Source organism: Danio aesculapii, chromosome 18 (assembly GCF_903798145.1).
Source record: "Danio aesculapii chromosome 18, fDanAes4.1, whole genome shotgun sequence".
Classification (NCBI taxonomy): domain Eukaryota; kingdom Metazoa; phylum Chordata; class Actinopteri; order Cypriniformes; family Danionidae; genus Danio; species Danio aesculapii.
Genome location: NC_079452.1, coordinates 53,055,567 through 53,127,655, shown reverse-complemented (window position 1 = coordinate 53,127,655; position 72,089 = coordinate 53,055,567). Strand labels below are relative to the sequence as shown.

The following is a 72,089-nucleotide window of genomic DNA, read 5'->3' as shown; positions in this document are numbered from 1 at the left end:
TTTGTTTAGTTTTGGAGGTGGCTTCTCCCATCCTACAGTATATATACAGTGAGTACGTAAAGTATTCAGACCACTTTAAATGTTTCACTCTTTGTTGTATTGCAGCTATCTGCTAAAATCATTTAGGTTCAGTTTTTTCCTCATTAATGTACACACAGCACCCCTTATTGGCAGAAAAACACAGAATTGCTGATATTTTTGAAGATTTAAAAAAAAAAAAAAAGAAAAACTGAAATATCACATGATCCTAAGTATTTGGACCCTTTGTTCAGTATTTAGTAAAAGCACCATTTTGATTTAATACAGCCATGAGTCTTTTTGGGAAAGATGCAACAAGGTTTTGATACCTGGATACATAGATCCTCTGCCATTCCTCCTTGCAAATCCTCTCCAGTTCTGTCAGGTTGGACGGAAAAGATTGGTGGATAGCAGTGGCTCCCACAGAAATTTTTTTTAGGGGTGGCCAGAAGAGGCCGCAACAAATCTTGGTGTGGCACAAGCACACACAAACACACACACACACACACAAACTGAATTCAGTATATTATATTTTTCTTTCTAGTAAATGAAATAATGTGGATTTAATCCATTTAATTAAATACTCTTAAAATATTGCAATTTATTCCTAAAAAAATCTATATATTCAAATTCAATAAAATAAAAAAATCAATATTTAGTTTAAAAACACTTTTCATATATATAACTTTTCAGTTATTTTTCACACAATATTTTTGAGCCACAATATTATTATTACAGCTTCTTCTATTATTGTACCTTAAGGTAAATATTAAATTGCCATTACTGTCTACTGAAGGCAACGCAATCTCAGGGCAATTCGTAACTTTTTGATTTAGTGGCTAACTTGTATGAATTTGTATGATCTAATTCGTACAATTTACTACAATTTGCTCATCACCCAATGACGGTTGGGGTAAGGTGCCACACCTCCTTTTTAAAATTGTACATTTTCGTACTACTGAACTCGTACGAATTGTACGAATTAGCCACTAAACTGACAAAACACAAAATACTTACGTTTCCTCGTGAGATCAGGCTGACTGAAGGTGTGTGCATGCTGTCAGCGAGGATTTGGGAGGGGGAGGGGGGGGGGGGGGGCAGTGAATCAGCTTTGTCAGTGGCACCAATCAATTCACACTAATTTAGTGCCTATTTATTTAATTATTTATTCTTTGAAATATTGTGAATTTGCGCAAGTACATTTAAATTAATAATATCAACAGCAAAATCATATTGGGGTGGCCACAGTTTACCCCTTGGGGGTTGCCCTAGTGGACAGCCATTTTTAGGTCTATCCAGAGATGCTTAATTGGGTTTACACCAGGGCTCTGGCTGGGCCATTCAAGAACAGTCATGGAGTCATTGTGAAGCCACTCCATCGTTATTTTAGCTGTGTGCTTAGGATTATTGTTTAGTTGGAAGGAAAACCTTTCAGCCCAGTCTGAGGCCCTGAGCACTCTGGAGAAGGTTTTTGCAAAGGATATCCCTGTACTTCATTCATTTTTTCCTCAACTGCAACCAGTCGTCCTGTCCCTGCAGCTGAAAAACACCCCCACAGCATGATGCTGCCACCAACACGCTTCCCTGTTGGTACTGTATTGGACAAGTGATGAGCACTGCCTGGTTTCCTCCACAGATACCACTTAGAGTAAGGCCAAAAAGTTCCGTCATGGTCTCATCAGACCAGAGAATATTATTGTATCCCTATTGTATTATTGTGTCTTGCACTGAGGAGAGGCTTCCGTCTGGCTACTCCGCTATAAAGCCCCGACTGGTAGAGGGCTGCAGTGATATGGGCCTCGATAGCTCAGTTTGGCTGGGTTCTGGTCATCCTAAACATCTTCTATTAAAGAACTATGGAGGCCACTGTGCTCTTAGGAACCTTAAACGGCACCTAAGTTACCCCTTTTTCCAGATTTAATATAAGTCTTTTGTGTCTCCAGAATGTGTCTGTAAAGTTTCAGCTCAAAACACCCATCAAATTACTTATTATACCTTTCAGAAGTTTCTATTTGATAGCTCTAACCATCAGATGGTGTTTTTTGTGAACTGTGTCTTTAAGGCTAGTCCTTCATGGCCACCGTTTCCACGTGCCTGTCAGCGTGCCTTAATCTCCTCCCTCGGCTACTTCAGACAACTGACAGACATGAACATGACAGCCATAACAGCGTGACCTCATGATTCTTATTTGCTCTGACATGTATTGTGAGCTGTAAGGTTTTATATAGACAGGTGTGTGGCTTTCCTAATCAAGTCCAAGTTGTAGAACCTTCTCAAGGATAATCAGAAGAAATGCACAGCAACAGAGTTAAATATATTAGTGTCACAGTAAAGGGTCTGAATACTTAAGACCATGAGATATTTCAGTTTGTCTTTTTTAATAAATCTGCAAAAATGTCAACAATTCTGGGTGCTGTGTGTACAATGAGGAAAAATGTACTTAAATGATTTTAGTTGATATAGCTACAATAGTTTGATATGTGTGCACCTGAAGAATGATGTTTTAATAAATCATTTTGAGTTTTTCCAGTTACCCTCACTGGCCACTTTATTTGGTATATCTGTCCAACTGCTTGTTAATGCAAATTTCCAATCAGCCAATCACATAGCAGCACCTCATTGCATTTAGGCATGTAGACATTGTCAAGATGATCTGCTGCAGTTCAAACCAAACATCAGAATGGGGCAGAAAGGTGATTTTAGTGACTTCGAATGTGGCATGGTTGTTAGTGCCAGATGGGCTGGTCTGAGTATTTCAGAAGCTGCTGATCTACTGGGATTTTAACGCACAACCATCTCCAGGGTTTACAGAAAATGGTCAGAAGAAGAGAAAATATGCAGTGAGCAGCAGTTCTGTGGGCACACATGCCTTGTTGAGGTCAGAGGAGAATGGCCAGACTGGTTCCAGCTGATAGAAAGGGAACAGTAACTCAAATAACCACTCGTTACAACTGAAGTATGCAGAAGAGCATCTCTGAAATCACAACATGTTCAACCTTATGGTGGATGGGCTACAGCAGCAGAAGACCACACCGGGTGTCACTCCTGTCAGCTAAGAACAGAAAACTGAGGCTACAGTTCACACAGGCTCACCAAAATTGGACAATAGAAGATTGGAAAAAACGTTGCCTGGTCTGACAAGTCTCAATTTATCAACATATGATAAATCAAAACCATGAAAGCATGGATCCATCCTGCCTTGTATCAACAGTTCAGGTTGGTGGTGGTGGTGTAATGGTGTGGGGGATATTTACTTGGCACACTTTGGGCCCATTAGTACCAATTGAGCATCATATGGCGCCACAGCCTACCTAAGTATTGTTGCTGGACATCTCTTTATGACAACAGTGTACCAATCTTCTGATGGCTAGTTCTAGCAGGATAACACACCATGTCATAAAGCATGAATCATCTCAGACTGGTTATTTGAACACGAGTTCTCTGTACTCAAATGGCCTCAACAGTCACCAGACTCAACCGATAGAGTGCCTTTGGGATGTGGTGGAATGGGAGATTTGCATCATGGATGTGCAGCCGACAAATCTGCAGCAAATGTGTGATGCTATCATGTGAATATGGACCAAAATCTCTGAGGAATATTTCCAGTACCTTGTTGAATCTATGCCATGAAGAATCAAGACAACTCTGAAAGCAAAAGGGGGTTCAACCCAGTACTAGTTAGGTGTGCCTAATAAAGTGGGCGGTGAGCATATGAATTTGGTATAAATATATGAATATGGTATAAATATATCAGACAGTAGAAAAAGTAAAATCCAATTAGTTAAATTCTATTGGTTTACTTTATATTCAGGAGCAAAACTGACTCAACTCCATACTCCACTAAACAGATGAATTAATAAGAAGCATTTAAAACTCATTGGATGTATTAATATTATTACATAAATCTTGTTCTTATTTGTTTCATTTACGTTTAACTAACAAATATCAATCACATACGGTTTATTAGTTCAGTGTAATACAAATAGATTGAAATTGTATATGCTATCACAATACATAAACCTTGCTTCTTAAGCCTAAATTTGTTTTGTGCAAAGTACTAATGGCGAAGAAAACTTGTTGCTGCTTTGCAGAGGTCAAGCTGATGATTTACAAGATGATACAAGTGGTATTATACAAGCAATAAACTTGATGAAAGCAGACATGCCCTCTCAGTTCGAAATAGTTCAGTTCATGTCCTCTCAGTGCAGGATATCAAAAACCAAGTGACAGAATGTTTCGGAAGATTAACTCAAAAACTGAAAAGATTCAGTCTCCACGTATCTGACACAGCAGATGCTGATAGATACACGTGTTGACAAACAGGTTAGTTGCACTGTTTAATAGGACTGAGGTGTCTTTTTTCCTCAGTGTGTGACCTACATTTCACAGGTTTTTCATTTGTAAATGTTACTCTCTGGGCTACATGAAACTTCTGTATTTGAATTTTTTTCTAAACATCATAAACTAACATTCTTCTAAAATATTTGTTGTTTGACAATACTTGTGGCATGTATATAAATATATCTATATATTTAAACCTACATGTAAGTGTGCTTTTATAAGAGCAGTTACTGTAAAGCCACTATTTTAATGGGATAATCAAAACATTTTGGTGAATTTAAAGGGGACCTTTTGTTTTTGGAAAAATCACTTCATAAGGGGTGTGTGGCAACAATGTATATAACAAGCCTCTAAGTGTAAACACTGATTAATTGCAATTTTTGTAATCACACTTTATAAAAACAGTCTGCAGAAACACTTTGGTTGACATTTTCTCTTTGTACATGTCATCAGAGGTGGAAAGCCCCAGCCATTAGTGACAAGCTCTCCCTCATTATGAGCATAAACAGCCCTGAGTGAGAAGCAGATAAAAATCACTTGTGGGGTATTTTGAGCTGAAACTTTACATACACATTATAGGGACACCAGAGATTTATTTTACGTCTTGTAAAAAGGGAAATAATGTGTCAATCTTGTGTCAACCTTTAAATTTTGCTTGAAAAAGCTGCTTTCTTATATAAATTGTAATTCCTTATATTTATATATCGCTTTTCTAGACACTCAAAGCGCTTTACACAATGGGGGGAATCTCCTCATCCACCACCAGTGTGCAGCATCCACCTGGATGATGCAACGGCAGCCATATTGCGCCAGGCTGCACACCACACACCAGCTGATTGGTGGAGAGGAAACAGAGTGATGAAGCCAATTATGCTATAAGGATGGTTTGGAGGCCATGATAGACAGAGGCCAGTGGGCAAATTTGGCCGGGATGTCAGCGTTAAACCCCTACTCTTTTTTGAAAGATATCCTGGGATTTTTAACGACCACAGAGATTCGGGACCTTGGTTTAACATCACATCCGAAAGACGGGTACTATTGTAAGGTACAGTACCAGCTTTAGTACCATTTGTGTATGATAATAGAACATACATCAATATTCAACTTTTTTTTAAAGGAATAATAATTTATGCAGTCATGCACATGTTTCGACAGCTAATATGCCAGTGATTTGATGCTTCACAAAAGTTGCAGCACATTTATCGATATCAAAATGCTTTTTTGATGCAAAATTAATTTATAAAGCCAGTGATTCCCAACGCCGATTAAGAAACTTGAACAGGCCTCGCTTACTTAAAAAAAAATCCGCTCTGAATGTAAAATTAAATAAATTGCTAATTATACTCTTGACACATGAAAGTGTAAAGCCTGTTGCCCACAACAAAGGTGGAAAGGTATTGCGTATCATATTTAACAAACTACGACTTTAATGTAATTTTGCTCACATGGATTGTTGAATATTAATCAGATGATGTCATTACGCTGCTGTGCTGTCAGCCAATCGTTGCATTGCATAATCTGATTTGCAAACTAGTTTGAAGAACCAAATTAGCCAGAGGTCAGTTATCAAGACTAAAAAAATCCAGGATCTGTCAAATCATCTTAGATAGTTTTAAGCGAGGTACGAAGACCCCAGCATGGAAGGTTGGGAAAGTCTACTTCTGCTCCGATTGGCCCATTAGTTACAACATGTCGAAAGCCAATAAATTGCCATACCTGAATTTCAGCTCTAAATGCTTTATAGATGACATCAATTTTACTATGTCAGTTTACTATGCTAGTTACATTCTCATGCTTTGGAAACTAATACAAAATACAAAGTAAACCTATTTTTGCAGCAAAGAAAACAGCATCATCTCTTCCAGGCCTAAATGTGACAACAAAGTTTGAGAGTGTACACAGATGCTGTTTGGAGGCAGACAATGCAGACCATTGTATGGGAATATGCACATTTGTTAAAAACCTACATACATTTGCGCAAAATGTAAAGTTCAGAGAGTTCAGACCCAGTTCTTTCTTTTGGGAAAACAAAAACGTCATGTATCTGAAATTTTGCAAACCTTTTATATTCACAAATAGCTATATTATGCAATACATGAAAGGTAATATCAGAAAAGCCATAATAGGGGCACTTTAACCCAAAATAAACGCCATATGAAGAAACACTTGCGAAAACATCTTGAGATCTGGTTCATTGATGTGTTAATGCATTACGAGCACTTACACTGTGCAGAAATGATTTGCAAATGAGCTCTGACATCATCAAAGCCACGTACAGCATGTCTGTTGAAGCCTCAAACGTGAAAAACAGAAGAAAAACAAGCGGACACTACTCACATTCCCACTCTTATCTGCAGAGGAAGTGTGTTTTAGTCAGAGAGCTCTTGCGCTGCATAAGACGTCATAGCAACAGCTAAGGGTGTAAACCAAAGGCAGTGTGATGTTCTCTAACAAGATGTCACACACATGTGCAACACACACTGACGTGCATGCACAAGCAGATAAAACAGCCTCATCTTTTCTACTGCGGAAAAAGACTTAACTAAAATTTTTATGTAATGGAATTTTCATGTCATTTTTTTCATATAAAACTGTAAGTAACAGTTAGGTCTAATAATATTTGACATTTTTACATTTTACAATATTTCTTTTAACAAAAAAATAATAAGAGAATGGGGAAATAATAATAGTAAACATGTTAGACACCGTAATTTTGTCTGATATTTTGTCAGATATTTTAAAAGCATCTTCAATAAATAGTTTTAAAGGGCACCTATGATGAAAATCATCTGTTGGAAGCTGTTTGGACAGAACTGTTTGTAGGTATAGTGTGTCCAAATTCATATTGGGGTAATATAAAGACAATCAGTCTTTTTTTAGAATTTTCTTATGTTAAAAATAGGATCCAAATCCCTCCCGTTTTGAGGCCCACCGCAACGTGACATAGGAGTGCGGTTTTCCCACCCACCAAATTGATTGACAGCTGCATATTATCAGGTCTCAGTAGTAACGCGTATCAACAAGACAGGACACATGCAAATCAACTGGGATTAAAAGATCTGTTCAGCTCTCTGTGTTTATCAATCATCATCAAATGTGATCAAGAATGAGTTTTACAAGTTTAAAATGTTTTAAAACAGTGGGGACCAACCCTGTTCCTGGAGATTAACCTTCCTGCAGATTTCAGTTGCAACCCAAACCAAACACACCTGCCTGTTATTATCAAGTGCTGTTCAGGTCCAAATAATTGGTTCAGGTGTGTTTGATCAGGGTTGGAGCTGAACTTTGCAGGAAGGTCGATCTCCAGGAACAGGGTTGAGCACCACTGTTTTAAAACATTGCATGCTTGTAATGAATTACAGCGATTTTACCATCTTTATCACCACAGCCGCATGTCAGTACAATTATAAAATAAGACGTTTCAGTCCTACTTTGAGGACATTAAATCAGGTTTATTTTGTACATTAACATAACAGATGTCCATACAGCAGTGGATATTAATGTGTTTTCTGTTACATTTGCGTACAAAAACATTACAAAGTTAAACGTGTGCGCTGTGTATCCACTGTGTGTGTGTGTGTGTGTGCGTGAACTTTGTAACGACATTGTGTGTGACTCATTGTTGCAACTTAACAACAAATACATCAAACAATCATTGAGAAAGTTTTTACTGTAATATTTCTCACAAATATTAGATGAGATCTGATTTCTTCATGACTGTCACTGTACTGTTTATCTGATGGCGCCGAGGCGGAGATTGAGGCACACTCTGACAGGCACGTGGGAACGGTGGATGGGGAAAAGCAGCATTAAAGGCACAGGCAACAAAAACAGCTACATTGTGTTCAGAGCACAAAATTCCAATATTCTAAAAGATATAATAAATAATCTGATGGGTGTTTTGAGCTGAAACTTTACAGACACATTCTGGAGACACAAAAGAATTATCTTAAATCTTGAAAAGGGGTTAAAATAGGTGCCCTTTAAACCTTGAACAAAACCAATCAAGTTTTACTAGACTGTTTATTTAGTAACGTCTTTCAACTTCTGTTTATAGAAAATGTGTATGTATATTATTAACAATAGATTAAAAAACAACATTATAGAACACAATTTTTATGTGTAATTACATGTGCTCATTAACAATATGTTTTTCGACCAAATCTTTTTTTCATATTAACTTAAATGTGCACAAAAGGCTCACAATGGCTCAAAAAAGGATATGAGAAGAACCGTTTCAAAAATATTCATAAGATTTACAGTAGCTTTCTCTAATTAGAAAAGCACAATAATGGCTTTTATTAGTAATTTCTTGTATTGCTTGTTATTTCATTATTAATTGTTTTTAATTGGTGAATATTTCCATCAGGGTTATAGATCACTTGTAGCTTGGCAAATAACATTTTTCAATGAAGTTAATATACCATTCTTATAAAAAATTCATTCATTCATTTTCTTTTCGGCTTAGTCCCTTTATTAATACCTGTCTTTGGACTGTGGGGGAGGCGACAGTGCTTCCCTACATTATATTATATTATATTATATTATATTATATTATATTATATTATATTATATTATATTATATTATATTATATTATATTATATTATATTATATATTCATTCATTCACTTTCTTTTCAGTTTAGTCTCTTTATTAATCAGGGGTCACCACAGCAGAATGAACTTATCCAGCTAATGTTTTACACAGCAGATGCCCTTCCAGCCGCAACCCATCACTGGGAAACACCCATACACTCTCATTTACACACATACACTACGGCCAAATTATCTTACAAAATTCACCTATGATGCATATCTTTGGATTGTTGGAGCACTCGGAGTAAACTCACGCGAACACGGGGAGAACATGCAAATTCCACACAGAAACGTCAACTGATCCAGCTGAGGATTGAACCAACAAACTGTGAAGCGACAGCGCGACCGCGTCACCTTTATTATTCATTCATTTTCTTTTTGGCTTAGTCCCTTTGTTAATCTGGGGTTGCCACAGCGAAATGAACCGCCAACATATACAGCATATGTTTTTACGCAGCGGATGCCCTTCCAGCTGCAACCCATCACTGGGAAACATCCATACACACTCATTTACACATATACACCACGGTCAATTTTAGCATACCAAATTCACCTGTATCACATGTCTTGTGACTTGTGGGGGAAACCGGAGTACCCGGAGGAAACCCACACCAACACGGGGAGAACATTGGCTTTATTATATATTATTATATTCAATATTTTTAAAGAGATCACCCAAAAATGAAACTTTTCCCAAAACTTATTCGCCCAATAGTTCACCTCAAATGTTGAACAGAAAATAAGTTATTCTGAGGAAAGATGAAAACCTGTAACCATTGAATTCCATAGGAAAAAGTGATAAAGTAAATGGTTTTGAGTTTCCAGATTTTTTTCAAAGTATATTCTTTTGTATTCAACAGAAGAAACATAAGGGTTCATGAAACGCATAAGGGTTTGAAACAACAGCAAGTAAGTGATAAAATAATTTTCATTTTGGGGTGAACATTTCTTTTAAATGGTCAGATGTAAGAGCTGGGAATGATGTTACAGCAGATTCCATCATGTTCTAATACATCTGAGTAAACTCACTCTAATCGATTATTTAATGACTAGGGCTGTGCAATTGAAGCCCTACATTGCCATAAGATCTAAACGAAATGAATTGTATTTCTTGTTTAAGCACAAAACCTACATCAGACTCCACAAGAATGTCTGTGATAAAAACAGCAGTTCAGTCCTCTGCTATGACACTTGCATTAATGAAAGCTGCAGGAGGAGTGATAAACGAGCAGGAACAGTGCAGCGATCACCAGAATACTGCATGGCCCTCATTTTGAGGTTTTTAGTTTACACGCTGACTGGTGCAGCTTCACAAAGTTTTGCTTAGGACCCCCAAAAGTCTAGGGCTGTATCCGCAATCATCACCTCTTCCATTAAATAGTACACTATTTGAGGAAGCAGCTATTTGTAGTGCTAAAACCCTATAGAGAACATTCTGAGGTTCTCTTAATCGATCCCACAATGCATTTCAATAACAAGTGTACAATCAACGTACACTCAATAGCCTCTTTCACACAGTTGTACCGGTAAATATCTAGAAAATTTCCGGGGCGACTTTACCAGTAAATTCAGGAAAGCACGTTCCGGATTTATTTCGGAAAAGACCTTTCACACATCCATTCCAAAATACCGGTAAATTCTGTCATCATTAACAAGAAATGAGCTCTAAATGAGCTGTATTTGTAAACATAGAAGTGGTCAGGATGATGATTTGTTGTTGGTTTCACTTTTATTTAAAGCTTTAGCATTCATGCAGCTTTGTTCCAGAGACATCCAAAGGCAGAAGTGCGAACTGTAGCTAAATGTTTACACACTTGACTACATTACAAATTCTGTGGATAGATAAGTATTGTGAACAACTTCGATGACAACATATGCAGGAACACTTGTGCATGTCGAGATGTACATAATATGTGTGTGTGCTGGTGCTCACCGGCTGCTTGACGAGCACACGCGTCAAGTAACTAAAGCAGAGCTTGAAGGTTAACAAACAGCGGTTTATCATAAGCAATTTATCGGTAATTTTTTATACAGCTTGCATTAAGAAGGGACATAGAAACGTAATCTGACTAACATCTAGCAGCTAAATGTGTCTGGAAAAATTTTTCGAAGATTTTTATAAACAGCACAGATGTGAATGTATCTGAATGTTCTGATTGCCTGGAGTAGATGTCTCACATCAGTGCGTTCCAAACGTCTTCCTGGCAATTTTCATTCTGCGTTCACACAGCGCAGCATTCTTGCAAATTACCGGTTATGTTACAACTTCTCTTTCCAAGAAATTGCTGGAACATCTTCACTGGTATTTTCAAAAAGGGCCTGTTTACACATGATCCGGTAATTTTCCGGAAAGGTCTGTATGTGTGAAAGGGGCTATAGGCTATATGCACATAGACTTTTAATTTTCAGCCAGGCAGCCCAAGGGCTTCCAGGGCTTCCAGTCTTTCCATTACAAAATTGTTGTTTAAGATCTGATTTATTTAAAAATCAGTGATCTACACTGCCTGTTAGATACAGGGTCTCAGATCGGACAAGAGGCTCTGCATTAATTTCTTACCGCCATGTCTTTAAAATATGACAGTTTATTTTACCCCAGTATTTTCAATGGAATTTCTGCACTAGCCTGTTGCTACTGACAGCGCTAGTGGTTACAACGGTCTTTCATTGCGCTTTATGCTTGAACAACTAAATGAATGCTCAAGTCTATTTAACTGAATGTATTTGAATTACATTACAAGATTGATGCTGTAAAAACAACCTTGTGATATTGAAAATACTAACCTTAAGCTTTCACCGGAAGTGCATCGCTGGCTTTAAAACTCTAGCTGTGCATAGAGCCCATTGGCCAGAGAATACCCATCACAGATATCGTGTTGAATGAATTTACAAACTAGTTTCTATTTTTGACCACAAAATGGCATACACAGCACAATCCCGTTAGTATAATAATTATTTCATCGTTAAATTAATGTTTGTATACATGACAGAAATCAAAACACTTTCATTACTAATAGACAGCTCACAAAGTTTTAAATAAACATCATCGGATCTGACGAAAATGTTAAAAATCTATTCAGTCGGAGGGATTTATCAACCAACAAAGCACAAACATAACATCATCCCTTACTGTGCACTCAGTGTTTGAATTCACTCAATTGTTTTCATTCATTCCTTATAATAGTGGACAAATTTAGGGAATAGTAAATGAGGGTATAGGGAATACAGCCTATATGGCAATGGACCTCTAGATTACTAAGCCATACTTACTGTTCATATCGAAGTTGATACTTAGCCAAACCATATTAGTGTTTCGTAACATCTAGTTTTTATGAGGTGGGTCGTTAGCCCAACGCTCAACCCCCAACCTGTAGGACCAGCACATCCACTACACATACACTATGGACAATTTAGCTTACCCAATTCACCTATAGCATGTCTTTGGACTTGTAGGGAAAAACGGAGCACCAGAACATGTAAACTTCACACAGAAATGCCAGTCTGGGCTCGAACCAGCAACTTTCTTGCTGTGAGGCGACAGTGCTACCTACTGCGCCACCATGTCATCCTTACTAAGCCATTTTTATTTTAATTTGTGCTGGTTTTAACAGATTCCACTGATCATTATGGAAATAAGCTGATGTGTTTGTGATTTTTAATTTGCACATTGTCGCCACAAAACTTTCAACTTCAGTGTTTTTAAAGAATTGCACTCTCACGTTAAGTTTCCTTGTTTAGTAAATCTAGTCTTTGAGAAAACAGGGGAAAAACAGCAAGTGCAATCAAACAATTAGATCCATATATTTAGAAGCATTTTAAATGGACAGTAGAGAAACAGACCAAAGTAGTTGGACCTTCTTCAGGACTATAGCAGCCCCACTATCATTTTCCAATCAAAGGATGTTTCCCAAAAGCCGAAAAATGTCTCATAATCTACACCCATCAGGTTTCCAGCTTCATTAGGAAGGAAATTGACATGAATCTGGAAATGCAACAGAAAGAGATCAAAGCACCCACTCTGCAAAATGAGCAGCAAACTCCTCATTAGATATTCACAAATCTCCTAGGATACGGCCTGCCACACAATAATCACCGAGCAAGATTGTTGCCTGTATTGTAAATGCATTCAACAGGGACTAGAGCGTCAGTCTGCATTAGAGGATCCGAAACAGTCTCCAAGCTCCAAGGAATGAGCATTCCTCGAAATCTGAGTTTTGCGTACTGAAGTGCACGTGAAGACATTTCATGCTAATCTCAGTATCAGTGCATTGGAATCTGAGAGAACGGTCTACATGTGGGAGAGGAAACACAAGAGGAGGGCAAGAGAAGGCAACATAGCGCTGCAGTGAGGTTTGTGGCAGTTCATTGCTGTCACAGCCCACACATGCGGCTGATACAATCGTTGAGACACCAAATGCCATGAGAATGTCAGGCTCGCTTTTTAAAGAGACGCTAAGCTCAGGAGGATGCAATCAAAAGCAACATCCAATATTCCTCTGCACAACAAGAAGGGGAAAGACCACAAGCTTCCAGCACAAAAGCGTATTCATTTGTTTATTTTGGTCTTGAGGAGACTGGAGATTAGTCACAGTGAGTTGGGGGTAAAGATGAATAAAAAATGTGTGGTAGAACATATGCACAGTCTTCGCTTGCCAGGATTCAATCTGCGTAAGAGCAAAAGCCAACATTTTCCTTAGTGATAGACTATGATACATTCCTCAAGCAAAATTACTGGAAGTGCAGAAGTTTTCTCCTAATTTATCCTCAAGATGTATTTGATTACTTTTTTTTTCTTGAGACCACTTGATTTAAGATACTTAATGGTTAACCTTGTGAGAAAAAAGTTACTTTAGTTTGCTTTTAAGTGTATTTATTACACAAAGAATAAACTGTAAAAATACACTCAAGTGTGAAATAAATTTAATGCTTTGAATTCATATTATTAGCAGTTTAAATTAAAATGAAATGGGGAGGGGGAGGGGGGGTGGACTAGACGTGAGTTTCTGCAGATTTTCTGTGATTTGAACGTTAGAAATGAAACTAGAGAGAAAGTTGTTTCATTTTATTGGTGATTCCTAATATGAAATTCAATCATAAGCTTGGCAAGCAATCTTGGAGAATTTGAAGTTTCCCCATTTAGACAGAATGCCCGTGAAGCGTTTCAAAGATGGCCGCCGAGTGAAATGACTTGCCTTAAAGGTACTTTGACTGTAATACATCTTTATATGCATAACTACTTCCATTGTTTTTAAAATATGCATAAAGTGTACTTTCAAATATGATTATTAGTATGATTAAAACTAACTTTAATTTTAAATGTACATTAATGCTGGTTTAAATATTACTACAACATCACAAAACCTATTTAGAATGTTAAATTTAGTCTTGAAGTTTTCCTAATAATGAAGCTGCAATTTAATCTAGTGAATCTATTAAAGTTTGTTTTTTAAACACGTGACTGTATTTTTTACAAGTAGTCTAAATTAAATAGATTAAATTAAGTGTATTTTTAATACAAAATAATTTAGCAATTTTTTTCCAATACTTTAATTGTATAATATATAAACATGGTAATTTTGGTCTAATTTACTACAATGACAATATAACAGATATTAATTCTAATGTGCTAATTCTAATGAGTAGTAATAATAAACATTTAAAGCTTATTACTGCTTAACATAAACACCTAGCCATCCTAAAAAATAGAAATACATTAACAAATTTACAACTGTATTCATTCCACTGTCGCGACTTCTGAAATAGAGACTAAGCCGAAGGAAAATAAATGAATGATTGAATATTGAATAATAGTGAATGACTTATTAACATGTGCTTTGGTGTATCAGTTAGCTTGTCAATGTAAGTGTTCTTCATTAAAACACTAAATAAACAATGATTAAAGACAATTTGAGTATTATGTTATTACTTAAGTGCCTTAAAAAAGTGTACACATGCATTATAATGTCAGAAATATAGTACCTTCAAGTAGAAAAAGAATCATTTTAGGATTCAAAGCAGAACACATTTAACACAAAAAAGCAGACTTCTTTTTCACAAGGGTAATATTGAGAATTAAATAAAAACATTCATTCATTTTCTTTTTGGCTTAGTCCTTTTATTAATCCGGGGTCGCCACAGCGGAATGAACCGCCAACTTATCCAGCACATGTTTTACGCAGCGGATGCCCTACCAGCCACAACCCATCTCTGGGAAACATCCATACACACTCACTCACACTCATAGAGTACAGACAATTTAGCCTTCCCAATTCACCTGTACCGCATGTCTTTGGACTGTGGCGGAAACCGGAGCACCCGGAGGAAACCAAAGCGAACGCAGGGAGAACATGCAAACTCTACACAGAAATGCCAACTGACTCAGCCGAGGCTCGAACCAGCGACCTTCTAGCTATGAGGTGACAGCATTACCTACTGCGCCACCCCAAATAATAACATATGCAGGCAAAACAAAATTAATATTTTTATCGTCAGATGAACCGTGAGCCTGAAGCAGAGGGAATTACCAGCTATTCAGAGCTATTCCTTTAAATGGTCAGCTGCTTTAAAGGTGTTATCAGTGATTACCAGCTGATAGATTTGGGCCAGTAGGGGCCATCTGTGCCTACTGGCTCAGAAGGTTGTTATCATCCATCCACATGGTTAATCAGCTATACTAATAGAGAAGACTCCAGATATGGTTTTACATTATTGTGATAGTTGGGTTTAGGTTTGGGATAGGGGTACTGTAAACGTTAATAAAATACTATTAATAGGAAATGTAATAAATAATATAAATAGTTCTTGTGGTTAATCAGCTATACAAGTAGAGAAGACTCCAGGTCTGTTTTTACATTACTGTGATGGTTGGGTTTAGAGTTGGGGTAAGGGTAGATGTTAATGAAATACAATTCATGGGAAATTTAATAAATAATAAAAATAATTCTCGTGGTTAATCAGCTGTACTAATAGAGAAGACTCCAGATCCAGATCTTTTTTTTTTACATTACTGTGACGGTTAGGTTTAGGGTTGGGGTAGGGGTTAGACGTTAGTAAAATACAATAATAACACTTTGTAATAACTACACACTATGAATCATTTATAAAGCATTAGCATATAGTGAATTAATTATTTGTTAAGCATTAACTCTGCATTAGATGTTAGTAAGCAGGTTACACTTGCAGCTACAAATGTTGTATTCTTGACTTGTAAGCACATTTATAATGTCCTTAATAATTGTACTTGATCGTTTGTTACTAAATTCAGTATTGCTTTATTTACAAACCATTTGTATTTAAGAGTAGTTGCTGGTTTTTAAGATCATTCATAAGGAGTTAAAAAATGTCTTATCATTCAGGCATATACTAATAGTTACTTTTTATGTTAATAAATGCTTTAATAACTCAACTTCATCCAGTTTTGTGACCTAATCTAAAGTGAGGCCTATTTATGCTTCGTAAATCAATTATAAATGACAATATAAATGGCTTAGTATCAAATGAACAATAATCTTTTCAATCATATCTAAAAAAATAAAATTACTGTAAAGTTTAAACATTGCTGAATAACAGGATTGTCAAAAAAACAACAACATAATAATTTAACAATATAATATATCTTTAAAAAAACCACCAACTATGCTTAAATACCTGGTTTGTAAATAATGCAATACTTAAATTAGTAATGAAAAAGGAATCATTAACAAAGTATAAAAACACAGTTATTAAACACATTAAACGTGCTTATAAGTCAAGATTACAGTAGCTATAATTATAAACTGCTTACTAATGTTTATTAATGTAGACCTAATGCTTAACAATTAATGATTTCATTATTTGCTAGTGTGTAGTTATTATAAAGTGTTACCAATATGATTAATGGGAAATGTAATAAATAATATAAATAATTTTCATTAACTTCCGGCTGCAGCCGTATGTGGTCTATAGCTGATTAACCACATGGATGGATGATAACAGCCTTCTGAGCCTACTAGTAGGCACAGAAGGTCCCTACTGGCCCATATCTATCAGTTGATAAACACTGATAGCGCCCCTCATAACATTCGAATTGGCTGCAATGGTATAATAAAGCTATTCACCTTATTCCCCACATACGAGCGGACGCAACCATTTGAATATTTTTGGCTTGAGACTTCCGGTGTCATTCACTTCCATTCATTTTTAGAGGTTAAAAACAGCTTGTTATGCTGCTTGATGTTGCGAACTCATCTTTTCTTATATTATTCAACTTTTTATGTATAGTCATGCAAACACTTGTTTGTAGAGCGAGTAGTTTGATCGTTTTCTGCCATTTATTATTTCTAGACATTTCTCCCATAGGCAACTGAATCGGAAGTCCTAAAATAATCGCAAAATCGAGCGTACTTCCACATTGTAGAATAAGGTCAATATTATAGCAGATTTAGGATATAATTTTAATTTACATCTTAAATTTACACAACAATGATGCAAAGTAAACACATCTTTTGCAAAAGTAATTTAACAATCATTTAGTTTTTGTTTTACTACAATGGAGGTGCAAAGCATCACGAGACACCAAGCACTGCATTAACTGCTCCGCTGAACTGATTAGACCAAAATGAATTGTACGCAGTGGCTGAATCAGAGATCAAACATTCTCTAGATAATGTATCACTGAATACCTCATTTAATCTTTGTGATATTTGTCTTTTTTTCCTCTATTCACACTAGGATTACATGTTGCCACTGGAGACAAAAATGATCTTTGATTTCCATAATTATATCTGTGGGTTCCTTTGATCATGTTCCACCCATAGCTATTGTTCCCATCACTGTGGTGAAATCAAATGAAACAGAATAGGCCAACATCTGCTACTTACATGATTCCACCAGAAAAAAAATAAATAAATAAATAAAAGAGAGCCATTTCTGGTGCTAGGAAAAGCGTATCGTGTTGCTGTTTCAAAAGCTTTTTGTTTGTTAATTAATTCTCAGCTGAATGAATGAAATAATCACATCACCAAATGTGTTTTCATCAATTACAAAAGGAACCGGAGCTCAGTAAATGGTGAAGTGCAAGATATGAAAAAACATACAGGCATTGTGTGGTAAACTATGAGGTAGTACTGTCAAGGTGCTGCTTAAAGACACACACACGCACGCACACACGCACGCAGGCGCACACACACAAACACCTATTTGAGATCTATTTCAGGCACTAGAAAGGCTTTTCTTCACTCCACTAGTTGCTCTCTTTCATCAAGTGGTCCCCAATCAATGTTTGTCTATTTCGTTTTTATTCGAGTCTCTATGAAGGAGTCTAAGCCTGCCATCAGCTACGGTCCTAATTTTGACTGAGATTTGTTTTCTAAATCACTAGGATTTTGTCACTTGAGGATATGTAAATGCAGGAACGACTTGAAAATTGGCACACTCTAATTGGGCTTAGCCTCAGAAAGGTCAGTCAGTGAGCAGACACTGTTGCTGGAACCCCAATCCTGAAATGATTAATTACTTGCAGTGACAAAACATTTGAATAGCGTTGAAGAAAATGAAGAATCAGAAGAACACACAAACAGCTGAGAGAACTGACATGTACATTTGAAGAAAGTACTTAAATTACTTACATTTGTGTCTGATTTTCTTTGACATATACACTGCTGAAGGCTAAATTATGAGTCCTCCTGTGCAATATATTGATATTTTTCAAATATTTCCCAAAAGATGTTTAACAGAGCAAGGACATTTTCACAGTATTTTCTAAAATATTTTTCTTCTGGAGAAAGTCTTAAAAAATTTCCTGGAATAAAAGCGGTTTTTAAAAATATTTACAGATTTAGAAGATTTTACAAACATTTTGAATATTATAAGAATATTTCTATCCTTTAAAGGGCACCTATTTACCCCCTTTTACAAGATTGAAGTCTTTTGTGTCTCCAGAATGTGTCTGTAAAGTTTCAGCTCAAAACACCCATCAGATCATTTATTATACTTTTAAGAATATTAGAATTTCTGCTCGGGACACAATATATCTGTTTTTGTTGCCTGTGCCTTCAATGCTAGTTCTCCCTGACCACCATTCCCACATGCCTGTCAGAGTGTGTCTCCAGGTGCACGTGTCAGATAAACAGCACAGTGACAGACATAAGGAAGCAGATCTCAGGTAACGTTTGTTAGTGTTTGTCAGTAAAAACGTTCACAATGATTATTTGATGTATTTGTTGTGGAGTTAATTCAAGCCTTTTTGCAACAATTAACGTCCACAAAACGGGATTGAAGCATCTTTTATAATTGTACTGACATGCAGCTGTGGTGATAAAGACAGTAAAATCGCTGCAGTTCATTGCAAACATGCACTGTTTTAAAGACCTTTTAAACTTGTAAAACTCATTCTTGATCACATCTGATGATGATTGATGATCACAGAGTGCTGAACAGATCTTTTAGTCCCGGTTGCTTTGCGCACGTCCTGTCTTGTTGATATAAGCGTTACTACTGAGACATGTTAATACGCGGCTGTCAATCAATTCAGTGGGAGGGGAAACCGTACTCCTACGTCATGTTGAAGTGGGTCTCAAAATGGGAAGGATTTGGATCCTATTTTAACATCAGGAAATTAAAAAAAGAGACTTACTGTGTTTCTATCACTCCAATATGACTGTGGACATGTGGACGTGTATACAGTTCTGTCCAAACAGCTTACAAAAGATGATTTTCATCTTTTATAAATTTTTACTACAGACAAACACATGATGTCCAATTACTTGCCTAATTGACCTAACTTAACTAGTCAACCTAGTAACCTACTGTGTTAAATATTTAAATTGCACATTAAGCTGTAAATCGTATCTTGTAAAATAAATAGTAAAATATTATGAACAAAACAAATGTTATTAGATATTAGTTATTAAAATTATTGTTTAAAAATTTGCTGAAAAAATCTTCTTTCTATTAAACACCACTTTAAATAATTGTATAGTAATTTTAATTTTAACTGTATGCATTTTGATATAAGAGATCATTGTGTTATAACAGCCTCCTGCATGACCCCTTTAAAAACATGGTATAAACAACACAATCTCACGGCTATTCGTAACTTTTTGATTAAGTGGCTAATTCGTATGAATTCCTACGATCTAATTCATACAATTTAGTACGATTTGCTCATCCCCAATGACGGTTGGGTTCAGGGGTGGGGTTAGGTGCCACGCCTTCTTTTTAAAATCGTACAATTTCGTACGACTGAACTAGAATTAGCCACTAAACTAACCAAACGTAAAATACTTAAGTTTTCTTGTGAAATCAGGCTGGTATAAATATATGTTTTAAAGGTGATGGCTAAGTACTTCTATTATTTAAGGCAACATAAAGTAATATTTATAATAATAATACAAATTAATATTATTATTATTACTATTATTATTAAAAATATTTTTTTAAATCTGAGGGCTAGTAACTGAGGGCTAAAACGTTCATGTTTTATTATTTGTATTATGATTATTATTATAAAAATCATTGTAAAACATTTTTAAAATTTGAGCTCTAATAACCGAGGGCTAAAACATTCATGTATTTTTATTATTATTATTATTATTATTATTATTATTATTATTATTATTATAAAAAACCAATGTAAAACATTGAACAAATCTGAGGGATAATATCTGAGGGCACAAATGTTCGTTTTCTGGGCCAAATCCAGATTTAGAAACTGCAATGCTTTAACACAGTGTGATTTTACTTCTTGAAGAAAAAAAAAAAGAGTGAGAGAAAGTGAGAAAGTTAGAGACAGAGAGAGAGAAAGAGCGATGGGGGTTATATTTAGACAGAGGCGGCGCATCAGGTGCAATGTAAGATTTCTGAAAATGGAAACAGCTCCCAGGGGTGAGAGAGCTAAATCTCGGGCCCTTTCATTATTTATTTTGTATCTAAGACATTGCGCTGGGAAAAAAAAATAATAAAAATCACAGGAAGATTGCTGACGTCCCTGTAGTTAGCCATGTTAATGAACGTGTCTAATCAGCAGAGCTCAGGAACCTTTCTGCTCCCTCAGTCATAAAGCGCATGCCTGAGGAAGCCATGCCTCGAAAGCACGCTGTGATAGGAAAACTAGCACACTATGCTCACATAAAACAATGCCAATTCACAGCATGCCGTGTCACTATGTAAGCCAGATAAGTGATTCATTTACAAAAATACCCCCAAAATACGGATTAACTGTCATTGTGTCGTGCCAAAGGAGGTAATTTCTTACTTGCAGTTTACAAAACTGGTAGCAGACAACAGTGGGCTTTCTATTGCATCTGTTTTCTACAGCACCACCCACCCTTAGTTCTGTTGCTTAACAACACTCATCACGAAAGCTGCTCTATATAAAATGCATATATTTTTTGCTATTTTTCACATAAAGAAAAACTCCAATAAATGCGACAACCCACGGAAGATATTGAACTGCAGGTTACCGTCCACCTTTCAGTGCACTGTAAACTTTTGTAAGGATAAATGAAGCACAGTCATATGGCTGGAGAGGCTCCAAACGACACCATTAGCTAGGAGGATGAACACAAACATGGAGACTGGCAGCGCCCTGCAGTTTCATAACTGGCCTCAGTCTCAGACATGATGCCTGGGTAAATAATAATATTCTCCTAAGTGATCAGAAGCGCCGTCATCAGCAGATAAAAGAGGGGACAATTTGTGGGAAAAGTCATTCAAGAAGCATTGTTGTGCTCAAGTGGAAAATAGGGTTCATGCGAGCAGTTTATCAGAAAGTAAATAGCCACAGGCCAGGTGTGATATTAAAAACATGAGGAGAGGAAAGAAAAGGCATGGGTCAATTCATGACAAAAGTCTTCCATCTTTCATGAGACTTTACCATAAAAATGATTTAGCATCAAAATATTATTTGGAATATATATGTACCCAGACACACACACACAGTTGAAGTCAGAATTATTAGCCCCCCTGTTTATTTTTTTTTCACAATTTCTGTTTAACGAAGAGGTTTTTTTTTTAACACATTTCTAAACATAATAGTTTTAATAACTCATTTTTAATAACACTTTAACACAGCTTTAAGTGACATTTAAAGGCTTAACTAGGCTAATTAGGTTAACTAGGCAGGTTAACACACACACACACACACACACACACACACACACACACATATATATATTCATTTATCATTCATTTTCTTTTCGGCTTAGTCACTTTATTAATCCGGGGATGGCACAGCGGAATGAACCGCCAACTTATACAGCACATTTTACACAGCGAGAAACATCCATACACACTCATCCACACTAATACACTATGGAAACCAGAGGAAACCCACACAAATGCAGGGAGAACATGCAAACTCCACACAGAAACCAGAAACCTACTGTGCCACTGCGTCACCATATATATATATATATATATATATATATATATATATATATATATATATATATATATATATATATATATATATATATATATATTCTGAGTTCACACTCTCACTAGCACCACAAATTATATCGGTCTCAGTCAGAATATGATTCTGTGCAGTCTCATAGCAACCTAAAAATAGAACTGTCCCTATTATGCTATATATGACTGAAATGCTTGGAACAAGTTATGGGTGTTTAATTGCAATGTAAACTCTGACAATAAGCTGTAAAATGCTGTTATTGTGTAGATAGATAGATAGATAGATAGATAGATAGATAGATAGATAGATAGATAGATAGATAGATAGATAGATAGATAGATAGATAGATAGATAGATAGATAGATAGATAGATAGATAGATAGATAGATGCATAAGACATTAAAGCATAAATTTCTCTTGTCCATGACACAAGGCAACCTATGTAATTAAAAAAGGATTATTGTATTACTTAATTCCAAATTGTGGTATGAAAATAGCACTTATTTCTTTTAACAGTTTTGGTTTATAATAATGGCTTATAGTTACAGCTTAATATTTAAAGTGATTTAATCAAATGTTTACAAATACTACTACACTAGAGTCAACATTTGCCTAAAATGATACTTTGCATAAATATATCCGTGATTTGGATGTTGACACATCAATTAATTAATCATTAATATTGTTTTTATTATTATGGTTAAATGAACATGTCTGAAATTCATCATAATCCTCTAAGTAAATATACACCAGTCTGTCATACGGATTTGATCCTAATCTCGATGTACAAAAACTGAAGAAAAAAATGTTTTTGTTTGTTTATGCTTATCATGACAACATATGACAGGATCACACCAGCCCCGGTTTATTTTTGTAGATTCTGACGTCAATCAGATTCACGTTTCATTCACGAAGTGAAAAAGGGGGAAGTTATTTATAACCTTCTCAACGTCTTAGTGTGATTCTTGGGTGCGCAAATGGGAATGTAGCGATTGGACTGGTGTCTTGCGCTTCAGTAACAAAAGCAGTGGAGCTGGAGCGTCGTTGCGCCCGCACGGAAAGACCGAACCTAAAATAGGACAGTTCGGTTGGGTCTGAACTAAATAACTACACGAGCTGTGCTGAGAAACTGTGCCTCTCCGTCGCTTCTATAGAATATTGGAGAGCATACTGTGGACTTATTCTACAATGATGAACCTGTGCGTCAACCAGGTAAGGACATTTTCTAACTTCATCTGTTTTGGTGTCTAAAAACGCAACAGACATTTTAACTAATGCAATTTGCCTGTTTAACGAATATAATGCATTAGCTAGTGTTATAATTTTTTTATGATTTTGCATGTTAGGGGTCTCGTGATAACTCGTGTATACTTTTGAGATAACAGAGCATGCAGGTGGATGGACGGAAGTTGTGATGTACACAGAGATGGATAATACAAGTGGATCTGAAATGATAACTTATTAAATTTACAGAGCACCGTCTAAGCGCGCATCACAGATGTTTACTGGTTATTTCACACGCTCCAGCACCATGGACAGAGCCACATCGCTAACGCCATTATTATTACCTGTACATCATTAACGCTCATATCTGAATTTAAAATCTCTATAGCACGAAGCATGATTCGATCGTTTAAACTTAACTAAACGCATTACCAGTCCTTTATTCAGTCGTACCGTTTCTGTGTTCAAAATCACATGCAATCAGCTGACCCTGATTAAACCTCCACTTGTTTTTTATTAGATCATTTCAAGCGGTTATTAAATTATTTCAATAGGCGAACTAATCTGAATAAATTGTGAGGGTCGAAAACTAAAAATAAAAGAGCTTATTATCAGATAGCGTTTAGGACGGGGTTTCATGCCTAAACAGCTACTTTTTAAAAATGCCTATTAAGAATAAAATAAAAAACAAAACAGAGAAAAACACGATGCATACATGCAATAATATCACGGAATGGAAAATAGCGCATGTATGATTAATCAGTAAAAATTGGTATGTATATCCTACCAACAGTAATTAGTATCAATAACCATATAACGATCCATATAACGAAATACATTCTGACACGCAGTACAAACACATTTCAGAATTTCACACAGATTCAAAGTTCCATTCGCACCTGATCTAGCTGTCAGTTCAGTGTCTCTTCCAATAACTCATTCCTGCGCCTTCAGGCTGCCACCTGGTGGCTCTTCAAAATAAACAGGCAAGATTTTTTTTTATTAAGGGCTAAACACATCAACATCACCTTTCCTAGTGTTTTTGACATGGAAATGTCTCTGGAATATGCTTGATGATTATAGCAGCAGTCCTCTCTTGCCTTGCAGGACTGAGGCTGATTTGGGTCCAGTCTGGGTGATGGCTGACGTGCTGGAGCTGAGGACGGATGGGAACTCTCTGCTAAAAGCAGTGTGGCTTCGTCGCTTGCGCCTTACAAGGCTTCTCTTGGAAGGTGGAGCCTACATCAATGAAAGCAATGATCGTGGAGAGACACCCCTCATGGTGGCCTGCATGTCTAAACACTCTGATCAGCAGAGTGTTAGCAAGGCAAAACTCGTCAAGTACCTTCTGGACAACAAAGCTGATCCTAACATCCAAGACAAAGCTGGGAGGTCAGCACTCATGCATGCATGCAGCCACAGGGCAGGACATGAGGTGGTCTCACTTCTACTGACCAACGGGGCTGATCCGAGCCTGGAGGATCGTCATGGATCCTCTGCCTTAGTCTACGCTGTCAACGCAGATGACAAAGAGACATTAAAAGTTCTCCTTGATGCCTGTAAAGCTAAAGGCAAGGAAGTCATCATCATTACCACTGACAAATCGCCGTCTGGAACCAAAACCACCAAGCAGTACCTGAATGTTCCTCCATCCCCCGAGTTGGATGAGAGGACCACTCCTGCACCATGTGCCTCACCGTCAGAGATAGATCTTCATGCATCACCATCTCCCAGCAAAGAGGAGGAGAAAGACACTGTATTCAATTTCCAAACAAAGTTCAAGTCAACCTCAAGCACAGCAGCCAAACTTCCAAATGGACTTACTTCCCCTAGTAAGAAGCCAGCGAACCCCAAAAGGGCTCGCCTACCCCAGCTGAAGCGACTACAGTCAGAGCCTTGGGGTCTGATTGCCCCCTCCGTACTAGCAGCGGCAAATGAAGAGAGCAAGAGAGCAAACTCTGATGAAGATGTTGTTGCAGGTGTGAATGGACTTAGTCTGTCCAGAAGAGGCACGCTGTCCAGGCACAACAGCGTGGATGGAAAAGATATATTGTTTCCAATGATGGGGGATCAGAATACAAAAATCTCTCCAACTTCATCACTTCCACCATCTTCCAAAGCCTCCTACGAGAGATCAATGGCACAGCACCAGCCCCTGGCACGACGCAGTACTGTCCCCACAGAGCAGGAGGGTTCTGGAGTTAACTTTGGGCCAGCTAGCCTCAGAGACACATTGCACCGGAGAAGACTGGGAACAGAACACTACGACTCAGACTCCCAGCTGTACTCAGATTCCAGCATGTTAGACTCTCCTAAGGCTCCCTTGGAGAGGAGGAAGCTCAATACATCCCCTCTTGCTATGCTTACAGGCTCACGAGAGTCCTTGGACAGCAATGCCAGTACCTCCTCCCCAAGCACAGCCAGGTGCAGAGCACCTGGTCTACTAGAGCGGCGCGGCTCTGGGACGCTGTTGTTGGACTATATATCCCACACTCGTCCAGGTCACCTGCCTCCACTAAATGTCAATCCTAACCCTCCGATTCCAGATATAGGGGCAAGCAGTAAACCCTCATCCCCGCTGGCAGCAGGTGTCAGACTAATAGCTCCCGTAGCACCCAACTCACCAAAGAGAGGCAACCTCAGGACGAAGAAGAAGCTTGTGAGAAGGCACTCTATGCAAGTGGAACAGATGAAGCAGCTTTCAAACTTTGAAGAGCTCAATCATCAGTCGTGAAACTCAGTCTATGTGGATGTAGCAACTTTAACATCATAAGTCTGAAATTTTGGGCAGGTGCAACACAGGTGGTAATAGAATTTTAAGGTAGTTAGCACTGAATGTAGCCATTTAGGGCAAATGAATAGGCTAATATTCTTGCAAGTATTAATCAGCAAAATACTTTTACAAAAGCAGCTGAAAACCAGAAAATAAATAAAACAAAAGATGCAGAAAAAAAGGTAAAGATGCTCTTTAGCTCCCAGCTCTTATAGGTTATATTAGATTCAACATATGATGTAACGTTATAGTGTAAAGGTATAGTCATTTCCAAGCACTCACAAAAACGATTTTCAAAATAGATGTTGGTGGAAATGAGATTTACAACACAGTCACAAAAATACAAAGGAGTGTGCAATTTTCCATTTCGCAACAAAGGTAGTGTGTGTCCTCTTAAAGAGTAGGTGAGAGAGTGTACTATTATTCTCTTACAAATGAAGACTGAATTTGACAGCTTGACTACAGCTACTTCAATGCGTGGATATTTCGCTGCAAACAAACACAGAGACGAAAATATCTGTATATCTTCAAAGTCTAGACATCGCTCCATGAGAGTCATTAAAGCAGACAGCAGAATGAATGCAAAACCAGAATGTCAAAGTGGTGCAGAGAGGTCACCAGATCATACCCATTAAAAGAGAGGATTCCATTGGCTCCTTATTAAAAAGCTGGAAGTCCTGCAAGAAAAGCAAATGGGGTTGAGAATTGTAGAAAGGGAGAGAAGATGCAGGAGACATTGTCTCTGATCACGATACGTATAAAATGGTAGCTTTTTAATGTTGATCTTAATAGCGGCTGCGTGCAGATGTATCATTACATGCGTATCTGATCTAGATTCTGTAAGAAATACTGACCATCTGTGAGCTAATTATAGGGAAATCTGTCTCTTGTAATTGATTACAACCTACATCGGTTGCAATAATACATACACCAATGCAAATGTAATTATGACTTACTCCTTAACGCAAAGATGATTCATACAGTCGTAGAGCCCTTAGTTAACCTTGCTAGGTTGGCAGTCTTTACATATATAACGTGTCAGTTTGTTCCATGATGAGTTCAAGAGATTGAATGTTTGTAGCTAATTAGTGTATAGTGCCTTTGAGGGAGAGTAAAAGGTGTTCTGCATCACAGATTACTTTTAATAAAATATTACAGAGCAGCATTTTAAAACACAATATTGAAACCGGTCTGCTGCAAGTGTGTGCATAACAATAACAACATTTGAAACAAATCATTAAGTAATACTTTGATCAGAGTGTATCATAATATATCTAGGTGAAGTCTGTAGCGGAACATGCCTTGTGATAAACCAATGACTATTGTACAGACAAATGTGAACGTATAGGTTTATCCATTTGTCAGCCAATGTTATGTGGTAGAACTAATGTGCCCATGTTACTTTTGTGCAAATGAAAGTGCTTCAGATTCATTGCTGCTATAATGTTTAATAGCCACTTGACTGCATAATGCTGTCAAATAATAATATTAGAGTAGTTCTAGAGTTAGCTGGCTAACTCCTCACTAATTTGATCGAGACATTAAACATAAGCAATCAACAGATGCATTTAGACCATTGGTCTGAGATTATGAAACTCGCATATGACAGAAATATATACAATCAAGAGTCAATCATAATGATAATAATGTTTAATACATAACTCGAACTGAAGCAATTTAGTAGTAAAAACTCAAAATAAGAATGAAATTTTCATTATTAACGAGTCCCAATTGAGACATGGTAAAAGGTTTTATCACAACTGTCTTATATTAATACTGTGAGGCATACTATTGGTTGCGCTCATGTTTACATTGTTTGATGCATAGTATTTTTGTATGTAGTATCTTGTATATTTTAAATAAATGTCTGTATCAATCTGTAGAATCTTTCTAGTCTTTCTAATCACAAAGTCTGACATTTCAAAAGCACCTGTTATGATATGTTGCAACATTTAGAATACACAGTCCTAGTTTCACAGACAAGGCTTATACTTAGCCAGGATTAGGCGATAGCTCAGTTAGAAGTAATTTTTATAAATGTGCCTTAGAAAAAAACAAAAACTACAACAACAAAAACATCACAGGTGACATATTTTAAGATCAGTCAGCAAAAGTTTCAGTTGAAACTGCTCAGACTCTTATTTAAGTCCTGGGCTAGGCTTAAGGCTTATCTGTCAAATGGGTCAAACTGGTAAACTTCAAAGCAGCAGCAAAGCAAACATCTCTTGAGGTGAGACCCTGACCTGTAGTAGACCAGTTTCTTTTTCCAGACCTAATCCACTGTACAGAGTGTAAAGTCATCAGACTCTTGATAAAGTACATTAAGGGATTATAGTGGATCCACTTCTCAAGTAATTCGGGCTATAGAAGTAGTTGTTCAGTGTAAGAGACCATGATGAAAATGGCATGTACGAGTGAGGGTAGGCATTGAAAAAAGGAATCTGTTGTCTAAACCATCAGCTTGAAGCAACATAGACATGTTCACTAATAAAACTGTCACTCTCTTGCTTACTTATTTGTTTTACTTCTTTCTTTCTTTCTTTCTTTCTTTCTTTCTATCTATCTATCTATTTATTTATTTGTTTGTTTTTGTTTGTTTCTCGCCACATTCCGTGTAAATGATATACCAATGGTTAGGTTGACCATTATCATATCATTTTCATATTTTATCGTTATCATATTTTCACATTTTTTTTACTAATATTTATTTGTTGTTGTTTATGTGAGGGGGTAATAAAAACAAACAAACAAAAACTATACATAAAAACAGGGTACAGTGCTCTATATTAATATAATTATAATATAAAATAATTGTTTTTTTCCCCCAGTTTTAAATTTTACACTGAATTGCACTGTAAAAAATGGTTAGAAATGTCCAGGAAATTACTTTACTCAATAAACTACTTAAATTCTGCCCAAACTAGTACCCGCGGGCCAAAGTTAGCCCAGGGTAACCTTCAATTTTTGGCCCGCCATCCCATCTGTGAAGGGAAGAAGAAAGCGGATGGTTTAGAGATTGTCATTTCAAATCTATTATAACCTTTTATTTGTTTGTTTTTTTTGTTAAAAGCTAACTGAGATTAAATTTTTCACTTAAATATTGTAAATTATTCAGATTTCGCCTAAATGTACATGCTATCACCTGATGGATAGAGGACAATCTAGAGATTTTGGTGAGCAAATCAAGACAAAGGCAGATTCTGCGTGACTAGTCAAATTCCACTGTTCACTGTTATGTTTTTATTGCAGTAAGTTATAATTTTATAAGTTATGCTGCATTAGTTAATATGATTTAAAGTGATTTTTTATTATGAAATATATTAGGAAATTACCTATGGCAACTTTAATGTAATATCATTTGGTATTGACCATTTCAATGTGGTAATGCCAGTGAACCATGAACATTTCCTGCTTGTTGTCAAACTATTTTAACAACTGTAACAATGCAATTCAATCACATCTCAACGGTGAAACAGCTGTCATAACGTTATTTATCAATAGGTGGAACTTTTAGGATTCTCGAGAGCTATGGAAATTTAAAGTGTAAAACAGGAAATATGTTAGGACCGTTGTTATTGTTTGCATCCCTAAAAATTGTATATATTTACCATCTGCCCACGGCTCATAATGATATTTGGTTTTTGGCCTTTCATACAAAACATTTTGGGCACCCCTGTTCTAAATAGTGTAATGACGATTTTTTACTGACCCCTGGTGGACATGAAGTATTAACGTCTCTCACAGATGAAAGCATAAATTAGATCGATGTTTCTGAATGGCACACAAATATGACATTTTGATAATTTGTTGCGAAACCCCTATAATTCACAATCTTTAAAAAATGAAACATTAATATGAATATTACTTTTTTCTAGACTATTAAACAAATGAATTGCTGTAAACTGATGTAAGCTAATGTTTTAGCAGTCCTCTCTGCACTAAAGGTTTCAGGAGTGCAAGGTACATAATTATATTTACCACAAATAACATAACTATTATTATATACTAACTTAGCACCAATGTGTTTGCGTCCAGTTACCTTCACAGAAAGATATTAATTTGATGACAGGATCCTGACCTTAAGTCTTTTGGTGTTTTGGCAATGGTGTCAGGATCCTGATCTAGTTTAGTTTCTGTTAGTATTGTGATGTCCACAATGTGTACACACCAGTCTTGCATGTTGTGTTTTCTATTTGAGTGCATGGCGGATGGAATATGTCTAATAAGTTTAATATGTGCTCATCTGTTTTGTCTTGTGTGTGATAGAGAACATGGCTTCATTGGTCCTTGCACATGGATTTTTTTTCTGTTTCTCTGAGCTATTTACTCAGGGAATGTTTGCATGATAACAATGTATTAAATACTAATCTTTTCTTATCTGTGTCAATGACTTAAAAAGCTATATTATGCATGCCCGGCTAGTAGTTTGCGAAAGCATGTTGCAAAGAAATACTATGTGCCTATTTATGTGCACAGTCCTGCATAGTCACATTGTTAATCACATTATAGTCCACTATAGCCACTCAGTGACATTGTTGTTTTGATAGTCATTTATAGACTGAATACATAATACATATAAAGAGTTCATGAATTCACATTTGTGAAGTTTACAATCATATTTCTTTCAAAAACCTGCTGTTTGAAACCTATTTCTTAATATTTTGTATTTTCAGGCCCCTATGAATCACACATGATGTGTAAATAAATGGCAGAAAAAACATAAAACACTTAAAATAGTGTTATTTTAATTTGAAACTGTATTTTATATTTTAATCATTGTTATGTAAATGCAAACTGAAATCTGATACTTACACTCCCAGAAGCTGTCACTGGGGCGCTAGGTACATGTTTGTACAAAACAGGTCCATATTTGTATCAAAATGTACATTTAAGGTACCAATCTGAACCTGTCAAGAACAAACATGTACATATTTTTAAAAAGCACCTCCCCAGTGATGGCTTTTATACCTTATTTCTAGTGTAATCCAACCTTTTCTCTAAATAAATAAATATAAATTATATAAAGTGAAAAAGGAATCTGTGGTCACCTGCTCTCAATGAATCTTGGGATAGTCTGGGCCATGAAATATGCCTACTTCATTGCTCTGGAAAAAAACGACACTTTTAGTGGCCCCATTTTACAAAGTCTTCAAATTAGAACAACCTTCCTTTTACCACAATGATGCAACACAGCCTTTGAAGGATGCAGCCACTGGTTTGGGATGCAGCTCTTTGCTCTGTTCTGTGTTGGCTTGTTTTGTTTCTCTACTTAAGGGGTGCTGCACCTAAAAGTGTGATGCACAATAAACAGAAAAAAAAAATTCAATAAATGATTGGCTGATTGACTTCTTGCGAGAGAGATGGTGCAGTTCACTTTTCTGCTAAAGATTTAGAAATGGTCATGAACATTATTGTTAATTTAAATGCATTGATACGTTGTTATTATTAATAACGCTACAGTTTTTACAATTGCTAACAAGCGTTTATAAATACTTAAAATATTTTTTCTAAACTCAACTTAATACGGCAACACACCTATCACACAATTAACCAAATAGTTAATTTTCTGTTCAAAAGCACATATTGCTAAATAAATGCAAACTATACATTCAAAACGCTTGATACTATTTTACACATTTATTATTTCTATCACAACACAGTGAACCTGATCCAAAATCAAGTCATTCATTCAAATATTAGCACAAGGTTTCTGTCCAAAGGGAACATACAGTCAATCATAATGGACAGACTGTAAAAATGCTAACAACGGCTTTACAAAAGATGCATTACTCGACATGTTTCAGTTAGGTCAGTAAAGAATATTCAACATTTGATCCAATAAATACATAATTAAAAAAATAAATAATCTAAACTTAAATTTGTATGTTGTATTATGGAATGTAAAAGAAAAGTCACAGAATTGCTGTAGTAAAGGCTTTGTTAGCTAAAAGGGTTTGTCGTCAACAATAATAATGCAAATTGCAATTCAGTTGATTAATATATAATAAAATAATCTTAGCACTATATATGTACCAGTATTGTCAATATGTATATAGCACAAGTTAATAGTGCTGATGAACATACAAAAAATCAATGCAGTTAAAAGATGTTTTGAGTTTAGCTGGCTGTTCTGCGCTTGACACTTTATCTTTCTCTCCACCAGGTGGCACTTTGCTAAAATGCCTAATTTTTATTATTATTTTATTATTATTATTATTTACTGGCAACAAATGGCTAATGCCTGATTTCACTGTAAAACACATTTACATTGTGTTTATGTATATACAGTATATATATATATATATATATATATATATATATATATATATATATATATATATATATATATATATATATATATATATATATATATATATATATATATATATATATATATATATATATATATATATACTGTACATATTACTAGCTTAAGACTATAAATCTACAATTAAAGCAATCAATACAAAAACTTTAACCAAACTTTTGCTATAAAAACATGCTTGTCCATAAGACTGTATTGTCTATATTGAGGCCATCCATTATTTCTCCCCTACATTGTCATTATAACCACATGATAGCATGTTCTTAGGGTTAGCATGCTGCTCTGTTGTTCATAATTATAAGCACACAGCAATATTTAGGGTTTTTACAGGTTTCATCTTACATATGTAAGAATTTTCAAGAATTTTTATGACCATTATAAAAGAAATTGCAGACTTACAAAGGCTAAACGCTTAGGATTTTTTCTAATGGCCCAGTTAAATCATTTAAGTTGCCATTAAAAACAAATGTAAGAAAGATAATTAAACCATATTGGTTAATAAAGTTAATGAATAAACTTGTCTTAAACCTTTTATTGAGATGTAATGTTAGTGACTGGATGGGTGTTGGCTCGATTGGGTAGCTTTACATAGTAAAATTAAGACCTGTTAAAATGATTTAAGAACCACAACACAATATTTCAGTAAATTTAGGACTTTTCAAGGCCTAAAATTTTGTTTTTGAACTTAAAGCTTTTTAAGACTTTTTAAGACCCCGTGGATACAATGATAATTTATTTAGCCCGTAGCCAGGGCATGTTCAGGTGGTTTAGAAGACCCACCCCTCACTGACAAAGGTCCAGAATTTGTCCCATATATGAGCTTATTGGTCTTATTTTGACTGCCATGCCATCATAAATTGTGAAAATAACCCTTTGAAAAAGGCTTTAAGACTAAGCGGAATGCTCTGTTGGCTGTGGCTTTCGTGTGACCAGCTAATCAGTCTTGCACAATGCAAACAAATATTTTTCATGAGACCAACATCCAGCTGTGTAATATGATATAAGAGAAGTCATCTTTCTCTACTGTATTGTTGAGAAAACATCTTACAAGTAACTTTTATTCTAAATTTTGTACCTTAATAAAAACATGTGAAAGGCATCAGGGTGGTGCAACAAGTAGCATGATCCCCTTACAGCAAGAAGGTCGCTGGTCGCAGGAGTCGCAGCTGGGTCAGTTGCCATTTCTGTGTGGAGTTTGTTATCCCTGTGTTTGCGTGGGTTTCCTCCAGGTGCTCCAGTTACCCCCAAATTCAAAGACATGCACTGTAGGTTAGTGTATGGGTGTTTCCCAGTGTTGGGTTGCGACTGGAACATATGCTAGACAAGTTGGCGGTTTATTCTGCTGTGGCAACCCCTGATTAATGAAGGAACTAAGCCGAAAAGAAAATGAATGAATGAAAAGATATGAAGCATCAAAAGTGTACCATATTAAAATTGAATACTATTTTGGCTAAAACAGTCAAAAAGTGTGCTAAATATGACCATCCGACAAGCTAATTCAGAATAGTGCTAAACATTTCACTAAAATGCAGTATTTACATTTCATATTTTAATGGAAAATGAGGAGTGTAATTGCAGAAAGGTCCACTTTTTGAGAAAAAATAACCACCCATTTTACCAGGCTGGCTATGGGCCTGTTTATTAATGGTGAATCTGATCCAGCTGTGAAAATAATTCTTTTTTTTTCCTTTGACCTGCAGAATTACTACTGTAAACAGACTGATACTGTAGAGTAAACAGTTTCCTGTGAACTACACAGGTATCAGACCTCTGAATGACAACAGAGGTCATATTGACGAAGTTCAGTGGAGCAATATTTGTATGCTGATTTTCAGAATGACCTAGTCTTGACTGATATGACAACATTACAGTCTTTACTGAACAGTAAAAGCTGACGACACTCATATCTAACAGTCTGTTTGTCATAACCTTGTGAAGTATTTGAGGAATTTAACATTTGAACTGACTGTGAGTCTAAGCAGAGACAAAGTAATTTTTAGGTCTTTTCACTGCATTTGAGTGAGACTGAAACCAGTGATTCTGCCAATGCTGTCTAACTTAATTATAGGTTTCTGCAGGTTTGACCATGTTAAGAAATTGTGATATGAATAACATGAAGAGAAAATTTCTAAATGTTAATTTATGTGGAGAACAATGAGTTACTTCAGAAGCTGGAAATGCTACTTCGTACCAATCTTGATTAAGTTTAATTTTGTTTAGCAATTACTGTACCACCTAAAAACATTCTTCTTCAGTATTTATTGTCTAGTTTCTCAATGCATATATCTAAAAATTCTTAAATCAGGATACTTTTTTTTGGGAAGCAAAATGATGAGAAGTAATGTTTTCTGTGGATGTAATCCTAAGATTTGAAAACTGAAAATAAAGTACTGTCAGATATTACTAATACTAGGAATATTTAATATTAATTTATTTAGGTATTTCAATGCCTGCATAATGTAAGATGTTTTCATCATCACACTAGTGCTGAAATGTAAGAATTTTGAAGGCATTCGTTTGGTGAGGGCCTTTTTAAGTCCTGTATTACGGCTTACAATGCTAAAGTTTCCTATAAACCGCAGTATATTGTGAGAGACAAAACATGAAATGTGTAATAAAATATTTCCGCAACACTGTTATGTGCAGTAATAATATCATTTTACCTGTTACAACCTCTCAACCTTCAACCACTTTAGCCTTTCGGCTCCTTCAAATGACCTGCAGGCAGCAGCTCTACGACGCATGCGCATAAGCATCATGCGCACATCACCGAGTATGGTGGAAACTCAAACCGGCTAAAATTAGCGGAGCTGCTCAGCAACCAGACAGACAGCGGAATGTGAAGAGGTTATCAGGCTGTTCTTGGAGTAGTGAGTAGCGTAGACAGTTACGCTGTCTATAAACGAATAAAACACAACCATTTTGTACATAAGAATGCCCATAGAAAATTATGAAGTATGTTTAAACTTTTAAAAACATGCAAATTGGATGAAAATGCAGACATTCCTGACGAGTTCAAAATCGGAAATGACTCCGGCCGCCCCAAAGGGTTAACTGAAAACGAAAGAGAACGTGCATACTGAGCGTTATCAAAAGTCACCAGGCGAAACATCGATTTGTTGCTTATTCAAATATGATTGGCCATTTACCACATCGGTGAGTTTCAGTCCTGACCTCGTGTAATGGTGACGTCGCCACTGAGACGGAGGCGGAGAAGAGCTGCGTTTATTGCTGTCTGCTCCGATTCATTCGACCCTTCCTTCGACCGGAGAGAAGTCGGGCAGCAACCTCTAGTGTTTTCGGCGAGAGAGAGAGAGAAAAAAAACATGGCAGGTTATCTGAAGGTCCTCAGCTCTCTCAGCAGGTCTGCCGCCACTCTATCCAAAAGCCCCGCCGTCCTTGCTCCAGCTTGCCAGAGTTTGCAACAGAGGAACTGTGAGTTTATTTCCACTTTCAGGATTGTGTGTGTCAAAGCCGCATTAACCGGCGCGTTAATGCCGGTCGGTGCTTATTTGACGCGTTTTTAATTATAACGTTATCTCCTTAAACCACCGGCTTCCACTAAAGACGCCGGTTGCAGTCTGTGGTGTTCATTCACTTCGCTGGTTTGCAGATATCCATTTCTAGTAGCTTTTCCTCCATCTAAAGTAGCTCTAGCAGAACGTTATTTTCGCTGTGACGTAAGACGTGCAGCGGGAATCGCGCGGCCGCACAGGCAGAAGTCGAGCGACGTGCTCGCGCTTCTTTGTTCGCTCATAGGATGCCTTTAAAATTAAAAAGAGGAGCAGAATACGATCATTTACGTTACCTCAATTCAGTGCATCCTTTTTATACAACACTTTCTGATAGGAAAATCCAGTCTTTATAGAATCGTTACGCGTTTGGACGATTTGATGGCGTTGCAAGTGTCGCTTGAATGTATTTTTGGCTACACGGGCATGAGGGAAGAGTTATGAAACCGTTCGCGGGTAAAATACTCTGTAAATGTTGTAAATATGAAACCAACCCTTCACGGGATGTAAAATAATTAACTTACCAGTTATAAGAGTGTTCGTGTGGGGGTTTAAACTGTGTTTTGATAATGCTGCAGTATAAAATCATTTCAAGGTCAGCCGGCCTGGCCCATACGTCGTATTTTAATATTGACAAAAGATAAAATTATGAAATGTAAATGACCAACAGCATCATCAACTACACGAATTAAGATGTTTTAAAACTGCACTGCACCTCCGCATTATTTTCCCTCTGGTCTAAATGTGCCCGATTATAATGGAGGCTGCATCGATTTAAATGTCCTGCAGCAGCAGCTGATCTCACGTTCTGGAGTTACTAGTAGTCTACAGGGTTATCACCTGAAACCCGTGTCTCGGGTCTTAAAGCAAGGTACAACTGGAGGACAGAACTCAACGTACAACTGTCAATGAATTAGTGTCATGTCCTGACACTAGCTGTCCCTCTGTGTTAGGTAATCAGTTGTCATGGAGGATTGTCCAAATGTCGGTGGTTTACTTGGCGTAGACAGGCCATCATGTCCTCCAGGTCACCTTTACACTTTACTCTAAATCGGTTTGTCCTAATTGGGAGCATTACTCATTCATCACATCTGAATGATTATGTAATGAACAAGCAAATTTCTGCACTCTAGGTGTACCACATTAAACTATGCTGCCAAATTTATTGGAAAATTTGAGGCTTTGGCACTGAAGGTTGTATGAGTATGTCATTCTTATCCCCTGAGGCGGTGTTGGTTATCGACTCTTTAAGTAAGCTTCTAATAAACATGAAGTTCCGGCCACAGTTAATGCAATATGTAGCGTTCTCAAAAGTTGACTAACATTTCAGAGTGATTTTATTGGCATGTGTTCAGGATGGAACGCCAAGCCCACTTTCATGTTCTCTGTCATTAAAGTCACAAGGTTGGATTTGACTTTTGCCAAGAGGTTTAATAGGTTGTAATGAGAGCTGAGAAGCACATGGAGCTTATTTATAAACCTTTGTGACATTTTCTGGAGCATAAATTGTGTAACAATTATCCTCATATGCAATTTGTTTGCATGTAATTTTATGAATTTAAAGAAGTTAGCTTTATTGTTTTATTGGATACGATTTATCTATTTAAGCATGGTTTCTACTGTTTGATGAAAAAATCTGAACTCTTCTTTACCCACCTGATTAGTTTTTATAATTTTCATGTTTTAGTTATTGACCATTAATCTAAGTTGGAAACACTTCAGCAACATTTTTGTCTGAACACAGAACTTTTTTAATGCAAAAAAAACAAAACACATTTGGTATGTTCATTGTAAAATAGACTGGTCCTTAACAATTTTCTCTTTGTGCTTAAGTGCTTTGTGAGGTCTCCATGTGAACATGCTCGCCTCATGGATTTTAAAACCTCTAACCTTCACATGCACAAGTTTACACTTCTGTTTGCAAATGTCCTTGACAACAAAAAATGAGTCATGTGAGTGGTTGTTGCTATGTGATATGCTCATGCTGACCACATGCTTTTTGTAGAGGCTTAAACACTTTTTGCCTAGGATTAGTAATACCTGAGGGCCTTGTGTGATTTATAAAATGCCCCGTACAGTCAGGTCTTGTTTGGTTTTTTTTTTTTTTGTAGAGTTTTTATAAAAAATGTCATGAGTCTCTTTGTAATGCCCTGAAATAGTTCATGAAGTTTTATCAGTAATATTTTAGTGTGATTTTTCACAATTACATGCTAGGCAGAGTAGGTAAAATACATTTTATAAAACGTTTTAAACATCTATAAGCTAGTTGCTTAATTAGTACTTTTTGTATTCATTATTACATTGGTCAAAATAGAAACTAAACACTTATAATCATTAAATATTTATAAATAAAATAATAAATATTAGAATGAGTGTATTTACATGTGCAAATATTTTTTTGGACTATCAAAAATCAGATTATTCTATTTTTTTGTTTTGTCGCAAAACAGTAAACATAAAACCTATGGTTGCCAGATTTCTTATTGGCAGTTGATGTCACAGCTAGGCATGGCCTGGTATAAGATTCTGACGGTATGATAACCTTGCATAAAAAAAAATCACAGTTTCATGGTTTCGCAGTATTGTGATTACTGCTCTGAAATATGTTCTTTTAAAATGTCTGGGTAAAAACCAAAAACTTTTTTTTCCTTTATGCAATTTACAATATATTTTATTTTGAGAAACATTTAAAATATTTTGTAGCAGTAAACATGTCAGACTAAATAATTCAAATGAATTATGGACTTTTGCTGTCTTCATTTATTTTAAAAACTGATTTTTTTTTTTACAGTTTAAAACAACATATTTGGATATTTCAAATGCAGCACTGTTTTGTTTGTTTTGATTCTGCATCACTTTGAGTTGACAACATGATTTCATGCTTTATTAAGGCAAGAAAGCATCGGATGTACAAAATGCGAAACCTTTGTATAAATCATCTTTTCCCAAATAGAGGTTAAGCACTTTGCAATAAGAAAAATCTTAGAATTTTTTTTTTTTTTTTTTTTTTTTTTTGGAATATGTACTTCTCGATATTGTTCAGCCCTATTATCCTATTACAATTGTAGGTATGAATTACTAATTAAGTCAAAAAGTCTATTGAATTGTAGAATTCTTTGCAGAATCTGTTTCTCAAGGGATTGAATTTTGTTTTGGGGAATGATTGTCTGCTGCAGCACGTTAGCTATTGTCATAGCTCAGCATAAATGAGTTGTCCATGGGAGGATTCATTCTCAATGCAGATGGCTGCAGTGTTGAATTGGAGCACACTTACATAATCCTGCCCATACACTCCTTCTCCTCCTGCTTTAGCATGCTGTTCTCAGCGCTTATGAGTAGCGAGAGGATTTTTTTCCCCAGGATTCCCTGTTTATGTAATGTCTGTTTACAAACCCAATCATATTTCAAGCAAAAGGCCTTACCCATAATGCACTTTTGGTTGACACAGCTGTGATCAGTGGTAGATGTTTTTTTTAGGTCCATTTTTAACCCGTTGTAATTTTTTTTTTTCAGTTTTGATATCTTGGGATTAAAAAAATCTTTTTAATTTTGTAACCTGTTGGCTGTGTGATATTTTACACTATATTTTGTTGTATACTTTTGGGCTGGTACCTTATCTAGTTTATGCCTGTCATAAATAAAAACACATGGAAGTATTCAGTAGGCGGTGGCATGTCTCACTGGATCATTTAAGTCATAGGCTGCATCCGAAACCGCCTACTACTCAGTAAGGTACTGCATTTGAATTTAATCGTACTACTTGGCCTTTAGAAAAGTATGTTCAATACAGTATGAATGTAAGAAGTATGAATGGATTTCGGACGTACTACATTCGCCCTTTTGTCATGGTCACATGCGTCCCAAATCGCATACTTATGCACTGTTCTACGCCGTTTTGTAGTATAAATAGTGTAAGAAGTACATTCACACTGAAAACTCTAAATATAATAAGTGCACTTTAATTACCCGGATGATGCACTCATTCAGCCGATAAAATGAAGTGTGGAATGATGGACACTTCACGCACTCAACGACCACAGCTTTGCTCACGTAGCGGAAGGGGCAGAGCTATCGGGCGCACATGTTGGATAACTTTATTTATTTTGGATGGTGAAAGCAAAATTTTCCCACGAGAGTGATTATAGCGTCTCCCGATGGTGAATGCAGTTATACGCATGGCAAGTATTATTTGATGGTTTGGTCATTTATGTCACTGATTTGGCAACCGCCAAACGTCATCAGGGAAACTGTTTGAATTTCTGCTTAGTAAAAAAACATTAGTGCTCCATTTGGGACGACACTACATGCATATGCTGTTGAGTGTGGAAGTGTATAGTGTGCCATTTGAGACGCAGCTTATGAATTCGGACATACCACTCGGCTCGCATACTGAGCCGTTTTAGCATACTGTATAGTATGGAAGTATCCGGCTTCGGATGCAGTCATAGACTGTATCAACAAATTACTTATTGAATCTAATGGTTCATTCAAAAACAGATTCAAACTAAACACAACTTTTCAATTGTTTTAACTTTTTTTTTTGTCAAATTTGAAGACTATTTTGAAATAATATGAAAGACTATTTTCTCTAAATTGTCCCTCAGTCTAGTTTTTGAATTGTTTACAATTCTCACTTCTCACAATTCTCATTTGTGTTCAAATTTGCTAGTTTTTAGAAAATTGACGCCTCTTGCTTGATTATCCTATATGAAAACATGGAGATATTTTTTTATTTATTTATTTATTTTTGCTTTTTTTTTTTTTTAGCATGTTTTATTTTTGCACAAAGGATGACAATGTCAGTTTGCACTTCAAAACACAACTTTGATTTATTGTTGATGATAAATATTACAAGCTTTAACTACGGAAGTCTCTCCATTGAGATATTTATTTTTTTAATACATGAGTCCTTTGAGGGAGCATGTATTGCACGTTAAGCATGTAAAACATTTGACAGCTTTAATCTGTGAACTGTAAAAATGTTATATGAACCTGTTCACTGTAACTGAACTTTGACTGGATCTGACATGAAATAGTTTAGTAGTAGTTTATAGACTCACATCAGTGGAGTGAAGTAAATGTGTGACCCATAGTGCTTATAAAGCTCCTTATGCTAAGCTTTATTGATACCATTTTGTCGTTTATGAACTCGATTAAAGTTTTCTTTAGTTTGATTGGTTCTCTAGTATGAGCAGAAACTTGGCAAGTGGAACAAAGTCACTTGATTCCCTTCATGGCTCCCCCACCTTCCTCTGCTTTGTCCCCACGGAGAGAGAGGAGGGGGAGTGTAAAATGACCTCCCCTTGCTGAGAGGAGGGGGAGCGGAAAATGACCTTTGCTTGCTTGCTTTAGTGGGAAAGCGTGGTATAAAAAGGTGTTTGGAACACTGGAGGAAGATATTTAGTTCGTGAAATTGCTGCAAATTGCTTCTTATAGCAGCAATTAGGAGTGGGTGGAATGAGTAATATTCTATCTTTATCGTTCTCTCGAGGTTTGGAAACGCCCTTGCCAATATGGAGTTTTGGACAATGCCAGGAATCCTTATCATTGTGTGATGACATTTTATAAAGATAATTGACAGAACAATCCAAAATATGGAACATTAAATATTTAATTCAGAACATTGTTGTTTTATAAATTGTTTAAATATTTCTCAGTGTTGATCTGTCGTCTATTAATGTTATTGGCAATCAGCCAGCCAGTAAAGTTATAAAGGTGCATTGACCTAATTACCTTCAAAAATTAAACCTGGGCCAGTTTAATCCTGTAATCATTCATTGCTGCTGCCAGAGAGGCACGCCTGACTCACATATTTATATTGCTTTTATTATGTAATTTGTGATGATGTCAAGTTATTTCAGTGATTTTTCTGCCAAGAAAGGATAACTGTTTTATAAAGTTTATATTATCTGTAACTCTGCTCTTTGCAGGAAGTTTTTATATTTGCATTGTATATGTGAAGTAACCATGTGCTAATGCAATTTGTTTTTGTAACACTTGAGTTGAAGATGGTTATGCAGTTTTTGCAGGAAGTAATGAAACCAATGTGTCATCTTTTGTTGTATGTATAAATGTGTAAAGATATAATCCCATGTGATGTCAACAGTGGGTTTCCTATTTTCTTGCTTATATTGTTGTTCCAGAATTTAAAATTGGTAAAATTGTGCTGTTTTTTTAATGCGTGTGTATATGTTTATTACAGTATGAAACCAACAGTTGACATCACATAGGTTATATCTTGACATATATACATTTATATAAATAATATAAAGTTAGGAAGTAATGTTCGAATATGGTAGAATTTAATGTGGTCAGAACTGTCTTGAGAACAACACAAAGTTGATTTGGATTAGGGTGTCTAATTCACATTGTAATGCCATCTCATTGATCATGTACAGAGCAGTGTTATAAAGATAATACAATGCATGCGTATCCTCATGTAAAATGGTGTGTAAGGGTGTTTGCAAGCCCCAAGTGTCCTCATTTGCTGGCTTGTGCAGAAAAATGGCCTCCCTGACAGTATTTTTTGTAGTAACCGATGCATTATTTGCATTTATTTATTTATTTATTTTTATTTTAGGAGCTTAAAAGCTGATCAAGTGTCAGCAAAAATGACAGTTTAGTGCTAGTGATGCTCAGATGCTCAGCGTGCTTCTTTAGAAACCAGAAATTGTAACGCCGACTAGTGAGCAACCAGTGCAATGACTGCCGACATTTAGTGCCAAAGTCTCTAGTGGTGTGAATGGGGCTTTGTCTCCTCATTATTCTCCTACTTGAGGAACCACTCCTTTCCGGGTGTCTCACAAGTGGGGGAAAAACACAATCACTTATTCAGGCTTGAATGGAAAAACTGACAGGTAAAAATAATTAGTTTTTGTTTTATTTGACAGATGCTGATAAACGTATCCAGGTGGCACAGCCGGTGGTGGAGATGGATGGAGATGAGATGACCAGGATCATCTGGGAGTTCATCAAAGAAAAGGTGCTTAAACGCTAAGCGTGTGAGTGAGCGAAAGAATGAGGAGGAGGGAAGCAGTGTCTGTCTGGTCTATTTTTAAATCTGTGATACATACACACAAACAGAGAGAAACAGAACGCAGGAGGGAAAGATGTAGAGGGCAAAGGAAAGAGAAGTGAGTGAGAGGCCTAGACAGACACAGACAGAATGAAAATTGGGTTAGACAAGAGTAGAGAGACAAAAGGAGACGGAAATTGGAAAGGGAAAGCAACAGCATCTCTAGGGAGAATTAAAGGGACGAGGAGAGAGCGGTTATGCAGATCTCCTTTTTAAAGAGACTGCATGATAGGCTTACTGGGAGAGTTGCGCGTGAAGACTGAGATTATGTCCACGTCACGCAGGGGGCAGAGCCAGTGTTGAGGTCATTCTCACTGACTGGCCGTCTGTCTCCTCAAGAGACAGCAGATGGTGATGGTGACGTTTCACAGGCTGGAAATATTCTGCTGATTCTATGGAGAATCAGAATGGGCTCAATATTTATAGCTAGCAAATCAACACCATTAGTCCAGAAACTAGTAACTGGTGTTTATAATCAAGCAGGAGTCATAGAGTCCTGTCCATAAATTGAATCTCTGTTCCTAAATTTCTGTTATGGCACAATGATGTTCCAGTTCAAAGTAGCTCTTTTTTTTTTCCCATGATTGCTGTAATTAAATATACATTTCATGTGTCTAGGCATAGGCCGGTAACGGTTTTCAAGGTATACCATGGTTTGGAAAATGCCAAAATTTTCTGTTATACCATTTCTATGTTGTTATATGTAATATTGTTTTTAGTTTTTTTAGAACAACAGCATCTCTAGCAGAAATTATATCCAAAGATGCCTTTTTAAATGGTAAAGAATCTGTGTTTTTGAAACTAATGAAGACAGCAGAAGTCATTGATTCATTTGAATTATTTAGCCTGAGATGTTTCATTCATTCATTCATTCATTTTTTATTTATTTATTTATTTTTTTGGTTAGTCCCTTATTATTCTGGGGTCGCCACAGCAGAATGAACCGCCGACTTATCCAGCATATGTTTTACACAGTGGATGCCCTTCTAGCTGCAACCTATCACTGGGATACATCCCCTGACATGTTTACTGTTCCAAACTATTTTAAATGTTTCTCAAAATAAAATACATTGGCTGCGTTCGAAATCTCTTACTAATGCATTTGCATTTAGGTACTGCATTTGAATTCGAATTTACTACTCGACCGATAGATAAGTACGTTTTCTACAGTATGAATGCGAGTAGTATGAATGAAGCTCAGTCGTATTACATCTGCCATTTTTATTATGATCACTTGACACACCCGCTTCACTCCCTTTCATGAATTGCAGTGCGTCGTGGACTAGCGTCCATCGGATGCACACTTGAGAATTTCGCTGGAAGTAGTAGGTCATCCAGGCACTTCTCGCATACTGTTTTTCGATTTCTATGAATTCGGACATATTGCTCAGCTCGAATACTGGTTTTAGCGCACTATATAGTATGGAAGTATGCAATTTCGGAAAAAAAGTGAGAGAAACTTGTTTTTTACCCAGACATTTAAAAACAATATATGTTAGAGCAGTAATCACAATTTTCACAACCATGAAACGGTGATATTTTTATCCAACGTTATTATACGGTCAATTTTATGCCGACCTATGCCTACATGTGTCATAGAATGGAAGAAAAGTTCAGTAGGTTTACATTTTTTTTTGGCAACCTTTCGATTTTTCCTGACAATGGTGTCATGGATTAGACCTTTTCATAAATCTTTCATAGATTCCATAGTAATTAATAAATATTTTTTTGAATATTGAGCCTCTAGCAGAAAGTATGAAAATATAGAGTTTCCACGGGTTGTTAAATAAATTTTTTTTGGGGGATATCATGAAATTTTAAACAGTCTATTTCAGGGAGTTTTTGTATGTATTTATTTTATTGTACAAGTTGTAGAATATCAGGGATTTTTGTTTAGTTGTTTTAAAATAAAATTTATTTTTTAATTAAATTTTTTTTAAATATTGTGTTTATAATGTTGTTACAACATTGACCTTTCATTTGTTTTTCACTTGTCAAAAGCTGATATTAGGCTGTACCTATTACAACTGTCTGTGGCTGTTGTGTGTCTGCTCAATGCTCTTCACAACAACTGTCTGTTTTTCTGTTCATTATGGGTGATGGAAATTATTATTTTTTTTATCTGAAAAAATTCAGGAAATTGGAAATTTGTCTTTGAGTCTGTTCCCTTTATGGCAAAATAGGCCAATTGACTTGATTTAATGTTGTCTTTCTCTCCCTCTCTCTCTTATTTTTGTGTCTAGCTCATTCTAACCAATGTGAATGTGGATCTGAAGTACTATGACCTGGGTCTTCCCTATCGTGACCAGACTGATGACCAAGTCACAATCGACTCCGCTATTGCCACTAAGAAATACAATGTTGCTGTCAAATGCGCTACTATTACACCTGACGAAGCCAGGGTCGAAGGTGCGCCTCAAACACTTCCCTTTATTGTTCTAATGACATAATATTCTTCTAGCACTTTTAAATGGAACCCATCTTTCAACATTCAAAATATGATTTGAGCAAATGTTTTCTAAACATTTTCTGAATGATTTTATTGATAGACTATTGCTAGAATTACTCATTTGTACAACTACAGCCGCTTTTGATAACGACAAATTTGAACAGTTTTAAATTCATATTTTCACAGGCATAGCTATTGGAAGAAAGAGAAGTATATAAATCTGTCTCTTTATTTTCACTTGACAGAGTTTAATCTGAAGAAAATGTGGAAGAGTCCTAATGGAACTATCAGGAACATTCTAGGTGGCACTGTCTTCCGTGAGCCAATCATCTGCAAGAACATTCCCAGACTTGTTCCTGGCTGGACACAGGCCATCACCATTGGCAGACATGCCCACGGTGACCAGGTGTGCTTCTTGGATAAACTGTCTGTTTTCTTGTTGATGTGCTTGTTCTCACTGACACACTGTCATCTTGTTACTTTACAGTACAAAGCAACAGATTTTGTTGTGAGCCAACCAGGCACTTTCAAAATGGTCTTCTCTCCAGCCGATGGAAGCAAAACCAAGGAGTGGGAGGTGTACGATTTCCCTGGTGGAGGCTGTGGAATGGGCATGTACAACACTGATGAGGTCAGTGTGGATATAATATGTTTGTATTTATATGCACTTTAAAATACTGAAGGAGCATCAAAATATTATAGACTTGGCAAAAAAGGCTATCTCCTTGAATGTGACCGAATGTTTAATTTCTCCTGATGACTTGAAACCCACCATCAATTTGTACATAAACGAAACATGGCAAAGAGAATGGGACAACTGCATCAACAACAAATTATATGAAATTAACCTGAAAATAAATGAAAGACATTTAGCAAATTATAATTTCGAAACCAGGCATGATCAGACGGTCTATACCAGATGTCGAATTGGACATTCTAGGTTGACGCATTCATATTTATTAAATAACGAAGCATCACCTAAATGTAATAACTGCCAGACTGCTCATACCATCAAACATATTTTGTTGGAATGTAGAAGTTTAAATTCCATTAGAGACAATTTTTATAAGGAGAGTACTTTGATTGACATTTTTAAAAAGGTACCACCAGGAAGAGTTTTTCACTGAAAAATCATATTTAACTTTGAATCAATTTTTTTGTGAATTTTATCTATTTATATTTTATATATTTGTCTAAGTAATTTTTTAAATATAATACGAATTTGTTTTTATCATGTAATATTTTAATGTATATCCATTTGGCCACGAAATAGCCATAAGTTGCTGATGTGGCAATAAATATGTAATAAATAAAAAAATTATAGACTCTGTGTCAAAAGAACAAAAGCATTTTTCTTTCCAAATGTAATTCTATTCTCTATTTTACTGTGTATACATTTTGGTGCTTTACGATATAACATTTCTGCATTGATATCGCAATCTGCGCTTCTGCAATAGTCACATCGCAGGATCTGCACAGTCCATTAGGGATTATTATTACTTATGAAACATAGTTCAGTACACAATTTGTGTAGTTCTTGTGAATTTTAATCAAACTAATTGTGTGTAATATTTTTACTTGGGTGTGTTTGTAAGACCCGTGACTCAGATTTAAAGCAAATTTAAACCATTTGGGCAGAATAAATGATAAAGTTTTCCACTTTAACAGATTGTTTGTTTATAAAATGAAGAAAATGAATACGGTGTCGTTTAAAATTTGATAATCAGTCTCTAAAGCTGAAGTCAGAATTATTAGCCCTCCTGATCCCCCCCTCCTTATTTCTGTTTAATGGAAAGCATATTTTTCAACACATTTCTAAGCGTATAGTTCCAATAACTGATCTCTTTTATCTTTGCCATGATGACAGTACATGATATTTGACTAGATATTTTTCAAGATACTAGTATTCAGCTTTAAGTGACATTTAAAGGCTTAACTGGGTTAATTAGGCAAGATAATTACACAAGTCATTATATAATGATGGTTTGTTCTGTAGACAGTCGAAAAAAAATATATTGCTTAAGGGGGCTAATAATATTGATCTTAAAATGTTTTTAAAAGGTAAAACTGCTTTTATTCTAGTCCAAATAAAACAAGCCTCACTAACTAATTTCGAGAGGTGCACCTGATAGGATTGAATGCAGCTGGTCCTTATCGCTAATCGTTAGTTAGCCAATCGGATCATTCCAAATTTAGCATATATATCCTGCCTAACTTCATTCTTTGTCTTCGTTTTGGAAGACCCAGCCCCCTCCATCCATCTCTTCTCCCTCCTCCTCAATTCTAGTATTGGGCGAAACGGTGGCTCAGTGGCTAGCACTGCTGCCCCCACAGCAAGAAGGTTGTCGTTTCAAGTACTAGCTGAGCCAGTCGGCACTTTCTGTGCGGAGTTTACGTGTTCTCCACGTGTTCGCGTGGATTTTCCCCGGGTACTCTGGTTTCCTCTCACAGTCTAAAGACATGTGACAAGTGAATAATTCATTCATTCATTTTCTATTCGGCTTAGTCCCTTTATTAATCTGGGATGGCCTAAGCAGAATGAACCACCAATTTATCTTGAACATGTTTTATGCAGCGGATGCCCTTCCAGCTGCAACCCATCACTGGAAAACATCTATACACACACATTCACACAGACAATTTTAGCAATACCACGTCTTTGGACTGTGGGAGAAGCCGGAGCACCCGGAGGAAACCACGCCAACACGGGGAGAACATGCAAACTCCACAAAGGAATGCCAACTGAGAACCAGCGACCTTCTTGCTTTGAGGCGAACGTGCTACACACTGCGCCACTGTGCAGCCCTACAAGTGAAATAAATAATAGTAAAAATCAAAAGCACTTAATACATACACACTGGCGAGGTCAGCAGTCTATTCCCATAGAGCTCTCGAGAACTACCTGATCTCGTATCCCTCCTAATGCTCATTGACCAAGCGGGAGCCTTGGGCTCCTCTATCTCCGAGCTCAGGGTTCTTTCCCAGGACAGCATGTCAAACCTGCTTATATAGTCAAGCATTATCTAAGTGTGAACTCTTCAAAAAAGTTTAATTGAAATTTTTTCCAGAAGAAAACCTATTACAGGAAATACTGTGAAAAAGTATTTGCTCTGTTAAACATAATTTGGGAAACATTTAAAGTAAAAGAAAACACAGGAGCGCGAATAATTTTGACTTCAACTGTATGTAAAAACAACAACATTTAAAAAAAATTACTCTGGCCTTTATGGGAGACTACCTGTGCAATGAATCAGTGATTTTGATCTTTTCAGCTGTTGTGCACACATTTTATGTATGGATACAAGATTAGTTTTTTTTAAACATACAGTATCCTTTAAATTTAAGTTGCAGAACTCAGTGTCTGGGTCTAGGAGTAATAAAAAAAATCTATAATGAAGACTTTTGTCTGTGGTATAATTTTTTTACAGCAAAATAAGGCTGCAAATAGGAAGAAAAGCCACAGCAAAATCAATCATTTTTGACCACAAAATTCAGAAAAAGTCCCGCGAAATCCTGGAGGGACTGCATAATTTGATTTCTGTACCTCAAAATTGTTAGATTCCACTGAATACCATAAAGATTTCTATTTTATAGAGAAGCACCCCCCTACAAAATTATCCCAGTCAATGTTAAACAATGCAAAAATTATTTGTAAATTTTCTTGAAGTCTTTCCAAACAGTTACTTATTGTGAACGTGCACATTGTGAAATCATATTCATATCACAATATACAGTACATCACAGAAATGCAAAATATGGCAATGTCTGCTTTGAAGCCCTAATACATTTATAGTAAAACATCCAAAGTAACATTTTAATATAGGACCAACGTGACAATTAATGAATTCAAAGAAAGATTATTTTCATACTCCAGCAATAAAGAGTGACTGTAAGAGAAAGTTGGGGCACCCCTGATGTTTGCACTTTCTGAATTACGTCATCCAACAAAGAATCCATTCATTACAATGATTCCAAATGTGAACTCAATAGAGCACAGCTACAGAGCTAAAAAAAAAAAAAAAAGCAAGCACATGTATGAATTTGAAAAATGTCTTCCTGTTAATGAGCTTATCCTCTGGCGATCTGTCTTGAAGGTGTAAAAATAACACCTTAAATTACAGCCATTTTTAGACCGTCTCATGTATTCTGAGTTAAATTCTGTTATGTTCTTCACATACACCTTCGGAGGGATGAGGTCTGGATTATAGATGATGTACCCACAGTGAACCCTGGTGTCCTGAAGTCTTTGTTTGTAGTCAGAGGAACGCTCTGTTTTGGTTTACAACAGAAGAGGAGTCTGCCTTCAGGCTGCTCCAGAGGTGGAGCTGACAGTGGGCTCTTTTGCCAGCTCAAAGGAGATTTACTGAATGAAGTGTCTGCCTGAAATGTATTTATTTATTTATTTTTTACATCTTTTCCACTTCACATTTGAAGTGAGTGATTTTTGCTCACCCATTAGAGCTGCACAGCCAGCCTTGCAGAAATTCCTCCAGCTGAATTCCCTATTGTGAAAGTGGAACATTTATTTTGCCCAGCTTTTGTGACATCGTGTCTTTTCGTCCCTTTCTAATAGTCTATCACCGGCTTCGCTCACAGCTGCTTCCAGTACGCCATCCAGAAGAAATGGCCTCTCTACATGAGCACCAAGAACACCATCCTGAAGGCTTATGACGGCAGATTCAAGGACATTTTCCAGGATATCTTTGAGAAGTGAGGAGGATTCGATTTTGTCTTTGGCATGCTTTACGCACTTTCATTGTGTTGTGTATGAACGTGTGTTGCTGTGTAATTATCAGATTAGCGCTCTGACGTGCTGTCACTGTTGACATGTGACACTACACTTTTCTTGCAAAGTAATTTCAATGCAAAATATTGAAGCATCTTTTTCCAATGGGCAGAAACTACAAGCCAGAGTTTGACAAGCTGAAGATCTGGTATGAACACAGACTGATTGATGACATGGTGGCTCAGGTGCTGAAGTCATCAGGTGCCTTTGTGTGGGCCTGCAAGAACTACGATGGAGATGTGCAGTCAGACATCCTTGCTCAGGGTAAAATTCTAGAAAAACATACATTCAGTGGGGGTGTAATGTACACAAAAATGAAGTCATTTGAAGTCATGGCTCAGTACATTTTAGTACAGCAGAAAACTAAAACTGAACACATGCTTTTGTTTAATTAAAGAACAGTTTCTAAAATTCAATAATTACAATTTAAAAAAAAGCTATCTGCAAGTGGTTTAACCATAGACCTAAGTCATGATTAGGGCCTGACAGAATCTGTGGACATTTTTAGCTATTTCTGCGCAGAATTTAGTAAAAAATCTGCGGTTTTATATGGAATGATTTTGGGAGTGAGTGCTTTCCATACATAGACTTTACTTGGTTACTTTGGTATGTTAATGACTGCCCAAGATTATTTGGGGACTTTTTTTTTTTGTTAATTTTTTTTTATTATTATTATCATCATCATCATCATCCTTTTAAACTTTTTGTTTTTTTTCTCGCATCTCCTCTCACCCTACACATTTCCTACTTCTCATTGTGTGCGTGCAAGAACTGTCACAGTCTTGCGTGCTCTACAGAGACCCGCAGAGAGGCGCCTTTTTGGAACTTAATGTGTCCGTCCGGGAGTTCTAAAAATCTCCTAAATGCCTAGGACTCTGCTTTTGGTTTCACTTTCTAAGCTGTCGTCATTTTTATTTTAAGCCTGATTTACTTTCGCTTGGCTTCCCAGATGACAGTATGTGCACAGCCCCAAGAGAAACATTATATAATAATTCTTTGATCTAAATGACTTTTAAATTATTTAAATTAATAAAAATTTAACTTTTCTATGTACTCAGAGAGGACTAAATGACATCTAAACTGGCTACAAAATGTTTGTACTCTGTTAGAAATGGCTAATTAACTCATTTGACTTATTTAAATAATCTACACTTTTCATTCTTGTAATTATTATACTTTTTAGAGATGTTTTTATTCCTTTGTCATTTATTTCTCTTTTTTTTTGATGATTTATTACATAATTTATACATATCTAACATGTTTGGCAATACCACACATAAAGTCAGCAGCAGATTTGACCTGTCAGTGGGTTCACATGGCATAATAAAAGTAAAACAATTAGTGGATTTCTTTTTATTTCAACAGTCTTTAAAATAAATAAATAAATAATATAATAAAAAAATATTGCTAAAAATCACTTTTTTGTCGCATGTAGGCAACTATGTGCTATGAGTCAAAGGTGTGTTTCAATCCGGCTACCCCCGCAAGTATTTTTCAAACCTGTGGGAAGCACTGGGAGTATCATAACTGAAAACTTAATACATGAAACAAAAAAATAATACCTTTTTATCTTTTATTTATTAACAATGTAAATCCAATTAGATCTGCTTATTTAGTAACCAAAGCAAGTCTCTGGTATAATATATCTACTAAGACAGAAAATATGACTTTACAAACTGTATTGTAAATGAATCAAAGGAACATTTTCATATTAGTCAATAATATTACTGAAATTAAATTAAAAACTGAATAGCTGTAAATTTACACGCATTGAAACGAGTAAATAAATACACTCAATGGGCTAAAAATCTGCAGATTTCTTAGCTCACAGATTCCATCTCCATATTGATTAATTTTTCACTTTAATGATACTTTGATTTCTATTTCATGATATCTTAATATTCTCAGCTAATGCTGTTAACTTTTTTGAGATGGGTTACTTGCAAATTGATACTTATTTTTGTAGATACAATAATTGACACTTAACTAAAATGTCATGCAAATTAGTTGCACATAAGCTTCTACGATAACATCTACATTGTTTCTATTTTTATTTGTCGTAGATACAATTTACACAGTGGCTGCCACACTTGTTTAAACACATTTCGAATTACTAACAGGTAGATATAATTCATTGGCATAAATTTGGAGAAATTCTTCTGTTGAGTTCATTGAGATAAAATGTAGGTTAAGGCTACATAGCATATTGTTTACAAGCAGTTTTATTGATTGTTTCTATTTCAAAATGTTAATATTGGGATTTAGAAATCAACCAGGTTAAACAAAGACATGCTAAACTTTGTTTCGCTGTATTTGTATAGTATACACTTACCGAACTGAAAAGTTTGAAGTCGTATGAAGTTACACACCTAATATTCAGTCGTTTTTGTTGTCAGGGTTTATACAGGCAGCAAAAAAGAAAATCATGATCGTTTTCAAGGGCTTATGAAAGATAAATGATTGTATATGTAGCTGATTTAAAGGATATTGAATGATGTCTGCAGGTTTCGGTTCTCTGGGTTTGATGACCTCAGTTCTGGTGTGTCCTGATGGAAAGACCATTGAAGCTGAGGCAGCACACGGCACAGTAACCAGGCATTACCGTGAACACCAGAAGGTTAGTATATTGCAAACTATAGCCTTGCTAATTTTCATAACCTTTTCAGATACAAATGAGGTTTGATACAGAAAGCAAAGATGTTGAATGAAAGCTGATTTTCAAATAAAGCAAGCAGGATCTTCCTTCAATTTATTTTTACATGCCTTCTGCCATCTTGTGGTGAGAGGAAAAAAAGCAGCCTTCAGCATCATTTTTTTTTTAAATGCATTTTATTTTACGAAGCACTTGTTATGCTATGTGCTATCATTAATGTGCAATTATTAATGAATTCTGAAATATTAGGTGTTGTTAAATCGTGCCAAATGGGATACACAAGCATTCAGTTTATTTCATAGCAAACCATCATAATGTATAATCATAATGCATTTTTCACACACATCCATAGATGCGTATACATGAATGTTTTCTGGAATTAAATAGTTTGCACCCAAAAAGCTAGGGCTGCACAATATATTATAAAATTATATAATTATTTTGTTCATCAAAATTTGATCAATCGGTTGGACGCATCTCCCCAGTAGGTGCTGTCATTCATGCCGATGGCTAGACTGGCCCAATAATGAATCTAGTGCCTCAGAGGTAAGAGCTGAAGTAAATATTAATGGCGAGAGGACAATAACAGCAAGTAATAATCACAATATCTGAAGAACTTTTCAGTCATTCATATATTTTTTTTAATTTTTATTTAATTAGATCAGAATTTTTATGACCTGTTTCAGTATGATCATTACTTAAATGACTTTTTTTTAAAATAGCATTTCTCCAAGGAAAAGTTGTAGTGCTATAACTATTCCCGCAAATGCTCAACAGGATCACATTTTCTCTGCATCATGCAGACCTAAACTGTTCTGAATATTTGTCAAGAATTGTTCATTAAGTGAAATGTAGAGCCATGAACTACTGTCAGTAATTGTTTTCAAAAAAAAAAAATCAAAATGTGGATTTATTTAACAGGGAAGGCCAACTAGCACTAACCCCATTGCCAGCATCTTCGCATGGACTAGGGGACTGGAACACCGTGGCAAACTTGATGGAAATCCAGACCTGATCAAGTAAGCCCATTTATTGCTGCCAGTCATTTTTCTGTACCTCCCAGTGGCAGATGACTTGAGACTATGTATTGGCCATTTACGGTTGTCAAAACTTGTGTGGATTATTGGCTTCAACAGGAATAAAACAAATAGGGGAAACACATCTAATCTAGAATTATTAAAATTGGTATTGAAATATCAAAATATATATTTTTTTAATTAGGAAATACCATTGTAATACTTTCTCACCGAATAAATAAACCACCAGAGCTTTTATTCTTGTGTAAATCTGTTGGGAAACCTCTATTTTCTTCTCTTTTGGTCACAATTAAAAATATATATTATTATTATTATTATTATTTTAATTCCCATTACAATTTGGGGAAGATGTTTGTTGCATTTTCAAATGCACATTATAAGCAGCTCTCAGCACACGCTCAATCATTCTAACCCATATCGCGTTCTCATTCATTGATATAAGTAATCAAACTTGTTATTGGCCATTTGGTGACTAGCACTTTCACACCCATTTTATTGTATTATACCTGTAGTGTAATGTCAGGATGATTACAGCAGCATTCCTGTCATATTAGTAATGTTTATAAGAAAGTGTAAGTATTGATTATTCTCCTGTTTTTCCACAGGTTCTCACAAACTCTTGAACGGGTGTGCGTGGAGACTGTGGAGAGTGGCGTTATGACCAAGGATCTGGCTGGTTGCATTCACGGTCTTGCCAAGTAAGTCAGCAGATTATCCAGAGCATGTAAAAATGATCCCAGTCTAATGTCTTTGACCTCCATTTAAAGGACTAGCCCTAATGATAAAACTGCTGACATCCATTGTTACGTTTTTCTCTAGCTAATGTCTCTGATGTCATTAACATTCATCTTGTCTTTGACCACAGCTGCAAGCTGAATGAGCATTACGTCAACACCACAGACTTCCTGGATGCCATCAAGACAAACCTGGACAAGGCTCTGGGCAAATGAAGGACAACAGGCCTGGACACTGCGGAGCGTCTGTCTTTTTGTACCTCATTTTTAACTTAAAGGTCATGAATACAACATAATGTATTAAGGGAGGAGTAATAAAACAATAGTGATGTTCCTAGCTGTTCTGTTAGCTAATCCTGCTGATGGGTCGCTCCCATCTCTTCCCGAACCTCCAGGGGTCTATTTTTGTAAGATGAAGTACTGTATGTCAGAAACTGTATAATACCATAGGAGAAAAGGAAAGTTCAAAGGCCATGTGAGAAACCCTCTAATAAATCACCAAGTCACCTGGAACCCTGGTCTCGCATCATTTATAACACACGTTCACACACGTTTAAAGGTAAATAAATGTATTCATTTACAATAATGTCCATAGCACAATGTTTTAACACACATTTAACACCATTCTATTCACATCAGTGTGCAACAGAAGAATTAAAAAGCTCAAACAAAACTAAAAATCCTGCCTAGCTCAGAGCTAACAGCCCAAAACGCAAGGACGACAACCATTTTAAAACAATAGAAATACACCAAATCTTATGTTACACATTTAACATTTTAGAGTTGCCTAGCTAGATGGAGAATACGTGGTGAATTTCCCCAATCATTCTCTGCTGGGTCTCGAGTCCTGTCACATGTCGGCAGACTGTCGTTCATCACTCCTGAGCGCAGCGCAGGAATGATGGATGAGACACTCTCTTGCACACACAAGGGCAGTTAATATTTTTGTCCAGTGTTTTTAGGGCATCCTCGTCAAGATTCAACCAGTATTGGTGACTTTGTGAAAGATGCTGTACACGTTACAAGGTTTTACGTCCAAGGAGATTAAATTGGATGAGGTTTGGAATAAGTCACGGCCATCACCACGTTTTAAATGAAATCAGTTTTAGCCCACACAGTCAGCTAGTACATTGTACAAGAACAGACTACAAAGTAAAAAAATCTTTTTGGGGGGGCTGAAACGTGAATAAAAATATGAAATGCTTTAAAGGGACATCTTAATCTGTATTACATTCATTAACTTAATATAAATTCGAGACAAAAGACTTGCACTTTCGAGATGGACCAAACAATGCACTTGTGTAAGTAATGCAATTACGCTCAGATTGAACTAAACCCAAGGCTTAGTTTCTGCGTTTTTAACCACCCATCTGTAACACTGGCTATGTATTTACACTTGTCAATGCCAGGAAATAATGACAATAAATACTATTTGCAATAATTTAAGCACAAAGAAAAATCTCCAGAAGGCCATACAGTGATCGAATGCCAAGGCATGGCCCATTATCTAAAACAGTGTTTCTCAACCACATTCCTGGAGGACCACCAGCTCTGCACATTCTCATGTCTCCTTAAGCAAACACACCCAATTCAGCTCATCAACTCATTACAGGGAGTCCGTAGGGTCTTACAAAGTATTACAAATTGATAAATCAAGTGAAATTTAAGGCCCTTAAAAAGTCTCGAATGCTATTTTACAAGGTATCAAATTTGGTATCAGTATGCTCAAGAATATTAGGAAGCTGTGTAGTTTACGAAATCAAACAAACCCTGCTAGATTTGACGTCACGCTGCTTTGTTTACTGCAGTAACCAGGGAAACACGTATTCCTGCTGTTGTAAAGGCGCCACCTGCTGGATTAACATTTTTATTCAGTATATAAATTCACTTTTAGTTTAGGATTAGTTTCTTGCAATCAGTATTTATTAAATATACTGCAAGTTAAAATGTCAGCAATGTTATTAATTGAAACCTGAAGTGGTGATGGGGTCTTAAAATGTATGCAAAGGGTCTTAAAAAAGGTCTTTAAAAGATATTGGATTTCAATCTCTGATTCCTGTATGTACCCTGCATTAGCAGAGACCGAAAGACCTGAAATAGGGGTAACAGACAAAGGGGACGTCCAAAACATGCAGTGTTGGTGGTCCTTCAGGAATGTGGTTGAGAAACACTGATCTAAAACAAAACAAAAAGGCACTAAAAATTCACACAGACTCTGAAATATTGGAGGAGAATCTTGTCAAAAAGTCACAGTTATGTTGAAAAAAAAAAAAAAAGAAATGCGGGGGAAGTTAACATAATGAGTACTATTTGCACTTATGTCAGCTTTGGTTAAGTCCTATAAAGTGTTATCTAACTTGCTGGCCACCAACAAGATCAATCTTGGTTCGTTTAAAAGAGCTGTAGATTGTCTGTATATAACAAGGGTCGTTATATTTCTGTACATATCATTTCACTCCACCATTGAATATGGCTCAGAAATGATATCTGCTCTCTGAGATGGTCCATAAAAGGAACGTGGGCTTTAAAAAAAGATATACTTCAAGATGATCCCTAATGTAAAATGACAGTTAAAATAGAGCTGCTTTCACTTTTGTTTCTCAGAGCCAAAATGGCTTCCAGTGCACATCCACTTCATGATGGCTATATTCTCAGTGGCTCACGTCAGAGCCAAGAGTACTACAGAAATTGCCGTTAGTCCTTTCCCCCCACCTTAAACCACATAGCGTCTCAGTCAGCTGCTTAAGACGTGTTGTAGCGAGCGGGAACCTTGGTGTAGTTGTAGTAGCTAATTTTGGCTAGTTTGGCCATATCTTGTGCGTTGTTGTTTGCTAGATTTTCCCTCTCGCTGTAATCAAAGCTCTCTTCCTCGTAATCTTCCTGACTCTCCGCATCAGGCAGGGTGTCTGGAGAAATAAATTGGAGACACAAAAATGTAAGTCTGGCTAATAGCATGGCTAGCTTGACTATTTCCCTTGCTTAATATGTAAATGTGAATTCATAGTAACGCTTTACTTGAAGGTGGTGTTTATAAAACTGTGTAAAGCTCATGCATAACCTCTCTTGTTATAACAGCATGACATTACCAAGATAACATGACTTGTCAAAACATGATTGTCATGAGGCCATTATGATTGTCATGAACTTTATTGACCTTATTTTCTTCAATTCGGAAGTGCGCTTTGTTTTAGAACTTCCGATTCAGTTGTCTATTGGAGAAGTGACTAGAAATAAGAATCAGCAGAAAACGGTCAAACTACTTGCTCAACAAACAAGTGTTTAATGACTATCCAGAAGAATATTATAAGAAAATATCAGTTTGCAACATCAAGCAGCATGACGAGTCGTTTTTTAATGTATAAAAATCAATAGAAGTGAATGCCACAGGAAGTCTCGAGCCAAAAAGAGTCTTATGGCTGCGCCCGTTCGTACGTCAACAATAAGGTCAATAACATCATCATTAATATTTTTCTTGACCTCAGTTACATTGCTGTGAATTAAATTTGTCATTAAAATATTAATGATGCTGTGATAAAATTGACAATTTTATTGAGAAATTTTATTGATACATTCAGTTTGAAAAGTATGACAATTATATTGCCTCATGACAATTATGTTTGCGACGAGTTATGTTGTCTTGGTAATGTTTAAATGTAATTACAAACACAACAAAACCTCTGTGTCTTCATCATGTCAAGTTGACATGACAACTACAGGTTATGTATTTGTCAAGTTTTTATAATGAAGACATCTCAAACAATGTCATTGTGACACATTTTATTAAATAATTATATAGGTATTATGACAGTCTTATGAACACCCCATCAAGTAAAGTGTTTGTTTTATAAAATAACAAAAATCTCAGTCAGTCATTAATATATCAGAAATGTAACATTTATATTAGATATCCAATTTAAATCAACGTCCACCCCATAAAGGCTGATTTATACTTCTGCATCAAGTGATCGGCATAACCCATGGCACCTGCCTTGCGCGTAGCGGTGCATTTATACTACTGCATGCTTTGCGTTTTGTGTTGCTCTGCAATAACACTTCCGAAACGCTAGCTGGCAGTGGGTTATGTTCCTCTGTGTGAGTTTCTTTGTGAGGGGGTTGTTTTTTTCTGAACACTTTCTTACTGTACAATTAGCTAAAACTCGCTTATTTAGAGGCAGGATCTGGCTGATGTGCAACAAATTTAATCATAAAGTAACCTCAAAACAAAAGTTTCTATCTTGAGCTCCTCCACGGGAATCGACACTTGTAAACATTCGGTCCATAGGGCTCGTGGCTCTCAGCACCGCCCACACTCATGACAGATACCAGGCTGACCAATCACAGAACTTGCGCTATGGGTCGTTGCGTTGTGTAGTTACATTTTTTGAGGTGCGCGCCAGCCATGGTGAGCGCTTTGCGACCGTGCAAAGGCTGTGCCAAGCATGCGCTTGACGCAGAAGGATAAATCAGCCTTAAGTCTACGAAGTACCATCAAACAGTTCTATAAACCTCTAGGCCAGGGGTGTCCAAACTCGGCTGGCGTCCTGGAGGGTTTAGCTCCAACCCCAATCAAACACACCTGAACCAGCTAATCAAGCTCTTACCACATATACTAGAAACTTCCTGGCAGGTGTGTTGAAGCAAGTTGGAGCTAAACTCTCCAGGACACCGGCCCTCCAGGAACGAGTTTGGACACCCCTGCTCTAGGCTATAGAAAATCATAGGCTTCTAAATTCCTATAACATTGAGAACTGCAAGTGTCACGGTTTAGTATAATCGGAGGCATAATTTGCATGTTGTTACCTTGTCCTTCATTTGAGGTGTCCAGGATTCCATGTTTCACCTTCATGTGTCGACTCAAGTTACCCTTCAAATTGAACTTGCTGGTGCAGTAAGGACACTTGAAGGGTTTGCTACCGGCATGAAGGTGCATATGACCCAGCAGGTTATACATTCTGTTGAAGGACTTCCCACACACCTACAGGAACAAATTCAGGAACTATTAGAGCTCTATGTTTGATGCATGGACATATCAAATGGCAAAATAGACTGTCTGGAGGACTCCAGCAGGGAGGCTCTGCATGGAAGCGCTCTTAGTACCTACCTTGCACTTAAAAGGTTTCACAGGCAAGTGGACAATCATGTGCGTTTTAAGTGTCTGTTTCTGAACAAAGGTCTTGAAGCAGACATGGCACTGGAAAGGGCGCACACTGGTGTGAATCAGCATGTGTCGCTTCAGGTTGGCAGAGAGGGTGAACTCACGAGAACAGACGTCACATTTGTATTCCTTCATACCCTGGAAAAGAAAGATAACAGTAATATATTTAGAGATGATTCCATTGCAACCACCCCTTTAAAAGTAACTTTTGCAATTAGCCTTTTTTATATTGGTTTCTGAAAGCAAGAGCAAAAATGATTTATCACTGGCATCAGCTGAATGAGAAAAAGTGGTTAGTTGTCATAAGCGCAGCTGAATCCATCAGTAGGGTGTCTGTCTTGCTTGCTCACTAGAATTCATAATACATTGCAAAAAAAATCCACACACACACACTTTATTCACTGTTATCGCAGTGCTGCAGGGTAAACAGAGATGTGTATACACTGCAGTGTGAGCTCTGATGCTCCACCAAGCTAAAACATTAACAATGAAAAAGGTTAAATGTTCTCGTCTTAACAGTTTGACCAGTCAGTGAACACATCCAGTGTATTCTGACAATACTTCTGTGCTGACATACATACATGTGCTATGAAAAAACACTGAATCTACAGGAAGATTGCTGATTATGTCTTGTTATTAGTCAATGTGGCCCCTTTATTCTAGCTTAGACAATATAAGGGAATTAAGAGCTTCAAGGTTTGTGGTTATAATTTAGAGAGGGTCCTCAAACTTTACTGACCTACACAAAACCCAGACCTGAACCCCACTGAACTGGATGAATTGGAATGGTGACTACTTAAGCACCTGATCTCATTAATCCTTATGTTTGAATGGGATCAGATCCCTGTATTCATGTTCCCACGTCTAATAGAACGACTTTAGGTGAAAACAATTAGGTAGGTACTTTTGATCATAAAGCGTACAAACTATTCTGAAATGTTCTTATTTATGAGTGACGATGATTATCTCTAATGGCAATAAATGAAAATAGACTCTAACCTAACCAAATGAGACAACTGTTGCAGCAAATGCTAAAGGTATAACTAACTGCTGAGTGTTTTTGTTTATAATCCTGTTGACCTGTGGCACATTCTGTTTACTGACACCGCAGTCATGACGAGATGAATCATACTCAAGGAGAGTGAAAAATGAAAGAAGGAAGTATCAGCTTGAGAGATGCACTTCACTGCACAAAGCACACACAAAACAGCTCCATACTAGTGCAAGGGACAGAGAAACAGAACGAATAAATGACAGGGTCGGAAGCGGGCTGATGGCTAGAAGGGACTGACAGAAATGGCTCTATTTGCACTGAAACTTGCTTTGGCAATGCCAGAGACACAACTGAAGATGACACATTAAATTATGGTTTTGTGAAAATATGTAGCAGTTGAAAATATAGGTGGGTTCTGGATCTGACAGTCTTCACGAAGTAATTTCTAATAGGATGGTTGGGGAAGATTACAAAAAAACTAATAATGAGGTTTAAGTACCTTGTGTTCGGGGGCCTGCTGTGTCAGTACCTTGTGTGTAAGCATGTGCTGCTTCAGGTGGTGGATCTGCACAAACTCCATGCCGCACTCTGAGCAGACATAGGGCCGCACGTTCTGGTGCTTCATCAGATGATTCTGGAGCTGGCTGCGGTAGGCAAAGGACTTATGACATTCGGTGCACTGAAAGGTTGTTGGGCCCTGGTGGCTGACCTGGTGGCGCTTGAGGTGAGCATGTGTGGGGAACTCCATTCCACACTGTGTGCAGACATGACAGTGTCCACTCTCGTGCTTGGTTTCGTGAGTGCGCAGCTCACTGGGGTAGGCAAAGCCTCGGCCACAGAAGCGGCAACTGTAAGGCTTGATGTCGCTATGCTGCAACATATGGCGTTTAAGGTGACTAGTCTGGGTAAAGGCCTTCTTGCAGACAGTGCACTTGTGTGGCCGTGTGCCCTGGTGAGTAAGCAAATGTGTCTGAAGGTGGCTGGGCTGCTTGAAGAGTTTCCCACAGTGCATACACTCATGTGGCTTAATGCCATTGTGACCTAGGATGTGCGTAACCAAGTTGTACTTTGAAGTGTAGGACTTCTCACACATGCGACACTTCCATCGCTTCAAACCTTCTCCCACATCCACACAGTATGATTCGTCAATCTGCACGTTAATATCTAGCCGGTCGATCTGCATCCGTCTACCGAGGGAGTTCTCACCCTCAGCCCAAATCATGGGCTGGCCACCCTCTTCATAATCTCCCGGCAGACCAATCTCAGCAGCTTCATATGAGGTCATGCTGGATTCATAGTACCGCCTTATTGCTGGGTTCACATCCTCCACTGTGGTTTTCAGGTTTAGTGCTCTCTCCTCCACTTCCTCATCCTCTTCTTCTTGTTCCTCCTCTTTTCCCCGCCCTTCCTCAGATGATTCCACCAGTACCTTTCCATGCCCCACCTGAATTTGATGGGTTTGAGATACTTTAGTGTCAGAGTCAAGCTGTTGGCTGGTTGGCTCCCTTGAGGGTTCAGGGTACCCTTTGTTACACTGCTCTTCTTTCATTGGCTGTCTCTGAGGTGCAAGGTCCAACACTTCTGGCTCGTTGTCAGTTTGCTGGGGATTTGAGAGATAACAGGGAATAGAGAAGTCAGACCTCTCTCCTTTCACCTGACTCTGTGTGTCCAGAGACCTCTCTGAAGACTCCTCTGGTTCTCCTTCAGTCAAGGGCCTCTTGATCCTCCCACGGGGACCCGGACGTCTGCGCTCTTCCCCATAGACCCCTTCAGGTTTCCGGTTCTCCCCATGAGGCTCAGATAGATAATCTCCATTAGCTCCAATTAGCTGATCTGCAAATTCATACTCCATGGATTCTCCATGGGGAGCAGCACTTTCACGTCCCTCTCCTGTGAAGAAACCGTTTGGGGCAATTGTGGCGCCAAAGATTTCATTCTGTGATATGAGGCCCAGCACAGCAGCCTGGGCCAAGGACAGGACCACCACCGGGTCAGTTTGAGTGCTAACATCTACTGCATGCTCCATCACTTTAGAATAGCAACGGACCAGAGGAACTTCCTGCTCTTCCTGTCAACAGAGAGAACAACAGGTCTTAGCAATGTTTCATGAAATCATGAAGTGAATCTGCCACAGTAAGCATCAATACAATACAGTCGTTGCAAGAAAGTCTGGCTAAGGCTGTCATGGAAACAGTGCCACTACAATAGCAAAGAATTCATAGCAATAGCGTCAGATCAACATGAGTGTCAGAACAACCGGGCAACAAATGAGCGGTTTAGATCAAGTTTAACAGTTTAATTTAGAGCTAAATTGATAGCAAAACTCTGATCAGACAATTTTTGGCAACATGGCAGCACCTGACATTTTGGGTAGGTACACAGAAGGTACACACACACACTTCTATTTTACACAGCAGTAGGCAAGATACATACTCTAACAATGTCTTGCCTCTGTAAGATTGCTTTAGATTGAAAAGATAAGACTGATCTGTTGGAGCGCCATGCTTCCTTCCTTCATAGTCTTTAAAAGACCGAGAAACACAAAGAGTGTCTGGGTCCGAGCGGGAAGTCTACTTCCGTGGACTATCCACAGCATTTCCTGCGAGGTCAAGCACTGCCACTGCTGTCTATGAAAAGGCTGGACTGTAAAGTTTCATCATACTACCATCATAATGAGTACAATCAATTTGCAGACTAAAGCCAACATCATCCAGTTAGATTTAGCTCATATGAATATATCCTTTGGGGATGACAATTATGCTTCTAACATACAGATTAATTAAAAGCAACTTAATTGAACTTCAAGATCAGGTCACTTCATCACACCTCTAGATTACCAAAACATTCAAACAACTGTAATGTTCACAGGAGTAAATATGTGTGTGTGCTCGGGAAGTCATTAGCGCACATTATCACCTCTAACGAGTTGGTACCTTGATTTGTCTTGGAAAGAAAAAGAAAGCCACACACTACAGATTTCTGCTTAAGCAAATCAAGCATACACAAGGGAGAGAGGGAGAGAGAGACTGACAGCTGTAAAACCTAAGAAGAGAAAGACAGACAAGCAGAGACAGGGGAAAGAAAATAGATGTTGGGGGAAGTTGGGGTGAGCAAGAAATGAGAAGGGGAACCTGGATGCCCTGATAACCATGTCATTTATAATTACTGCTTTTAAAGCAGTCAGACTGAGGGAGGGAGAAACCGACAGAAAAAAAAGAGTGAGTTAGGGAGAGAGAGGGTGATTGAGGAAGCAAGTGAAAGAAGGAAGAGAGGGGAAGGAGGGGAATTGGGGGATGAGAGATAGACTGAGTGAGTGACTGAATGAGGGAGGGGAGTGAGGAAAGAAAGATAAAGAGAGATAAAGAAAGAGTGAGAGGAAAAGAAGTGGGGGAGGGAGGGGCAGCGGGGGATGAGAGACGAGAGAAACTGAGTGAGTGAGAGAGTACAACACAGAGATAAAGAGAGAAGGAGGGGTAGAGAAAGACTGAAACTAAGAAGGAGACAGAAACAGAAAAAAAGAAGAGGGTGAGAAATGAGAATGAAAGAGGGAGGGAATAGGAAAGAGAAAGAGTGTTAAGACAGAAAGACAAATGAAAGAGGCAGTCAGGCAAGATACTTTAGCAGCCGTGACTGTATGAGAGGATCTGAACTGAATTTAAAAATAGATAAAAAACTAAGACGCTCGCTAGTGTAAAGACCCGTAAGTGTTGCTGTCTTTGCGAGTCTGAGAAACTGAAAACGAGAAATGCTCTGCACTGAGGGTAGAGACGATTTGAGAAGAAAAAAGAGGTAGGTTAAAGTATACATGACACTCTTACAGTATTCTGTGACAGAAAAAAGTTACTTCATTCCCCTAGTTCAGAGTTGCAAACTTTACCACAGCAATTAACCAACAGTTCAAGTCAAGATATCAACACAAGACACTTCAGACAGGATGTATGTTTGGAATGAACACTCACCACATTACTCCTGGTGTGATGTTTGAGATGTTTCAGGGACCTCATCCTTCAAGAGAAGTGAGAGGAGCAAAAACACCAACTCCTATTTATAGCTGCGAGGGGGTAAGGGGGCGGAGCCAAGCTCATCCTCCTCCTACTGTTGCTGTTATCAGAACTGACTGTGCCTGCCTCTCTCGCACACATACACACACAAACCTATTTCTTCCTTTCTCTTTCTTTCCTTCTTTCTTTCAGTCTCTCTACCCTCCCTTCCACACACTCCCCCACTCCTCTTCCTCCTTTCTTTCTTTCTCTTTCACTCTCTCTCTTGCGTGTATCTCTTTCTCACGCACACACTCCATACAGCGTGACCCTTCAACAAACATATTTCGCTCGTACTAACAAAAGCGCACTTCTGAGCAGACGTACATTCATTCTCTCTTCTCTTTAGAAGAGACATGCTTCAAGCCTGCATGTCCACACAGTGATCTCTAATCACTGGTGCGCTGGAGGTGTGGCTGTCAGTGTCAGACAGACAGTGAGTGAGATTCGGCCAAATGTTTTCCGGAAGGAGTTCTACAGGTCTGTTTATTTGTGCATCTCAAATAATTAAGCCGCAAGACGCCTGTGCGACGTCTGAGAGCCAGTGAAGAAAAAAAAAATTGAGTGACAAAAGAAAGAAAAGCAGTTTGGAAAGAGAGGGAGGGAGTGAGACAGACATGGGGGAGAGAGAGAATAAGAGGAAGAGGGAGGGGGACTGAGACAGAGAGGTATAGAGAGAAAAGGGAAGGGAAGGGGGGGTGAATGGGAGAGAAATAGAAAAAGAGAGAGAGAAAAGAGGTGGGGGAGGGCGAGAGAAGAAGAGAATGCAGCAAAAAAGGAGGAAGAGAGGAACTGGGGGAGGGAGAGCAAAGCATAAGAAAAGATGAGGTCAAAGAAAAGAGAGAAAGACAGAAAGAAAGAGGAGAGGGAGGGAGGGAGTGCGCTCGAGAGGAGGAGGACTGGAAGAGAGATAGAAAGAGAGAACGCAGTGAAAGAGAGAGACTTTCAGCAGCCTGAGAGAGAGATAGTCAAGAGAAAAGAAGAAAAGGGGGATGGTGGAGTGTGAAAATAAAAAAAGAGGAGTCCATCAGCAAGAGAAAAAGAGGGGGAGTGGATGAGTGAAGAGGGGGGGGGGCAGGGGGAAATAAGGAAAAGGGAAAAACAGCAAGGAAAGATATTAACTATTAAAGTTCCGGTTTCCTCCGGAGGGAGCTTGTGATAGGCTCTACCTGCCCGCTCCGTTGCCGGGAGTGTGCCGAGGTGTTCCCGCTCATCCTCATTACGGAAGAGGTATGGGATTAGTCTAACACCTCCCGCGAGCTTATTAACGCTGGGCCATCCCACAAAAGAGCCTCTATTACGGGACGGAACACACCTGAGTGAGGGACTGTGCTGTATACCGTAGAGTGGAGGACATTTTTCATCAGCGAGCAGGAAAGGGCAATCCATGAAAGAGAGAGAAAATCAAGCATTGTAGGAGACTCAGTATATGTGCGTCTGAGTGAGAGAAAGATGTGTGTGCGCGTGTGTGTGTGTGTGAGAGAGATCGTGAGAGGAAAGGAGGGAGGGAGGGAAAAGAGAAAGGACATGGAGAAAGAGAGAGAGAGAGAGATAGGGAGCGAAGGGAAACAGACAGAGATAAAGAGAGATTGAGGGAGGGTGTGAGTGAGGGGGAGAGAGATAGCAGGAAGTTGAGAGAGGAGAGAAAATAGAAAGAGTGCAAGGGAAGAAACAAAGAGATAAGACGCAAAAGACAAAGAATCCACATGCAAGAAGAAACGGCCAGGGACATGTACATAAAACAACACAGAGCTGGCCGCCTGTGGGGAAAACGAAGAGGGGGAGACAACAAAAGTTAGGGGAAAGAAAGAATACACCGGCTGGAATACCCATCCAGGGCCCGTGGGCTTTTCCCTCCTCCTTTTCTTGTTTCAAGAAGGAGAAATGGCTTGAAACCTGTCCTAACCTCATTTGCCCAGAAGTATCAGACTTGTGTGAACCAGTCCCAAGCAACACACACACATGCAGTGAAGAATACATGATGAATTAAAGCTGCAAGCAGCGATGATAGGGACCTCGCACCCGGGCTCACCGCCGCCCGGAGGCCGTAGGACGACAGAGAACCGCGAACAATAATAATTTAGGCCGATACATAAAAAAAAATCGGAGAAAATCACAGATTTAAGCCAAACTTGCTCCCGTCAGCAGGTGGCGCTATGACTGTGACTCAATATTTTCATGTAGATGTCTTGAGGAAAGGATTTTAATCAACCATGTGAATTTTCAGGCAGATCGGACATTGTTTGGCTGAGTTAGAGGTAATTTTACTGTTGCCACCAGGTGGCGCTATGACTGTGACTCAATATTGGCATGTAAATGTGTTCAGGAGAGCAATCTTACCAACCATGTGAAGTTTCAGGCAGATCGGATATTGTTTGGCTGAGTTATAGGCAATTTTAAGTTTGACAGCAGGTGGCGCTATAACTTTATCGAGTTATTGTTATGTAAACATGTTCAGGTCAGGACATTTATCAAATGTGTGAGTTTTGAGGCAGATGGGATCATGCATGCCTGAGTTATAACAACTTGATGTTTGGTGGCGAATCATCAAAGTTTGCGAGTCCGCCACGGACACGCCCATTGACGAAAACTCTAGACCTTCACAATATATCATCGATACTGCTTTCAGATGACACCAGTCAAATTTGGTGCTGATATCATGAAATTTGTGGGAGGAGTTTGTTTCGCTGTAAATCATGTCATTTCCTGTAGCCAGCAGGTGGCGCTATAACTGTATAGGGATATTGGCATGTAAACGTGTTCAGGTCAGGACGGTTATCAAGCGTGTGAATTTTGAGGCAGATCGGATAATGCATGCCTGAGTTATAAAGACTTGATGTTTCATGGCGAGTCGTCAAAGTTTGCGAGGCCGCCACGGACACGCCCATCGACGAAAACTCTAAAGCTTCGCAATTTAACATCGCCAAGGTCTTTAGATGACATAACCCAATTTTGGTGTCGATCGGATGAAATCCCTAGGAGGAGTTCGTTAAAGTACAACGCCTGGAAATGGCAAAATCGCCACTTTTTCGCCGCAGGAAGCTGTAAATATCCGACTTCCTGTTGGGTTTGAGATATCGCTCCTTGAGACTTTTTTGTAGGTCTTGGCATGTTTGAGGTGTGTGCCAAGTTTCGTGCATGTGCGTGATTCGTGGCTCGGGGGCTTGTCCGTATCAATTTTCTAGGTGGCGCTGTCGAGTCATTTTGGCACGCCCACTTCCGAAGCCTATAACAAACGTAAATTTTCGCCACTTCTGGGGCGTGTGCAAATTTTCGTGAGTTTTCGGGCATGTTTAGACCCTCAAAATCGCGATTCATTCGGGAGAAGAATAATAATAATAATAATAATAATAATAATAATAATAATAATAATAATAATAATAATAATAATAGTAATAATAATAATAAACGGAGCAATTCCAATAGGGCCTTGCACCGTTCGGTGCTCGGTCCCTAATAATGAACACCTACTAGTTTCTTCTGCATGTGTGTGAGTGTCTGGGTCTGCTTCTCCACAGGTTTGTGTGTGGTTTGGGAATCCATCTACACGTTTAATCGATGTGTGTGTGTGTGTGTGTGTGTGTGTGTGTGTGTGTGTGTGTGTGCACATCAAATGACACTTTTACTTACAGTTTGTGTTTTTCTTCTCTGCCTGAAGAGAAGCAATAGGGAACTTTTGTCTGCATTGTTATCTGTGGCAGTGAACGTATGATACTGAGGGAAGTGGGTTTGAACCGGTTGGGTTGGTGGAGGAGATCAGAATGGGATGTGTGAGCATGAGGCCTTTTTCAAATCTCCAAACCTCAGTGCTAATGTGACCCGAGCAAAGATGTGATGGGAAACGTGAAACCCTTTACCAGTGCTTGCTGACACCTCTATTATGATGCAATAATGGTAAAGGCATGTAACAGGGTTAAAGTTTTTGTTTAACTTGTTTAATGCAAGTATTTTTTTTTTGTGGTAGTGGAGAACTTATAAGTAGAAGTTGTCCTCTAAGCTATTGGGAATACTTTGTCATCCTCTGAGAGCATTCTCCTATGAAAATTGAAGACTATTGCTGCATCCCAATTCCCATACTTATACTACGCCCTAAAGTATGTACTTTTTTGTTAAGGAAAAGTAAATACTTTAGAGTGTGTAATAGAAGAGTATGCACAGTGTTGGGCAGTAGCGTCGCTACAAGTAGTTACGCTACTAGCTTAACTACATTTCTCAATAGCGTGGCCGTAGCGTCGCTACTCTCTAAATCAAATAGCTTTTCAGTAGCAAAGCTATTTTTTTAGTCAAGTAGCGCAGTGGCATCTACACAAGCAACATTTACCGATTGCGGATCAATAAATGATGGCACCAACATTTATGGAGCTGCGAGGCCGGTGACTAGCCGATGAAAGTAAATCCATGGCTGCATCTGAAACCGCCTACTACTCAGTAGGTATTGCATTTGAAATAAAATGTACTACTCCGTTGTTAGAAAAGTATGTTCTATACAGTATAAATATGAGCAGTTTAATTGGAATTCGAACGTACTACATCTGCCATTTTGTCATGGTCAAGTGACCTACCCTCATCAGTTGTGTCGCTTCACTCTCATTCAGGAATTCTTTCACAGAGCATCATGGGATAGCGCAGCGTGCATGGGATGCGCACTTCAGAATCTCGCCAGAAGTAGTAGGTCATCTGAGTACTTCTCTCATACTGATTTTTGAATTCTATGAAAACTATGCGGCTCGCATACTGATTTTAGTGTACTGTATAGTGTGGAAGTATGCGGTTTTGGACGCGAGAATGGCAATTTCTCCTTCTTCGTGTATTACGATGGTCGACAACGAATTTTTTGGTGCCTTACTCTAACTGTATAGTCAATAAACTATATATATATATATATATATATATATATATATATATATATACATACATACACACACACACATATACATATATATATATATATATATACATATATATATATATATATATATATATATATATATATATATATATATATATATATATATATATATTAGTAAAGGCCAAAGTATACTATGGTAATTACTCTTAGTTCATGATAGTTACTAATTACACTAAATTATGTAGTGTAATTGATTAATGAAGATAATGTAATGCTTATTCCTAAGTATTTCCCTTTACAATAAATTATAGTGTTTTAAATGTGTAACACCTGGTTTTATTGTTTTTTTTTTTGCTGTTCTATACTATAATTTGTTTTAGTACAGCATATTATTTGCAGTAAATAATTGAACTGAACAATTCTGCTTCATATGTTTCATTGACAGTTTTATTGATCACTAAGATATGACTGATTTGGATTTAAGTTGCTTTGATTTAAAAATTAAAATTGCAAAATAGCTTAGATGTAGCTAAGCCACTTTTGCCAAGTAGCTTTTAGCTTAGCTTGCTATATTTCCCAGAGGGTAGCTTTTAGTGTAGTTAAGCTACATTTTAAGCAGAGTAGCTAATAGCTTAGCTCACTACATTTTTCAAGTAGCTTGCCCAACATGGAGTATGCAAACTATGGGACAATCATTTCAACACATCATCTACATTTCTTTCATATTTAAATGTCTACCTACTGGAGGAGTAGTAGCAGGATAATCTGCCATTCTCAAGTCTTTCATCCAGAGAAATCTCCTCAGGTCTTTGAGTAATTAAGCATTCAGAAGTTAATGTCCGAACATTTCTTGATATAAGTTCACCTTGCTGTTTCAGATTAAATATAACATGGAAAACGCGGTTTAAACATGTTCCAGTTGGCTAGTTATTAGATACAGTCATTCAAACAACTTTACCGAAGCCTCACTACTTGATGATTGGTTTCGCGCGTCCGCCATGTTTGCAGTTAGTTTACACTTTTTACCCAAGCTTGTAGTTCTAATCAAATTTACCTCCAAAATTCAATGTATTGTGGGCAATATCAGCGGTTAGAGTATGGGCGCTTCTACACTTCGAGTTTTTACTGGAAATAGTAAACCATCCGGGAACCTTTGGCATACTCTTTTTAACATGCTATGGTTTGGGACATACTAATTCTATTTTCGAATAATAGTTAGGATGGATAGTATGTGAATTGGGATGCAGCATATAACATTTGGCCTTAAAAATGTTTCTTTAAAAATGCAGCTCTCATTAAGCCAGAGGCTGAGCTGAATTTGAAAACTATAGAAAAAATGACAAAGGAAAAATTACAAATGCACTAATGTCAATTCAATGTCATTTCTAAAAGATTCATTTTGTAAGAGAGAACTTAGAAGATTAACAGTAAGAGCACTTACAAAGTACTTTTTACTTTAAAAACAATGCATGAATGAACAAGCAACCAAACAAACAGCAGGAGATTTAAGCTTTAAAAAACTATAATAACTATACAAATTAAGGCTGCATAATACATCGTTTCATCATTGATATATGCAATGTGTGCATCCACAACAGTCACATAGCAAAGATATGCAATGTATGCAATGCAATGAGTCTGAATAATAGTTGTCCAGAAGCTACAGAATTGTATTTAATTACTGTATTTATACGTACTGTATTTAAAAGTTAAATGATTTATGCAAAAAACGTTTTCTTACTTCGAATTTTTGTGTTGTTTCTAGTCCAAATATCTTCATTTCAAACCAAAAGCAAGATTATTTTATTTTCCCCACTGGCTGATAGTTTTGCTTGTTTCAAGGAAAAACTCTTAAATTCTCTTATTTTTTCTGCCGGTGAAAACTAAACAATATTTTTACTTGCACTAAGAATGTTTTGATATTTTGACGAGAAATATATAGAGAACCAGGAGTGCTGGTAGGAAATAAAATGAATCAAATTATCAATTTAAAAATATGAGCATTAAAATGTGTGTAAATATATCACAATTTAAATGGACAATTAATGGACAAATAAACAAACATGATTAAATGTGTTTATTTAAATTGTGATTTTAAATGTCCTTTAAAAAAGCAATAAAACAATGCATTTCTAGATACAT

The 72,089-nt window shown here is 37.2% G+C and overlaps 3 protein-coding genes across 3 annotated transcripts; 2 read left to right on the top strand and 1 right to left on the bottom strand.

The window, feature by feature from the left end:
- The first annotated feature begins 23,325 nt into the window (after nucleotides 1-23,325).
- ankrd34c (ankyrin repeat domain 34C) lies at nucleotides 23,326-26,595 on the top strand. The gene is made up of 2 exons (XM_056478557.1): nucleotides 23,326-23,553; nucleotides 24,673-26,595. The coding sequence occupies exon 2, from the start codon at nucleotides 24,704-24,706 to the stop codon at nucleotides 26,297-26,299; it is 1,596 nt and encodes a 531-aa protein (XP_056334532.1). The 5' UTR covers nucleotides 23,326-23,553; nucleotides 24,673-24,703; the 3' UTR covers nucleotides 26,300-26,595.
- Nucleotides 26,596-35,910: 9,315 nt separating this feature from the next.
- idh2 (isocitrate dehydrogenase (NADP(+)) 2) lies at nucleotides 35,911-55,422 on the top strand. The gene is made up of 11 exons (XM_056479060.1): nucleotides 35,911-36,098; nucleotides 43,066-43,157; nucleotides 45,494-45,659; nucleotides 45,945-46,105; nucleotides 46,187-46,330; nucleotides 50,273-50,409; nucleotides 50,598-50,749; nucleotides 52,990-53,102; nucleotides 54,060-54,157; nucleotides 54,781-54,873; nucleotides 55,041-55,422. Exons 1-11 carry the CDS (start codon nucleotides 35,990-35,992, stop codon nucleotides 55,123-55,125), a joined length of 1,350 nt encoding a protein of 449 aa, XP_056335035.1. The 5' UTR covers nucleotides 35,911-35,989; the 3' UTR covers nucleotides 55,126-55,422.
- Nucleotides 55,423-55,428: 6 nt separating this feature from the next.
- On the bottom strand, nucleotides 55,429-66,487 carry znf710a (zinc finger protein 710a). The gene is made up of 7 exons (XM_056478051.1): nucleotides 66,268-66,487; nucleotides 65,261-65,369; nucleotides 65,018-65,063; nucleotides 61,558-63,126; nucleotides 60,011-60,202; nucleotides 59,710-59,884; nucleotides 55,429-57,815 (listed from the first exon to the last, which is right to left on the bottom strand). Exons 1-7 carry the CDS (start codon nucleotides 66,485-66,487, stop codon nucleotides 57,652-57,654), a joined length of 2,475 nt encoding a protein of 824 aa, XP_056334026.1. The 3' UTR covers nucleotides 55,429-57,651.
- Nucleotides 66,488-72,089: the final 5,602 nt, after the last annotated feature.

Coding starts and splice junctions, on each gene's coding strand:
- ankrd34c (XM_056478557.1), top strand. CDS start 24,704: ATGGCTGACGTGCTGGAGCTGAGGACGGATGGGAACTCTCTGCTAAAA.
- idh2 (XM_056479060.1), top strand. CDS start 35,990: ATGGCAGGTTATCTGAAGGTCCTCAGCTCTCTCAGCAGGTCTGCCGCC. Junction 46,331..50,272: donor GCATGTACAACACTGATGAG/GTCAGTGTGGAT, acceptor CCTTTCTAATAG/TCTATCACCGGCTTCGCTCA. Junction 50,410..50,597: donor TTCCAGGATATCTTTGAGAA/GTGAGGAGGATT, acceptor TCCAATGGGCAG/AAACTACAAGCCAGAGTTTG.
- znf710a (XM_056478051.1), bottom strand. CDS start 66,487: ATGGATTGCCCTTTCCTGCTCGCTGATGAAAAATGTCCTCCACTCTAC. Junction 60,203..61,557: donor AGCAGGCCCCCGAACACAAG/GTACTTAAACCT, acceptor TTTCTTTTCCAG/GGTATGAAGGAATACAAATG. Junction 59,885..60,010: donor TGAAACCTTTTAAGTGCAAG/GTAGGTACTAAG, acceptor TTGTTCCTGTAG/GTGTGTGGGAAGTCCTTCAA.